Below are 72,089 nucleotides of genomic sequence, written 5' to 3'. Positions count from 1 at the left end.
CAGTCTACAACATATGTAATACATACAGTCTACCACACATCACTAACTACATATGTAATACATACAGTCTACCACACATCACTAACTACATATGTAATGCATACAGTCTACAGTACATCACTAACTACATATGTAATACATACAGTCTACCACACATTACTAACTACATATGTAATACACACAGTCTACAACACATCACTAACTACATATGTAATACATACAGTCTACAACACATCACTAACTACATATGTAATACATACAGTCTACAACACATCACTAACTACATATGTAATACATACAGTCTACAACACATCACTAACTACATATGTAATACATACAGTCTACAACACATCACTAACTACATATGTAATACATACAGTCTACAACACATCACTAACTACATATGTAATACATACAGTCTACAACACATCACTAACTACATATGTAATACATACAGTCTACAACACATCACTAACTACATATGTAATACATACAGTCTACAACACATCACTAACTACATATGTAATACATACAGTCTACAACACATCACTAACTACATATGTAATACATACAGTCTACAACACATCACTAACTACATATGTAATACATACAGTCTACAACACATCACTAACTACATATGTAATACATACAGTCTACAACACATCACTAACTACATATGTAATACATACAGTCTACAACACATCACTAACTACATATGTAATACATACAGTCTACAACACATCACTAACTACATATGTAATACATACAGTCTACAACACATCACTAACTACATATGTAATACATACAGTCTACAACACATCACTAACTACATATGTAATACATACAGTCTACAACACATCACTAACTACATATGTAATACATACAGTCTACAACACATCACTAACTACATATGTAATACATACAGTCTACAACACATCACTAACTACATATGTAATACATACAGTCTACAACACATCACTAACTACATATGTAATACATACAGTCTACAACACATCACTAACTACATATGTAATACATACAGTCTACAACACATCACTAACTTCATATGTAATACATACAGTCTACAACACATCACTAACTTCATATGTAATACATACAGTCTACAACACATCACTAACTACATATGTAATACATACAGTCTACAACACATCACTAACTTCATATGTAATACATACAGTCTACAACACATCACTAACTACATATGTAATACATACAGTCTACAACACATCACTAATTACATATGTAATAAATACAGTCTACAACACATCACTAACTACATATGTAATACATACAGTCTACAACACATCACTAACTACATATGTAATACATACAGTCTACAACACATCACAAACTACATATGTAATACATACAGTCTACAACACATCACAAACTACATATGTAATACATACAGTCTACAACACATCACTAACTACATACGTAATAAATACAGTCTACAACACATCACTAACTACATATGTAATACATACAGTCTACAACACATCACTAACTACATATGTAATACATACAGTCTACAACACATATGTAATACATACAGTCTACAACACATATGTAATACATACAGTCTACAACACATCACTAACTACATATGTAATACATACAGTCTACAACACATATGTAATACATACAGTCTACAACACATATGTAATACATACAGTCTACAACACATATGTAATACATACAGTCTACAACACATCACTAACTTCATATGTAATACATACAGTCTACAACACATCACTAACTACATATGTAATACATACAGTCTACAACACATCACTAACTACATATGTAATAAATACACTTTAAAAGACATCACTTACAGACGATAAGTTAACTTAAAATAAATACAATATGACATTTTAGCATGTTAACAACTTTATTTTTTGTTGACAATAGCTCGGAACCAATATCAATACGTAAATCATTACATTGATTGTAAAGAAAAACAAACGATTTAATTTTTTTTATTCCGAAAATTCTACAGGTTTAGTATTAATACAAATCTAATTTTTCCCAAGAATATCAGGCTGTAAAATATTCAAAATTTTAAAAAGATAATAATTACAAAACATCAATTTGGGTTATAAATATATAATATGCATAATCTAGTTATGGAAGGAACTGAAGACATCTTGGGAGAGTCGAAGGATGTGAGAGGAGAACGCGACCACGACAAAGACGTGATAGATGTTTCACTAGCCAGCTGTCAATCAAATGTCTGTTTAATCATTTGTTACCTGTCCAGAGTAATCAGCATAAAGTCCGGCCTGTAAACTGTTATGGTCACCTGTCGCGTGTAACTAACTAATGTGTTTTCTCTTCCAGAATGGCGTAAATCCTGCACTGACGTCATCAGTCATATGTCAACAAAACAAAAGATGGTGTCTAGCCTTTCAACGCTAAAAATGCAATGACAATGACTAAGCATTATGTTTTACGTTTCCATTTATTTTACTACTTTTTTTACAAACACACAAAACGTCCTGAAGTATTCGTTACGTATTATTTTCGGTTCATTAACAACGCTATCGCCATATTGTTGATTGCATCCGAGAAGTTTATGAAAACCAATCGCATTATTTCTTTATTTAATATTCATTTTATGTGAACATATTACTTGGACAGATAATAAAGTAAAATAAAATAAACTAAAATAAATATAGATAAAAAAGATCATATAAATCTCGAAAATTACACGAAATTTTGACAAAAAAAAAGGAAAGAAAATAACATATTCGAAAAAGCAACAACAAAAAGACCAACATTCACAAAATAAACAAAATTACAATGAAAGAACAAAACGAAGAAGACATCTACGTCTTTTAAATTTTGCTTGTGATTTTGCTGTGAAATAAACTAGCAATTTGATTAGAATTTGATAACTGAACATTGCCAGTAGATCTAAAGAGTTATCGAAAGGATATATATATATAAACCATTCCAAACCGACGGAATAAAGCAATATTATACAATAGCTTGATACAATTTCGTTATTTATTTCTTCTTTTTTAACGTCTATATTGGTAACGAGTCTACTTCTTCCTCCGGCATTTTCCATCGAAAATAATGCTTACATGCCAAGAAATACCCGGTATGCTCTCATGATATGCGATGACTCAGACACATAAAACCAAATACTAGTAAGGGGAGGCAAATCCTACTGTAAAGATAAATATCAGTTTTTATATGTTTTGAAAGCGACATGTAAAATATATACATTTTGTATGATCTATTTGTCATACAAATCTCTTGTTCAGAAGAAAAACAACTTAACAAAGGCACATCTACATTAACCTGTCAACATATTAATATCTCTAAACAGAGTCTCACAGAATTCAGTCCACACGTTTTCCATTAAAAAAAAATTAATAGAGGATATGCATAGTCCTGTTTTATCGATTCGTTTGGTAAAATTCAATCAATACAAAACATGGAAAATCAACGTAAACATTGGCCATATTCTCTCCTCCACATTCAGTTCGTTATATTCTATTTGAAAAACATATCATTTTTCATTAGTTCGCTTTCGCACATGGTTTCTGATTGACCTTAAAATGATGGGAATCAAAGATCAAGTTATTGTTAATGAAGCTGTAACTCTAGAGGAGTTTGATGTCCGTGTCACAATACTCGCTAGCGTGAGCCCTGTCTGTTTACCTACGAGTCCGGAAGTGACAGTCACGAGGGCAGTGCAAAAAGAAATGAATTACCCTCGAAATTGTCGCCACAGCCTCAGTAACTATCAGGAGCAGTAGCGCCATATTGAACAGGACCAAAGACAGACCCGTCATCTCGGCATTAAAAAAAACTAATTAGATGACTTCTACTGAAGAAGAGATGAAGAAAAAAGGATCAAGTTCTGAACAACAAGAGACAGCCACAGCTGTATAATTACCGCCAACTTCTCCTTTGATCACAAACAAGCATTTTGATGAAAGGGAATTAGAAGAGAATATAACTGTGGAAGCGGACACGAACCGGAAGTGGCTTTCCTTGGCGATTCCGGATAAAATGTGTGCTTCATTACACCAGAGAGCTTGGAATAGCACACTGAGTGGCGTTCTTGAAGCAATTTGCTGCGACTGATGTCTACGTTAAACGAAATGGATTGGTATTAAAACGAGACAAATAGAACGACCCGCCAACCCGACTTGGTCAGCCATCCATCGATTGGCTGTAAAGAGACACGCCGTTAGGTGCCTATGTCTCACCTTCGTCACACAAACTCTTGTAGTTTGAAACAATTATCGGTAAATCGTACTGTAGCTTATCAATATTTAGAAAAGAGACAAGTCCATGTCAACAAGCGGTAAAACCTCGATACATCAACCTCTTACGGGTAAGCTGTCAGCTTCCGAGTGGCGGAAGCCGGGACTGTATGCATACATGTAATGCCACTGGTGTCCTATTACAACATGGGACCACGGCATGAGGGTCAGGAGTGGCACGTGTGACGTAACGCTACAGATCGGTTTGTCAACCTAAGATGAAGAATAATTTGATAAGTTTGTAGGGTTCACGACACAATCAACAACATCCTTGGTCAGGTTTGTTTTTGCATGAGATTTACCAATCTTTTTGCCCATTTTTGTTTTCTTCTGTTGTTTTTCTTCAGAGATAATCTCGAAATGTTGCAATGCCAAGATTTATGAGCATGTTATCAATCTATACTCAAATAAGAAGGCACGACCCGGGATACAAATGTTGCGACACTAACATCAAAGTGAGGCTGCGCAAAATGCAAGATTAAATATAGAGAAACGAATTTCGACCACAGTGTTGACAAACAAATTAAGACTATTTGATTCAATATAGACAAACAATGTCCGACTATTGAATTTAATGGATACATGCAAAGGAAGTCCAATATAGAGAATATTGTTACAAAAATGTAAGACTTGGAATTAATTTTGACAAACAAAATGAGACAACAAATATTTGATAAAATCTTAAGAAAATGTATTGAAATATTCATTGAATAAAACAATAGGGAAAAGGAAGTCACCACATCATGGCTAACAATTAAAATCATGCATAGTATTGTGTCGTAGAATAATGACCATTGGCATGGAGTCCATAAGGTGACGCGTCACGAGTGATGATATGAGGAGAGAAGAATTTTTTTAAATGAAATTACATGTAATAATTAAGGATTACCTCATTTTGACAGCCTATACGGTTAATTAACGTTGTATGCCCGCAGCTGGCAACGGACATGTCCTATGGTTAGCGCGTTATAGCGCTCCATGCTATGTTCGTTGCCAACTACGGGCATACAACCGTATACGCTGTCAAAATGAGGTACAATCCTTATATTTACATCAAACAGATCATTTAAATAAGGTACGAAGAAAACAAAAGTCAGAATGTGTTGCGACGTTTGTAACTACGGCAGCCGTGGTTGCTAAGATAATAAAGTTCCAGTTGATCTATGTAAAGACACCAGCATTGTTAGCAAACAACTCAACATTTTTGTTAAATATTTTTTACGTTTTTGTTCAATTGATATATTCACAATCTAGAATTTCCGTCTCAGATTAACTATGGTTGTCACGTACAGCGTGTATAGACACAGATTTAGTAGTGACATGGTCAAATGTTCTTTAGGAACTGTACGCTTCAGCCATTTGTTGTGAGCTTACCTCGCGGAGAACTTAGATATGTACCCATTTCCGCAATATTCAGTTTAGTTGTAGACAAAATACTCACTTGACGTTAGCTTTGTGGTGAGCAGAGATCATCGGGTAACAGGAGAAAACGCTAAAATTACGTTGATCAGTCCTTTCAAAATGGCACCGTCTAGTTGACGTTCTGATAACGTCACAAATAATCATAATTTTGTTACCGATTCCCGCGCTTATTAATGCGCTGAGCCATTTTTCCACTGCGTACATGTATTTACTAAGCTGAAGAAGGGAGAAATGTAAATATTTTGTGACATATCGCAGGTAAAAATGTAATAATTTATAGAATCTAACATTGATCTGTTCCTTGGTAAGGGATATCTTAACCCGAGTGTAAGAGTTTGGCCAGTCAGCACGAGGCTTGCAGAGTGCTGGCCAGCCAAACTATTACACAAGGGCCGGGGTGTCATTATTCACGGAACAGACCCATGTTTGATTATTTTTCTCCCATACTTGCAAGCAAAGGTAAGTTGTTATGAAAGTTTTTTTTCATCGCGCCATCTACAATGCTCCTTGAAATGTGCATCAACATTGATGACGTCATCATTTACTACATGGTTACTCGACGTAAAATGATGACGTTACGTTGTTGTGAGTTATATTGCGCGTGCCAGTTGTCTTCACCCTCCTGTGTGAGATCTGTTTATTTTTTCCCTAGCAACCGCGGGATAACCATGTGAGGTATATGAGAAGATATAAAAAATTTTTCCTGCTTAAAGTTACGTAATTGAAACTTTATATATATATATATATAATGTACACATGAACAAACGACTTATAAGATATTATCGGTATTCAAAATTACACTTATTTATCGAATTAAATATTTATGGTACAGTAAACAATAAATTTAACAATGACTTATAAAGTCTTATCAGTTGCCCTCCACGTCAATTCCATTGGCTGAATTCTGTGTTCATCCGTTAATTGACCACATTGACCTATGAACTGTCCAAACTGTGGTGGTTAGGAGACGGGCGTGGGTACGGAGTCAGCCAATGGCAATGTCTCGTCATGGGGTTTTAGTACAAAGACTTTTAGCAGGAAAAATTGATTTCGTATTAAAATATGTCATAAGTAGTTTATATATGCATCCTTTTGACAATAGATTATGCTCGATGAGTATTGTTCATAAATTGCGCCCTATCAAATACAATCGTCTTTTATTTTTGTCACACGCCAAAATGATCGTACAAAATGTATTATTGTACTATGAAGCGTACAGTATATGCAATGTCAATAAATGTGTGAGTTTATTCAAATTTACAGATTGTGAAGTAGCTGAAATTTAATTACTTCGGAAACTCAAATTATAACTGCTTTGTCATGATTTTCAGTCAAACTTATAATTATTATATATATTCTCTTCTTCGTTCATGCACACCTTGCTAACATATATTTGGCGTTTAGAACGTTTACTTACATATACAAAACTGACCTCAACAGGGGAGGTAATCAAATATATGTCACAAAGTGTATAATATAGATGTGATTACCAAAGAATTAAGAAAAGTAAACACAGATGGTACTTTTTCGTTGTACAGTGTATTGTACAGTATACATGTTTATTTTTTTGTTTTCCTTCGTTCTTATTTTTTTTTTCCAAAGCTAATATAAACTTGTGCTTTGTATGATTAATATATATGTATATATAAGTTTTATCAAATAGCAAGTGTTGAAAACACAGATTCCGCTATTAGTGACTGTCATATTAAACACTTTTCTGATACGTAAAACAAAGATACACGTATTATTGTACTATGACGTGTACATTAAATAAAATGTCAGTATATGTGTGATTTTCCAGGAAAGAAAATTAAAATTTTGATATTTTGAAGTAACTGGGTTTGAACGACGTCGCAAATAAAAGTAGTAGCTGCTTTGTCATGATATGGAGCCCAGCATATATATTTACTCTTCTTCGATCATGCACACCTTGCTCAACATAAAATTTGGCGTTTAGAACCCTTTACTATTTACTAAACTAACCTCGACAGGGGAGGTAACCTGATATCCAAAGTGTGTAATAGATGCGATTACAAAAGAATTTTTAACAAGTAAATATAAATGGTACTATTTCGTTGTACAGTATATTGTAATATGTTGCCAGTGTATCATCTACGTTGACTGCAAATGTTTATTAAATTGTTTCACTTTGTTTCTATTTTTTTCCAAAATTAAAGCAAACAAATGTTAAATAACTTGTGTTTTGTAAAGTTCATATAACATTTTAGAGTTTTTTAACAATTATCAAAGTAATGAAACTACTAATTCCGATATTGGTGTATATGTCATAGTTATCACTTTTCTGGTACGTAAATAAATGATAAATGCATGACTTGATGAAACTAACTTAATTTCGAGATTTACTTGTTTCTATGGCAGTTCCTTTGGTTGGATTCTGGTATACGTCCGCCGAATGGTCACTTTGACCTATGAACTGTCCGATACTAGTGGTCAGGTGACGGACGTGTGTACGGAATTTGGCCATTGGCACTGTCTCAGGATGGGGATTCAAGTTGCTCAGTAATTGAATATCTATTATCTATTAAAGATACCAACATTACAACGTATCAACTGTAATGACAGATTTAGATGCTTCTCTCATAGCTGTATATGTATGTGTGATTAGTAATTACATAATTGTTTTATATTATTATTCATCATATAATTGTTTTATATACATATAAATACTTGGAATAAGAGTCTACGTAAATATCAATTAAATGACTGTATCGTATAAGTATCAATTTAATATCAGGTATCATATATACATATCAATCAAATATATTATATACATGTACATATTTCTGGTATTATATATACATACATGGTATCGTATTATTTTCTATAGTAGTAATAGTACATATCGATGAGCGTAAATGTTACATGTAGTTATATTTAATAGTACATATGATTCATATAGTGTTAGTTTAATGTTATATATATATATCTTGCCACATAAGTCACAAATGAATTTTGTCAATTTAATCTTTGTCTTGTTAATAAGATCCTTTAATATGAGGGATTTGAATTATCACCGAATCCTGATATGCGATTACTTTCACCAAAACTCCAATGTTTATTAATCGAACCATGTTGCCCTACGTGACTGCGAACTTACGTCTTACATTTTTTACTGCATGTTATCTGTCTAAATTTTATGTACTTATTGTGGCTTTTTTTCAAATGTACTCAATACATACACTCAGAAATAAAATCTATTGCTGGATTGCACAGTGCCCTTCTTTGATACCGATTCGCTGTTCTGAACCATTTTCTTTCTATGTGTATGATAATGGGTAATTCGTACATGTGTCACAGAATAGCGATCGGTATCTTTTATTCAAAGGTCTACGGTAAATGCATGAGGAAGTATTTCGTGTGTATATCTTTTAGTCTAAAGATGCTTATATGGTTGCTAGACCGAAGTCGTTTTTATATTTCATGGTTAATTAATCAATTAAATGTGCTTATTTCTTCATGCTTTCAAAATGTTGAATTTTCAGTAGTTTTACTACTACTTTTATTACAAGATATGGATATAGAGTCCAATCCCGGCCCGAGGCCCGACGAGCTTTCAATATTTCACCTCAATGTACGAAGTGTTAGGAATAAATTAGATTGTGTAAAAGACATAGCCGATGAATATGATATTATTTGTTTAACAGAAACTCATCTAGATGATCAAGTATCTACAGATGAATTACTTATTGATGGTTTTCATGAACCTTTTCGTCTTGACAGAAATTTTGCTGGTGGAGGTATATTAGTTTACACTAACAGTCTTTTAAAAGTAAACCGATTAACGGAACTTGAATTTCCCGGCCATGAAGTAATTTGGATTAATGTCCAGTTAACGAATTCTTCTTTCATTATTGGCACTGCTTATAGACCTGAATATTCTGGTTTACCTTTCTGGGAAAATTTTCGTACATCTATTAATAGTGCCTTAGACATTTCACCAAATATTATAATAACTGGTGATTTGAATGTCGATTTTTTAACTGTATCTACTAATCATATTATTTTTGATATAATGAGATCTTTTAGTATTACTAATGTCATAAATGAACCAACTCGTATTGGGCCGTCTAGATCCAGTCTACTTGATCCTATTCTCTTATCCCAGTCTCTTTCCTGTATCGATTCGTCTGTAATACCTGTTGATAAGTCTATCAGTGACCATGATAGTTGCACTGCTAGTATTAATATTCCTTGTACTTTTAGACCCACTTTTAATCGTAAAGTTTGGCTTTATAAGAGAGCCGACTTTGAAAAGTTTAATAATCTTATTACTAATTATAACTGGAACGCTCTTTTCTCAAATTGTAATTCGGTTGATATTGCTTGTGATCGTTTTACTGATATATTTTTAAATTTTGCAAATTTGTGTATTCCATCTAAATTAGTCACTTTTAGGCCTAATGATAAACCTTGGATGACCTCAGAATTAAGAACTAATTTGAGAACTCGTGATAGATTACACAAAATTGCTAGGTCAACCAAGCTTCTTTCGGACGTTAATAAATTTAAGCAACAACGTAATAAGGTAAACAACATGAAAAAATATGCACGATTATTTTTTTATGAAAACGTAAACGGCATTATTGATGCATTTTCAACCACTGATCCAAAATCTTATTGGAGACTTATTAAACGATTACTAAAATCAACCGGATCTTCACAATCTATACCTACTCTGGTAGATTCTCTTAACAATTCTATTGTCACCAATGATGAAGATAAGGCTAATCTATTAAACAATTACTTTTGTAATATTACAACAGTTGACGATACTAACACTGCTATTCCTTTGGTAGAACAAAGAACTGACAAAACTTTTAGCTCTATAAGAGTGAACATTAACGAAATTAAAGATATCTTACAAATATTGAAACTCGGAAAGGCCTCTGGTGAAGATGGAATTAGCCATCATATGTTACGAAATACTTCACATACTGTATGTATTCCTCTTGAAATTATTTTTAATATGTCTTTATCGACCAGTAATTTTCCATCTAGTTGGAAAATTGCCAAAGTTATGCCACTATTTAAAAAGGGTGATCGACATTCTCCTTCTAATTATAGGCCAATTTCTCTTTTATCTACCGTTGGTAAAGTATTTGAACGTGTAATTTTTAAACATATATATAACTACTTCATGGAAAACTCTTTGTTTTATAAATATCAATCGGGTTTTATGCGTGGTCATTCTACTGTGTATCAACTTCTTGAAATTTATCACAATATCTGTATCTCACTTGAAGAAAAGAAACATGTATGTATGGTATTCTGTGATATTTCAAAGGCGTTTGATAGGGTGTGGCATAAGGGTCTTCTGGTCAAACTTCAATCATACGGAATTTGTGGAGAGTTACATTCTTGGTTACAAAATTATCTGTGTCACAGACGACAAAAAGTCTTTTTAAACAATTCATATTCTCAATTGGGTTTAAATTTAGCAGGGGTTCCCCAAGGTTCAATCCTAGGTCCACTTTTGTTTTTAATATATATAAATGATATTGCCGATGTTCTTGAGTCAGCTGCTCGTCTTTTTGCAGATGATACCTCTATGCTAATGTCTTCGTCATCCTGTCTTGAAATTGAAACTGTTTTAAATAGGGATCTAAATTCTTTAAATCTTTGGTCTAAAACTTGGCTAGTTACATTTAATCCAGACAAAACTGATGTAATATTTATTTCTAATTCTAATGACTTAGACGAAGACCTAGAATTGAACTTTGATGGGAAAAATTTGATTTTTACTGACAACCATAAACATCTCGGAGTATATTTTAATTCGAATGCCAAATGGGGAGATCACATTAACGCAATATACAGTTCTGTTATGAAGAAAATTAACGTTTTAAGAAAATTGAAGTTTTTACTAAGCCGTGAATGTCTTTTAAGAATTTACAAATCATTCATCTTACCAGTTTTAGAATATGCATGTGAGGTATGGGATGGTTGCACCAAAGCCGAATCAGAATTGTTGGAGAAAGCCCAAAGGGAGGCCATTCGTATCATAACAGGCCTTCCGTCTTATGCAAATATCGAATATTTATATTTTGAATCAGGTTTAGATACCCTATCAAATCGTAGAAATCGAAGAAAACTCCAACTTTTATATAAAATGCAAAATAACTTAACACCAATTTATTTGAATGATCTCCTACCATCTACAGTAGCAGAAAATAACCGATATCCTCTTAGAAATAATAATAATTACAGAGTTCCTCCATTTCGGCTTTCTCTTACAAATAGTTCTTTTTATACCATCTACTATTCGTAGTTGGAATTCATTAGATTTATCCGGACGATCATTACCTTCTTTACCTTTATTTGTAAATTCTTTGGCTTTAAACGTGCAACCATCCCCACCTATCTATTTCGGTTTGGGTGAAAGAAAATTCAATATTATGCACACCAGACTAAGACACCAGTGTAGTCCACTTAAGTACGATTTGTATCGTGTAAATCTTGTTGATGATCCAGCTTGCTCATGTGGATATCCATGTGAGAATGCCTTTCACTTTTTATTTGAATGTCGCCTTTATGCTCAGGAAAGACGTATTATGCTACAACATATAAATGCCTTTGGAACAGAACCTAGTTTAAAACTTCTATTGTATGGTAATACTCAATTTTCCGTAGATCTAAATTGTCGTATTTTTAGACTTGTGCATTTATTCATAAAATCCAGCAACAGATTTTAAAATATTTATAAAGTTCTTGTGAACTATTGTGTTTGTATTAAATTTTCATAGTCATTCAAACTTTATGCCTATTTCTATATGTAATATACATGTGTTTATATGTGTAATGGGAGAAGGCCTTAGTAAGTTGCAATAACTTGTGCCTAATCCCTTTTCCTTAATTGAAATAAAATATGTTTAAAGTAAAGTAAAAGTAAAGAAGATATAAAATGTCCTTCTTATTATATCATATATAAATTACAGTGACAACAAAGATTATTTTCCTCGTACTATTTTCTCCTAGCATACCTCAGTAGCTAGTATACAACAAGAAATATATTTTTCTTAAGAACTTGTTATGTAAAGAAATTAATTCTGCTATGGACATTAATCGTGGGAAAACTTTTATTGTTCCTCTAACAAGTCTTTAATTGCGTTTCAAAGTAGTAGTACTTCCAATGGATACACAAGATATATGACAGGGGAAATGCCCAACGTTTTTCTCACCAGTTCTTCTGTGGTTGATAAACAATTAATGTAATGAACATATTCGATAATCAGGAAACATCTGCTAATAAACTTTTGTTCTAGGAAAATGCCTTGTAGACATCTGGAGAGCAGTCTCGAGGCAGTATTCTACAAATGATAGCAGCAATACCTGACATCATCTGTTGTCTATCAGAAGTATAAAAACACCCAACTGATTCATGACCACGACACCACCGCAGGTTTAAGGCACTTATAATGTTATATTGCTGTTCCAGAAGTCATTAAATTGTCTGTCCAATAGCAGGCGTAATTTTTATTCGGAAAATTTACTACCGTGATATTAGTGAAGCATGTGTATATTTGAAATGTTCAGATCGCATTCTGCCATTTGTCTCCTTAATTGGTATTGCCTATTATTAGTGTGTAACATTAGTAAGTGGCCGCTGGGACACATGTTATATATTTTCCGACACCGTCCCGTATACTTTACATTATAAACAGATAGGTGCGTGGATATGACGAAGGGCATTCCTCAAACCTTTGTGACCATTGTTGATGTCGCGTAAATTGTTTTAATTATGAGTTTATCCACGTATGGCAAGTTGGTGAAAAGTGCAAAGTTTATATTAATTCCGGCAGTTTAACCACACAGAGTCATAAAACTAAATGCTGCAGAAAAGCATGTGAATGGGGACGAGCATTACGCTGTTAAGGTATACCTACAACTCTACTGGGTGGTCGTCACCAGCTGGAATCATTGTAAACTTCGGAAAATTTATGTTCATCTTTTTTGTGAATGAATATAGCCCGCTTTGTTATAGTTGAGAGGAGACTGTGGGTTTTGACTATATTAGCCTGGACCTGTTGTGGTGTACCTAACACTAACTTTGTAAGACATGGTGTGGATTACAAAGTGCTCGAACATGACACGGGAGCTGTGAACACTCGATTGAGATATATTCACGCGTCCTCAAAGTTCAGAGCCTCCACACACTTTTATCAGTATATTTGTTACCCTTTGGGCAGAAGACAGATGTCATACCGGGTGTAAACTGTACTGAAGTATTTCATACAAAATGGTGTCGACTTTCATTCTGTTAACGATATCAAAGGGCAGGTAACAATGAGAAGGTCTAAAGGGTCCTCAATAAAACACCCTTGGTTTGACACTGGTATGGTGATATGTATGACATAAGGTGACGCGCTCTTTTCAGATAATTCAACGAATTCATTTTGAGTTTAAACGAATGAAAACTGACATTGAAAATTGTTAGTGATATGATTACCAAACACGAAGCTTTATAACGAGACAATAAATTAAAATCAAATTGAAGTGCAATTTAAATTGTTTGTCTCTATGAAGAACAAGATTGATTGAACAAATTATTTCTACCCAAATAATTGTCTAATATGATACCCCATGGTGACTCCAAAAACACACACAAATAAGATCTAAAATAATAATCAGGCTAACCTTGAGGGCACAATCACGCGGACTAAAAAAATCCCTCACTGTTGACTATATAACTTTACACAAGGATCCGTTTTGGAATAGACAATATAGTGCTATAGATTCTTAGAAATCGAACTTAACAATGCTTTATTGCATGAACAACATACATATATATATGGATTGAATAGATTTTTTTAATTTTCATTGCGGCTATGAATACCAGTAGCTAGCTACATATCCTCCGAGGCGCCTCGGAGGATATGTAGCTAGCTACTGGTATTCATAGCCGCAATGAGAATTTAAAAAAATCTATTCAATTCATATATTTACATAACCTTGATTTAAAAAATTTATATCGAGAAAACGAGAATTTTTATTAAAAATAAAAATTTGTCATGTATACGACGAAACGCCAAATTATTAGAACAGCCGGGAGATCCCGCCTACGCACCACGCCATTGTTTTAATGTCGTTCCGCATTTTCCGGTCTTTTTTGTTTAATTTTGTATAAAACAAAAAGAAAGAAGTATTAAAGTAAAAATAATATTAAATACAATCATTCAATTCAAATCATATTTATTGTATGTGAACAAATTGCAACAAAAACACAATATTTTCATAATTGAAAGGCGGACTATTTTGTTGATGGCGTATTAATATGACCCGATTAATCAGGTGATTTAATAATAATGTGCAAATGTAACTCAACATACAATTAAACATTATCTGCACATTTATCATATACAAAAACAAATCACTTAACACACAAACAAGCGCGTGGGATAATATTGCTATCAAATTTCCGTGAATATACACAAAGGACAGGTGTAGAAATTTGTCATATGTATATTATTGGGTGTAACATGCTCAATAGCTGAAATAGGGCAGCACAATTAACAAACAGGACACAGGACCACTCAGTGTCGAATTTCGTCATATAATATGATGAATTGACAAAATATCTACAAGACAATACATTGTCACGGGCAACAAAATAAAAACTATGAAAACAAAGGCATTTTTATCTTAAGAAAATCGGCACCCCGAAATAACTTATCCGACTGTATTATACGTTTTTGAACAATTACCTGTACATACATATGTATATTGTAGTATCACACCTAAATGCCCTGGTATGGGCACACTCTTTATTGTTGCTGAATTATCTTATATTTTAGCTTAATGTTTTGAACCATGGACTAATTCCTTTATTTCGATATTAGATTAGGCCTATTTGATCTCCGTTGCGAGCTTTCTAATTTTGCCCCTTGTGTCGTTGATGTCAGGAAGAACGAACTAGCTGGTTGGCGTTATTTATTCCGCATGCACCCTGTATATTATTATTATTGCATTCATATCTAAAATCTAAAACTACTATTCAGAATTATAAGTTGTAGGTATATGCACGATATTTTGAGACTTCTGGAGGATTGTTTAAATCTCCATGGTTTTCGATAACCCTACACGTGCAAATCAAACGATTCTGTCATACTGTTCAAGTACCTCCTCGGACGCACGCTGTGCGGTACTCTAATATTGCAGAACCAAAAGCTCTCCTGGAATACTTTGCCCCATTTTCCTCAACAAAGAAAACAGACACTTCGAAAGGTATGATGAATAGGATGAGTGGTCAAACTAAGCTGGTTTTTTCTGTTTCAAAAAAATTTGTACACTTACGTTTGGTGCATTAAACACATTTTTAGCCTGTATTCCAGTCATTTATTTTCTTGTTGGATGTTTTTTCCTTCTTGTCTTCACAATCTTTATACGTTTTGAGACCAGTCGCCTTAATTGACGTTTTACCGCCATATCTTATTATCTAGGTGTCTGTGAGTAAATTAGAAAGTTTTCTTGGGTAACAATCATCATTTATATCATTTTTGAGCGCATTTTAGACGCTTGTTGTAAGAATGTCGGCAAATTAATTAGAATCAATCGGGCACAAAGTTCTTTGAATTTCAATTACCTGGTAAGCAGGGTGTGGGTTGCCTTCTAAAATACAAATGATAACAGTCGAACATCACATTTCTCAAAAAGGTTTCAGAACAGTGTTCGCAAATGGAATGAGACTAACAGCGCTTACCCCCTACATGTCTTTTTGCAATAGAGTATTTGCAGCGCTCCTTCAACTTCATATTTCAAAAGGTTTATTAATGTGTTTCGACAGGGCATCCATGTTTTACACCCGATATTTCTTCTTTCAGCAAATTATGATACACTCTCGCATACCACTAGTCAAGCAATAGGACTTTAATGGGTTGAGTGCTATGCATGTCCATAACCCCGAGGGATGGGAATGAGTACACGTAATTTAATGGCGAACATCTCAAAGTCGAGTTCTAGAAGAACGAAACAGCTGTATAATGTCCTTAGCGTCACTGTCTACTAGAAGAACGAAACAGCTGTATAATGCCCATAGCGTCACTGTCTACTAGAAGAACGAAACAGCGTTTGGGTGTCCTTAGAATTCGTTCTAGAAGAGTTTAACAACTTTTGGATGTCCTGAGCATTATTGTCGAATCCTAGAAAGACAAAACAGCTTGTGAATGTCTAAAGCATCATTGTCGAGTCCTAAGGACGAAACAGCTGTCAAATGTCTGTAACATTACTGTCGAGTCTTAAAATGATCAACCAGTTGTAAGATGCCATTAGCATGATTGTCGAGTCCTGAGGGCGAAACATTTACATGCAAGATGTCCTTTACATTACTGTCGAGTCCTAGAAAGACGGAACAGTTTTAAGATTTCCTTACAATTACTGTCGAGTCCTAGAAGGACGAAACAGCAGTACGATGTTTTAGCATTATTGCCGAGTCCTAAAAGTCCTGGAAGACGAACAAGTTGTAGGATGTCTTTAACATTACTGCCGAGTCATAGAAGGACGAAGCTGTTGAACGATCCAGTTTTATAGATTAATAAGCGGATATCGAAGTTGCTACACACATAAGCAACTTCTTTACCATTCTTTGCAGAAATCAGAATTTCCAAAAGGCAGAAAAATAAATGCCCGTCGGATGGCAAAGTGACAAACATACTGTAATAATCATGTCAAATATATAAGCAGTATAAAAGCGGTTTTATGTAAAAGTGACCTTTACTCCACTTTATAATTTAGATATGAAGTCTAAGAAATTTTTACTGTCACATTCAAGATGGCCCTTACCGGCCATTTTCTTTTCCATATCAAACTCCAAATTGGACAGATCAGCTGAAAATCGTTGATCTCATGATCAGGACAAACAAGTTAAAGTCGGAGGGACAGACGTCATACTATATGTCAAATATTTAGGTTGTTAAAAATAATCTACAGCAGCAGGCGGTTTCCCTTTGGTTCTAATGGCAGTAATCAGTATACCTATTGCGTGCTATAGACACTTGTGAGCATAAAAGCATTGTTATATTGTGCAATATATGTGATACATATGAGCTAACTGTGGTCTCCTGAAACAATGCATTTTTCGCAGGTTTTCCCAAACTTAAGAAACATCTCAACATACTACATGCCAACAACAAAGTCCATGGTTAGCCATGATACATACACACAAATGATAAGTTACTTCTGTTCAAATCCACGAGAGCAGTGATATATGAATTTAAGATATCAATGGATTTGCTTTTGAGGCGACCCTTAAAGATGCGCCGACAGCCAATACACTGTCTGTAAAAAAAAGAATAAAAAATCCACACACGGTATAGAAAATATCTAAATAACACCAACAAAGAAACAGAAAACTAGAAAATGTCTGTAAGACATAAATGCCCCCGCTGCCACTTGACACCCCGAAACCTTTTGAGATTAGCTATATGCCCCCTTCCACATTTCAAAATTAATAATCAAACCAGAATGACCTGTTGTGTTTGTAGACGTGTCGATTTTCCTGTAGGGAAAAAAGTGCATTACATCTGTATATACAACAGTTAAAGACAAATCAGTCATGAGGGCTACAACAGTTAACGACAAATCAGTCATGAGGGCTACAACAGTTAAAGACAAATCAGTCATGAGGGCTACAACAGTTAACGACAAATCAGTCATGAAGGCCACAACAGTTAAAGACAAATCAGTCATGAGGGCTTCAACAGTTAACGACAAATCAGTCATGAGGGCTACAACAGTTAAAGACAAATCAGTCATGAGGGCTACAACAGTTAAAGACAAATCAGTCATGAGGGCTACAACAGTTAAAGACAAATCAGTCATGAGGGCTACAACAGTTAAAGACAAATCAGTCACGAGGGCTACAACAGTTAACGACAAATCAGTCATGAGGGCTACAACAGTTAACGACAAATCAGTCATGAAGGCTACAACAGTTAACGACAAATCAGTCATGAAGGCTACAACAGTTAAAGACAAATCAGTCATGAGGGCTACAACAGTTAAAGACAAATCAGTCATGAGGGCTACAACAGTTAAAGACAAATCAGTCTTTGCTATCTTTTTTTAGAGTAGTTATTTCTCGTTGGTGTGTTATGTGCATTTTATGTTTAAATTCGATACATCTATATTTCTTCCTCTGATAATTTTTCATTATTTACTCTTTTTTGCTCTTTATATTTTACATTCCATTATTGCCATCATCCTTGCTGGTAAGTTAAGTTTCATGTACTTGAATTTCGAAACAGACGTTATACGAGCGATATCTTCTAACGACAAATACCATACATACGATTTATGTAAATTTTAATAACCAAAGAATGTAAATACGTTTTATAACCTATCAATTGTATTTAACTTCTTACTTAAATTTCAACGACTGGATCTTGTTTTCATTTTACTTGTTTGCACAGGCATATCGAGTGCGTGACACACACAAAAACAAAGAAATAACGTACTCAATTCAATACTATCATATATGACAAAACTAGTTCATTAAGAAAGGCTTTGTTTGTATTTTATGAATCACCTGCAAGCCCTTATCTCACAATATCGTAGTCAGTTACTTCACAATGTGTGTACGGGTACGTTATCAGGTCGACATGCCTACGCACAAATGGGATCGCCCATTTTGTATTCCCCACGGAAAAGAAAAGTCCATAAAAGCTATAGAGACAGAGCCGATCGAATTTCTTCTGAAGGTAATTGATTATTATGTCTACTTTCAGAATTTAGAAAATACAATTAGAAACTCAAACTTTTGGATGTTGGTAATAGCATAAAGTATTTAACCCTTTTGTTGTTTATCTTGGACACATTTCTTAAAAAAGGAGAAAAACAAAAAACAAAAAACTCGCGTACTTACCACTTTTCTCCTAAAAAACACCAACTAATCAAAATATAAGACGCACGTAATTTATTTGGTCAACGCCTTTGACTGAAAACGGACAACATCGCTTTCGGGACTTTCCGTCATATAAGTAAGCAGAACTGCACAGTCATTAAGCGTAAACATCGATCATAGCGGCACAAGCTTGATCATAAAATATTGTTTCCACTATTTCAAGCGATTTCGTTGAAAAGAGTGAATAAAAGAAAGACAACACATTTTGTTTGAGATAAATTTTAATGACTGCAATATTTATTCATAAAATAAATAAACAGTATTTAGGATAAAATCATAAATGATGTAGTTAACAATAATTATCGTTAACAATAGTTAGTAGCACACAATAGAATTGCCATTACCATTGATAGCAAATTATCAGACCATACTCGTTTTATTAAGAAAAAATCAAAAGTATTGTGTTTTTTTTTTATTGAAATCGAAACGAACATATTTGAAACGTATACATGTTTGCCAACGTCTACTGGGATGGGAATGACGATTATCGTAAATCAATCCAATGCAAACATATAGTGAAAATAATATCAATATAATAAAATACGGATTGTAAAATAACCAAATTTGATCATATCTTCATCACCGTCAATACTCGTTCGTTGCATGCTTACTAGTATTATATAACATATATCACAATGACATATGGAGGAAAGTCTGACGATATTATATGTGGTCCAGGCTAATGAAACAAAGCTAAATAAAAAGTATAAAGTGAAATACTGAAACTTGTTCATACAATACATAAAGGAAAAGTAACAGAATGACGCCACCAATAAATCAAAACGTGGTATGTGCTGAAAGTTTGATGTTGTCTTCATTGTGGTTTGCTCATTAAAATGATGAAATTAAAAATTCTTTCGTATGTAATCAAAAACACTTCAATGGTTCTCAGTTTCAACCAAACGCTAATGAAATTAATGGAATCAGAAAACTTAATCATTGGATCTAAAACAATGTAAAAACGATTAAAAAAATTATAAAAAGGCATAATTACACGGTATGCAAATTGAAAGTAAATGATTTATGGATACACTACCACCGTTTTGATTACAAGTATGATAAATATACAACTAACTAATACATATTCTAAGTAGAAGATAACCAAGTGCTAAATATACATTGTTCTAAGTAGAAGATATCTAGTGTTCAATATATAAATATAAATGATTTTGACATTGGTAATTGCGTAGCCTACTCTACCCGCCTGGAACTTATTCCAAACTACCAAACGCTAAAATAAAGTAAGAGAAACGATTTCATTTACAGTATTGAATTAAGTATAATGTAAAATGTTGTTTTTTGAACTGCATAATTATATGCCTATCGATTCTGCAGTTACCAACTAACTTTCCTTTTCAGTAATCAACTTTAAATAGGGCAAGTCTAGGTTTGCATGGCTTACTCTTCTAGAACACGTACTTTTATTCTCCTTGTGCTCTTTTAAGTAGTCTATATGCAGCTATATACATCGTCCAAATTTGTATTTGTTAAATCAATTTGAGTTAGCTATATAGAGTTAGGATTTCGTTAACATGTCAATATTTTTACAAACGTCTAGAGCGTAAATGATATCATTTTATCGCTCATTATGAAATGTTATTTATATCGACTGGTACAGTCATATCAACACGTTACGAAGACTCCGTATTGCTGATATCATTGTATAGAATTCAACGCTACGTACTGTGGGTATTGTCAGAAATACTGATATTTTCTACAATCATGATTTCCCATTTACTTAATAACATTATTTTGGTTATCAAGATAAACAAGAAAGAAAGAAAGAAATTGTGTAAATTACTACTTTTTTTCTAATCAACTTATAATCAAATCTACAATAAAAACTAACATAAGCGCTATATACAATGAGGACCACAAATCGTAACTTTCCAACCATAACAGGCAAACCAGATATCATACACATTATAGCTATCATTGCCGAGCCAGCATCACCATTAAATAAAATATCCAAAGGGGATAAAATATTAAAATAAAACAGTTCACATGAGCTAATCTATTGAAGAGATCGGACATAGTAAAACCTGAGCACATTCACATGTATCAAAATGCACAAACGTAGTTTAAATTGTTTTCTACATTACTTGAAGATATAATCACAAATATATAAATTCTTTATTTACACAGTTTCATCGACTCTTGTATATACTATACCATAATAGGTGCACAAACAGACAGGTTTATTTACCAGAATGGTCCCCTATAATTGTCCATACAAGGGGGTCAAACTCAGTATGCAGTAATGATTTCCATACATTCTTCACATATTTTTCGTTCTGTAAATGTTCCCAGAGCAAGGTTAGGTCAATGGAATTATTTTCCTGTTTACGTAGTGGATGCACATCACAGATACATATTTATTAAAAACTTAACTTATACTCCCATTCATAAAAACCTGATAAGAAGTATTTTTCAGGGAAGTGCAATTTACTTCTTAGTAAAAATACTATTTTTAGCACTTCTAACACATGTATGTCTTTGTACCATCATGAACCCTTTCCATATATGTAATTCATTTTTAGCATATAATTTTATATTCATATTTACAACTCAGTTCTATATTCTACAATAATGTACATTTGTTACTGTGGATAAATATGCATAATTATTGTTATGTATAAGTATAAATAATTCCCTCGTACATTTGCGAACTAAACACCTTGATATCGTCATTGCATTAGGAATAGTTTGAGATATAACGCGACAAAACTTACCTGATAACACATGCAACACATTGACTTAAGCAGCATTACCACGAACATTTATTTAATAGTGTACGAATTCTTAAACATCCAACAGTTTTTGAAAAACCCTTTTTAAAGGCGTGGTTGACAATTTACTTGAACTGTCTACTATCATACAGTACATCGCAAAGTTAACACTGGAATTTCATTTTTGTTTTGTGACGTGGTACTAAGAGTACATTAAGGATGGACCATATACAAGCATCACATTTTATTATAATATTGGTGTAACCTGTGCCTGTATTGAACAACATATTATATAACCTTAAAGTTACACAAAGGCACACAGGACTAAAGGGTAATGGCGTCAAGAATAACAGTCGAACAATATATATATAGTAATGTCACCACATCCACTATACAATAATCATGTACACAGCCTTTTCACATTTCGAATTTAAAATGTTTACAATCCACACTAGAAGTGTTGACTTTTGCATCAATGATTAATTTTTATGTAAGCCAAATAATTATTTGGAAAGGAAATCTTTAAGCCACCATCCGTTGATCTGCTGTTCAATGTGCCATATATTTCAATGCTTTAACATAAAGAGTTGATATCTGTCTGTCAAGGAACACGGGCTTAATAAGCAGCTAAGATACAGCAAATTAATTCAGCATGCCCCACACAGTTGTAACGATAGACGACATTTATATACAATATGTACAAAAGGTGTAGTTATTCACCAATCAAACTATAAGATAAAAGAAGTTTAGAAACAAGTGTATAGCATTATAAAATATTGGAATCCATTAGTGGTATTATTTAGTAAATGTAAGTTATGAACACTATCAACACAGGCATTAAAATCTTGGCAGGAACAAAACAATAGTAACATTTACATTACAATATTTAACACCTTCAACATAAACACAAAAATCGGTCAACCCCCTCTGATCTATAAATTCTACTTTTAAGAGTTGAAACTGGGGTAATTGCATAACTAGTAGGTTTTCAGTTATCTTAAAGTATACCGTACAGTGTCTAGCTGGTTGATTTGCGAGCGACTCAACTTCACGAATGTTATCTTTAAGGAATCATAGACTGTTAACTTGAAGGAAGAAATATCACAAATGAAAAGTCTGTGTGCTTCATTATTTGATAAAGCGACACTTGAAGTTCGATCGCGTTATGTGTATGAAAGGAACAACAATACAAAATCAACAAAAATAAAATGGACTAGATGTCTAACGAGTATGATCTGAATGTGTAATTCAGGAATTTCTACTACACAGTAAATCGTTAGTCATCATGGGACACCGTTTTGAACAGACATGGTTCAAATGTGTTAATTTAATAGCAATTCACATGTGTTAAGATACTGAATGTTTGGTAATTTCACTGTCCTTGATTTCTGAAAAATAACGCTTTTCAAAATCTAACATCAACATAATAAATCACTGGCATGAACAATGGCAGTGGAACAAAGAAGAAAACTGATTGACTACATCAATGGAAAGCTAGCTCGAGGAGTCCAAGGATCCGTTAGTAGAGGGGAACACGTTGTCTAATACATGTTCTGCACTTCTTGGTAAAGGCATTCCAGTGCTGGACCCAGAGCTGGTGCTCAGATTGTCATTGCTTCCGACAAATACATCTGGAAGTCAGTAGAACAATATTTTACAACAAGTACCACATAAGCATAATCAATGCATTGAAGACCCCCAATGAGATGAGTAACCATTGATAATTGATATCATGTTATATACTTATAGTTAATCCAGTTATGAGATGGTAATGGCAATACAGAACACACATTTATAATGTAAATATACATACTGGACATTTTAAATTCCTGTCGATATAGACACATTTTTCCTTGAAACACTAGCCGGCTTCAAACCATTTATTTGGATATTATAAATTTCTGTTATATCACTTATGTCATTTAATCATTCACATTTGATTTGAAAATAATTCTCTGAATGTTCCATGCAATGTAATTAGTGTCAAAGAGATTTCGAAATAAAAAGACAAACATATAAAGAAATTCTGCCTTATTTAAGCAGTTAAATTAGTATTCGAACAAATTAATTAAGAGAATATTTTATCAGGATATCTGAATTTAATCAAAACAAACACTGATATGCAACTGAATACCACAGTAATTAATTTAATGACATAAGCAATCTGGGGAAGGTAAAGAAATACGGTAACGGAACCCATGACTTGCTAATTCAAATATAATAACAGTATAACGATGCATAACAAATTTCGGCCTTTAACTGTGATAAGCGATGAGGTGAAATCTGACATGACCACTGAAGCATAGTGTCAAATTTGAAACAAGACCCCCATCTACGATTCTTAAGAACGTTTTTATAACATATACCGACATTGCCTTATTTATTTCTAGCTGACCGACGACCTGTACACGAAAGCATGAGAACGATCTGACAACTTGTTGTTTACAAATAGTAACAGAATAGTGGGAGTGAGTTTATTCATAAAAGTGATTCATTCAAACTTATTCGATTTTGTTCACCTCAGCACACCGCATCATATGCCCGACTTGTATATGGCTTGGTACCATGCAAGATTTCTTTTCATACATAATCAAGGTCAACATTCAATTACCTTAAAAATGTAATTTTGTGTGACAATTGTACCATTAGGTGTCAAAGTTGGAAAACGAACTGTTGAAACCCTGAAAGAATTCATCGTCTCCTACCTGTCGGGTTAGCAAGTGCTGTGCCTTATTAAGAATTCTAATTGCACAAGACACTTGATTTTGTAAGCATATGCCTGTAATATGTTATGTCATAATCACGTTCACCACGTAATACTGCCGTCTATCACGAAGGTATAATTTGAGGAAATTATCGCCAGTTTCACTTGCTCTACCACCGTTAACTAAACAAAATATCAGTTAATGGTATTTTAAGGTTCAAACGCCTTCATAGAGCTTACAAAAATCATCAAATATAAATGTATCAGCATATAGGTTTCCACTCATATATCTGACGGATATATGATTTAAGTGGTAAACTTATAGCAAATAGGTTTATAATATTCTACCTGGGTGGAAGTTTCTAAATCGTAATTATTAAAAACCAAGATAATTGCGATATTGCAAAACATTAAACGTCTACAGCAATCAGGAAAGTCATTATTTCATACCAGAATGCTTTCTTATTTTGAAAATAACAAGGGGTTCGGCAACATGACCTAACGCTTTATAAAACGACGTTCTAGTGGATGAACCGGATGGCTTGTTTGCATACAAACAATTAGCTATTTTTACCTAAGAATCACACGAAGAAAAGATTTATTTATCCCTTATCCATACCACAGCAAAATCTACTGATGTTGGATACAAATAGAGAATTCTCCATTTGAAATCAGATATTGCATTTTAACGGAATTGTTGATTTAAAAGTTGCTATAACGACAGAATCATAATGATTAACTTTTTAAACATTCTGTCCAAATAGGATATAACCATTGACATCCGACTATCTGATCATAGATTAAAGACACAAACTCCAATGCGATGAGATTACAAATAATTTGATGTGGGGATATATAGCTGATTATTTAGACGTCAATATATCGTGAAACGAAAACAGAAAATACAGTCAGGATTAAAACGCTAAAATATATCTAGTATTATGATTGTAAATGTCAAGTTATTGTGTAGGCTTTAAAAAGCAAATCAAGCAAACAAGATATTTCATGGTTGTATTATGAAGGTGTTTTTCTTACTCTATCTTGGAAAGCTATTAACGGCCAATAAAGCTCCTCACAAATCCGTCTTTAAAGCTTTCTTTTGTCATTTGTAGAGACTATTTTGATGGAAAATCCATTAACCATTGAGGATTGGATAGACTTAGACAAGAGAAAAACATAAATTACTCGGCACATGAAACAGAATAAAATAAGGATAGATAGCCGAGTGTTGGCTGGTAATTCACCCCGGGTATAAAGCCAATCACGGTCGGCGTGTAATGTCTGGCGACAGAGTACGAAGCTCGTCTAATTCACGACTATCATACCATCATTAACCTGGCCTTTGTCAACTGGCAGCCAGATGTGACCTTATAATTATAGGTAGAAATTGTGTCTTAAGGTTCCGGCATTCTATTTAATACCCATCATAAATCTATCCAATCCGCTAAAACATATATTGCAACTTGTTTTAATATCTGGCTCTGTCACAGGTGTATTCTTCCGTTTTATGATTATTAAAGCAAAGATATAAATGAGAATCTGTCTTTGACAAGATCAGCTATCAAGTTATTAACCCGTACCTAAGGATTTGCTACCCAATTCGTGATTTCTCCAACAAACCACTGACATGGTGATACTTGAGGATTAAGTAACAGTAATTACGGGATAAAGCCCTTACTACCAGGAATCCTACTCTGGTGATGGAATTAGCCTTTCATGTACGGATAAGTGTAATTAGCTCGTCACAGTAACAGGGAGACTTTTCTCAGATTGTGTATTAACAAAACTAAACAATGAAGGAACGTGGAAAAAGAAATAAGGAACGTGACTTTGGCAAAAGTGATATGTTATATAATCGGTATAATAATGCTTCAATTTTTTTTTATTAATATATCTAAATATAATTCAGAAACAGTAAACCTTACACGAAGGTCCGGTAACTATACTGATAAGCACACTTTACATGAAGGTCTGGTCACCTAATGATAAGTAACTTTACATGAAGGTCTTGTATCTATACTGAGAAATAAACTTTACATGAAGGTCTGGTAACTATACTGATAAGTAAACTTTACATGAAGGTCTGGTCACCTAATGATAAGTAAACTTTACATGAAGGTCTGGTAACTATACTGATAAGTAAACTTTACATGAAGGTCTGGTCACCTAATGATAATTAAATTTTACATGAAGGTCTGGTAACTATACTGATAGGTAAACTTTCTATGAAGGTCTGGTCACCTAATGATAAGTAAACTTTACATGAAGGTCTGGTAACTATACTGATAAGTAAACTTTACATGAAGGTCTGGTAACTATACTGATAAGTAAACTTTACATGAAGGTCTGGTAACTATACTGATAGGTAAACTTTCTATGAAGGTCTGGTCACCTAATGATAAGTAAACTTTACATGAAGGTCTGGTAACTATACTGATAAGTAAACTTTACATGAAGGTCTGGCCACCTAATGATAAGTAAACTTTACATATAGGTCTGGTAACTATACTGATAAGTAAACTTTATATGAAGGTCTGGTCACCTAATGATTAGTAACTTTACATGAAGGTCTGGTAACTATACTGATAAGTAAACTTTACATGAAGGTCTGGTAACTATACTGATAAGTAAACTTTACATGAAGGTCTGGTCACCTAATGATAAGTAAACGTTACTTGAAGGTCTGGTAACTATACTGATAAGTAAACTTTACATGAAGGTCTGGTCACCTAATGATAAGTAAACTTTACTTGAAGGTCTGGTAACCATATACTGACAAGAGGCCAATGGGGCAACATTCACCTGAGTTTTGAAATATTTCTGTAAGTTTGACCCTTTTTGACCCTGCCCACCAGCCCCTGGGAGCCAATAATTGAATACCAGCAAACTGCCTTCCAAAACTGCTAATTCCAAAAGAAATGACACAAATGATAGTCAAAATGTGATTTTCCTATATAAACTATAGTAAAGTTTACCCCCTCCCCAGGGGCAAACGTGAGACCCCAGGGTCATGAAATTCACAATTTTTGTGAAGCACCTAAAGACCTTTTTATCTGTGAAGAGTATTTGATTCTACCATATCTGGAAGTTGAGAAGAAGATTTTTGAAATTTTAGTCAATTTGACCCTTTTTGGCCCTGCCTCTCAGGCCCCTGGGGGGGGGGGGGGGACCATAAAATTCACAATTGTGGTTGACATATGGCCATGGAAGCTTCCTGCCAAATTTCTTTGAATTTGGTTAAGCGGTTTTGGAGAAGTCGAAAATGTAAATTGTTTACGATGATGGATGACGCATTGGCGCCGGACGAAAGGCGATCTCAATAGGTCGTCTCAAGTGTTGTCTCAGGTGGCCTAATAAGCAATACTAATTTATTATCAGTAACAGATGGATATTGCAGCATTTCCTCGTAAATGATATATATTGATAATTTTAGATGAATTATAGTTTGTTGTCCTGCTTTAATTTGCATCTTGATATATGCCTGTGCTAAAATGAATTCCTGGTTATATTCACAATAATGTGGAGTTAGAATGACATCAGAGTGTTTTTTTTTTAAATATGTAATGTTTATCTATTTTACGGAAATTGTCATAAAACTGAGGCTGATAAAGTCCATGTATTAATTGCTGCATGACTGAAAAATCTACTACAGCCATCTCAATACTGAAGGAGAACTGTAAAAACGTCTAGCAAACTCTGGTAAAAATCTGTGGAACAGGCAAGGAGAGGCATTCAAGGAAACATCGCATACAAAAACATCAAAAACAGAACAAAAAATAATCAAATGCATATATCCTTTTTAATTCATGTTACTTTTATAGAATTAAAAACATTGAATTGGCATTTAGTTTTCATTGACTCTTAATTCTCAAAGGCTTATTACCATGTTGATTTGAGAAATCCCACAGCATGTTTGCTTTTAAAAGAAAAGGTACAAAAAACTGATACCTATATAACTACTTTGATGAGATAGATGACATCACACTGCCATGCGTGCATTAAAGCATTTCATTGGAAGTCATACATTTGTAGGAGTCATCAATTTTTCAACAAGATAAAAAATACACACAGGTATATGGAAATATTATTTTGTCCCAGTTGTTCAGTATCATTTAAGGCATATCACAAAAGGTCTGGCAGAGCAAACTTAGCAGTTTTCATAATCTGCCATGCAGGTATGAAAAACCAAGCATGTACCTTTTTTGAACAATGACAGAATTCATTCTCCCTGAAAGTAATCAACTGTTTATTTTAGTAGATAAAAATAATTATGGGGAAACTAAAATATCCAAATATATCAACATTAAATTGTTCAGCAAGACAATCAATACACCAAGGCACAAGTAATGTCAAATTTCTGTGTGTAACTACAGCTTTTTATAATATTTAATGGTTTCTAACAAAACAAAATAGGATTGATGTAATCATTAGGAATTTCCTTGCTATTCTGTCCTCTATCTATTTACATATTTTATATATAATCATTAATCTTAGCTTTGAATTCATACATAAATGTTTTATGTAATAAAGAAAATTAGTTCTCTCAGTTTGTACATGCTACGTATACATGTATCTTTGTTTGTACCCTTTGCCTGAATTATAGTCTAACATTACAATTAGTCCATGATAATGTAACTGGATTATAGTCTAACATTTCAATAAGCCATGGGGCCTGTATCGCTCCCCTGGTTGGATTAGACCAAATGTCAAACTAATGTTCATGTTCAATTTGTTTTATGGTTATAGTGTGGGAATCCCAACTGCTTTAAAGAAATAACGAAGTCCAGACTCTCTAAGGGTCTGAAAGACCTCAAGAATTGTTTTTAGAACATGCATTCATCACTTTATGACTATGCAAATCTGTTCCCCTTCCCCAAAGGATGTTTCCGACTAAATTGGGTTCAAATCCATTCATTACTTTATGACAAGTAGCGATTTAAAGGAATAACCTCTATTTCCCCTATGGGGCCCTGCCCCTTTGGACCCTCAGGATCAGAGCCACCATTTATGCAAAATCTGTTCCCCTTCCCCCAAGCATGTTTCCAACTAAATTGGGTTCAAATCCATTCATAACTTTATGACTAGTAGCAATTTAAAGGAATTATCTCTATTTTCCCCTATGAGGCCCCGCCCATTTGGCCCCTCGGGGGTCAGAGTCACCATTTATGCAAAACTGTTCCCCTTCCCCCAAGGATGCTTCTGACCAAATTGGGTTCAAATCCAATCATAACTTTATGACTAGTAGCGATTTAAAGCAATTACCTCTATTTCCCCTATTGGGCCCCGCCTATTTGGCCCCTCGGGGGTCAGAGTCACCATTTATGCAAAATCTGTTCCCCATCCCCAAAGAATGTTTCTGACCAAATTGGGTTCAAATCCATTCATAACTTTATGACTAGTAGTGATTTAAAGGCATAACCTCTATTTCCCCTATTGGGCCCCACCCCTCCGACCCCTTGGGGGTCAGAGTCACCATTTATGCAAAATCTTATCTCCTTCTGCCAAGGATGTTTCTGACCAAGTTGGGTCAAAATCCAATAAGAACTTTTTGACTAGTAGCGATTTGAAGCAAATGTTGACAGACGACGGACGGACGGACGCCGCGCCATGACATAAGCTCACCAGACCTTTGGTCCAGATGAGCTAATAGAATGTGCCTGGATTAAAAAGCTTAAAATTTCAATTTAGTTGTCTCTATAATAACACAAGAGCATGAGAATTGTTTAACAACTGAATATATAACAAGACATTAATTTTATGATCATCGAGATGAGAGGTAACATTTTGAGTCACCATAGCGATTGTAAATGGTGTTTATAGCATGGGCATGATAAATGCATATGGTAGAAAAGTCACTTATGTGATAAATCTTCAATTCACCCTCTAATTGGAACTGAATTTAGATAATATCTCTTAACCAAATTAAGAATAAAATAAAAAAAAAATACAATGTAACACTATTAATCTATTTTCTTAATATTTTCAACAAGTTATAATGGTAACTTTGCACTGGAAAGTATTTCAATCCATGAGTTAAGATGAGATCAGATAAAATCTTGTATTGAAATTATAAATAGGTACCCCTTTAAAGATATCAGCCAAATATCATGACTCTGGGAGTCTTGTAAGTTAGAAAAAGTTGTCTCAAAAGTTTTAAGGAAATTGACCTGTGTGACCTTGAATAAGGGTCAAGGTCATTTCTTTTCGCAAACCTTGTCAGGCCTCATCCAACGAACCTATCTGCCAAAAATTAAGACTCTGAGAGTATTGGTTAGTGAGAAGTGGTTTAAACAGAAAAGTTGACACCAGACAGATAACGGAAGACAGAGAGACCAACACCATAGCCTAAGCTCATTTGGCATTTGGATCAGGTGAGCTAAAAATTAAGTGAGAGGAGGCCGGGCTCACAATGATATATATATCAAGCAGTAACCAACCTCTAATCAAGAAACAGTGTATACGATTATTTACAAGGTACCTGTTATTACTCCTTGGAATTCAAAAATGACCTTGATCCAGTAATCTTGGTGCATAATCATGACCATAATTCTTATTGGCAAATAATTTGATTTCACAATATCATGGTGGAAAATGAAAATATAAATTTGTTGAAAGACATACTTTTAGTGCTAAGCACACCTAACCTAGGTGAACCCATGAACATTTCCAGTAACAAGTAGTGTATGAGATAGAGCCTGGAAAGGATTAAGTATGGGAAGACAGACCAAAGGTCCGATGGAGGGACGGAAGCACACAACACAAATCTATAGTCTACTCCTCCCCTCCCTTCTGTTCCTGGTGGGTACTAATAAATATTATTTGTCAGAAAATGAATTAGTTACACTGACCAACAAGAATATTGCTATGATAAGAGAGACAACTCTTACACAAATTGACCAAACCAGGTATTCAGGGATTGTACATGTTGACTGTACTTCTGTTTCTGGATGTAAAGTCAAATTAATCCTGAAAAATTTCCCTGCTTTTCCATTTAAGATACAATGAACGAGGTGACCATTATCTTGTGTATCATGGAATGACTTGCTCTACAATTTCCTGTTAAAAATGAAGCAGTACTGATCACCAGCAGGTGAATTAATCACAGTCATCCAGATGCTTCAGTCCTTTGGGGGTTTACACTTTGAAATAAACATCTTTCCTTGATTTCATTTTCTTGATGAGAGCCAATATCATTATTAGAATGATGATATGTTTTTATTTTAAATAATTTTCAGAGTTTTTATTTAGCTGGTAAAGCAATGATCTTATATCAAACAAGCCAGCACTTTGACATTTGAAATACATATTGAGTTCAGTACTTACCATTACTTATACTAGATGGACCGCCTCCTTTCACTGGGGATTCCAACATGGCCTCCGCTAGTGTCTCCTTGATTCGATCCTCTTCCTCCTCACTTCCTCTTGGTTGCTTGGCAACTGTTGACTCTGCCCAGCTACTGTATACATCACATAGGTTTGGCGACTGTTCAAAACTTCCTGTAGGTAAAGTAGGGTTCAAGTGGTCATTCGTAAATATTTATAAATGATTTCAGCCATTTTGAATGGTAACTATGCTGATGTAAATTTGTCATAATTATTTCTGAAATCAGTGTAGCACAAATAATAAAGTAAGAGATTTATGTCATTTTTATTAGATTTATGATTGAAATATGTTCTTTGATGTTGAGTAAAACTATGGGTTTTACTTAAGCAGCAAGAAGCCTGCTAGAATTTCCATATTCAAAGTGAAAAGACAAACTTATCAATCATAAGTTCTACAAAGGACTTACCAGCCTCTATAAGCAGTGCTGTGCTATATGATCCTTTCCCTGGAGGTGGGGTGCTATCACTGCCTGATAAGCGACGGTACGCTGGTCTTGCTGTTGGCATGGCAACAGGACTGGAGCGAGCTGGATGTATTCTACAGTGAAACAATCAAATTGCATGTTAAATTTTTTTTTCTTCTAATAGGAATAGGCAAGTACATTTAAAGGGAAAAATGGGATGTTTAACAAGAGGCCCATGGGCCTTAACGGTCACCTGATTTTTGAAATATTTCAGTAAATTTGAATGAAAGAATGAATTTCAAAACAAATAAAACAAATGATAGTCAAAAATGTGATTTCCCTATAACTATAGTAAAGTTTATCCCCTCCCATGGGGCAAACGCAAGACCCCAGGGCTAGGAAATTCACAATTATGGTAAAGCACCTTAAGACCCTTCGATCTGTGAAGAGTATTTAATTCTACCTTATTTGGGCTGTAAGAAGAAGATTTTTAAAATTTCTGTTAATTTGACCCTTTTTGGCCCCGCCCATCAGCCCCTGGGGGTCAGTCAGGGCCAACATGTACATACCATCAAACTGTCATCCCAAGCTGATAATGTTAACGAAGTTAGAATGAATTCCAATAAAAATTCAACAAATAATAGTCAAAAATTTGATTTCCCTATATAAACTATAGTAAAGTTTACCCCCTCCCCAGGGGCAAACATGAGACCCTAGGGTCATGAAATTCACAATTTTGGTAAAGCACCTTAAGATCCTTCCATCTATGTAGAGTATTTGATTCTACCATATCTGAGAGTAGAGAAGAAGATTTTTGAAATTTTAGTCAATTTGACCCTTTTTGGCCCCGCCCATCAGCCCCTGGGGGTCAACTAGGGCCAACCTGTACATACCATCAAAGTGTCATCCCATGCTGATAATTTGATACAAGTTAGAATGAATTCCAATACAAATCCAACAAATAATAGTCAAAAATGTGATTTCCCTATATAAACTATAGTAAAGTTTACCCCCTCCCCAGGGGCGAACGTGAGACCCCAGGGTCATGAAATTCACAATTTTGGTAAAGCACCTTAAGACCCTTTCATCTATGAAGAGTGTTTGATTCCACCTTATCTGAGAGTAGAGAAGAAGATTTTTGAAGTTTTAGTCAATTTGACCCTTTTTGGCCCCACCCCTCAGGCCCCTGGGGGGTGGGGACCATATAATTCACAATTTTGGTTCACCCTCAGCCATGGAAGCTTCCTGTAAAATTTCATTGAATTTACTTCAGAAGTTTTTAAGAAGAAGTTGAAAATGTAAATTGTTTACGACGCACGACGCCGGACAAAAGGCGATTGCGATAGGTCAACTGAGACTTCGTCTCAGGTGACCTAATAAAAGCAAGGTGAGCAAGGGTTCACAAAGGTATTCCCAGCATCCTTTCTCCTCTAATCTGTCAAAGTGACCAAGAGTGACCATGGCCTTTTAAACCTTGACAGATGACCATGGAAATGAAATCAGGTGTAGAACTTGAAGGTGTGATGTTACCATATGGTGTGTGTTTAAACAAAATATGTCCAGGAGATTGTGAGATGTCTTTTATATCTTAGTATTCCACAAATGGACAGATGTAAGCGTGTACAGCCAGGTACACATGGACACACAAAGTGATTATTATATACCTCTTTTACTAAGTGTGGGATACAAATATATCCATGAGAAATAGATATTTATCAAGGTCTATATTTTGAGTCCAAATGCACAAAAGGGAAAACTTAATGAGCAACACATGACAATAGTAAAATTCTACTTGACTTACTTCAGACTTTCCAGGTCCACCTCATTAGACACAATGTCCATAGCAGACACGTTGGCCTCGGGACTCTGAGAGAGCAGAGCAGAGGAGTTGGAGGATAGGACCGTGGTATTGTGTACATTCTGGTAGGTCTTGAAGGAGAATTGAGGCCCCATCCACAGGCGTCTGTGGGGCCCGACATGGGTTATTATCTCCACCTGGGACAACCACTGCTCCTGTAGCTCCATGTCCTTAGTACCATGGTCTGATGAGAGACTGTCCTTTGAGTCTGCCCTGGTCACAGGGTCAAGGTCACCAGTATACACATCTGAGGATATAGGATGTTATGGAGACAGAACATATAAGAGATCATTAGAAGAGAAGAAAATAATTTCTTTCTATAATTCTCCCAATCATATAAGGTATTAAAACAAACAAAAAACAATTATAAACCTACTATTTAAGAAATTATTAACGATGATTCGTGTATTGTTGCAGGATATACAACGAGGACGAGGATATTTTGCAATTAAATTAATAACGAAGGCCGCAGGCCTGTGTTATTAATTAAAATTGCAAAATATCCGAGTCCGAGTTGTATATCCTGCAACAATACACGAGTTAAAGTTGATTATTTCTAATCTACCATGTAATGTTTAGTTTTGAGATCTACCTCTTTCTAATAGAAAAACGGCAAAGAAACCCCGGGAAACCTTGTAATCTATTTCTTGAGTATTGCATTATTTGTTGATGAAATAAACATTTCTTTACAGGCACTACTGTAACAGTACTACGATCAAGAACATCTATCATATGGCATTGATTTTGAAAATTTGAAAAAAAAAAGGGATGAAAAAAAAAGCGGCCTTCGTAGGATTCGAACTCGCGTCGTGATATAAAGTTACAGAAAGACTAACCCATTAGCCCACTCGGCTAAAGTAACCGTATTATCAACGGGTGAATATTAGATACATAAAATTGTAACAGCCGTGACTCACGAACGTGTATTATTGACACGAGTGTGTATTATTGGAAAATAATACATGGTTTTAAACCAATCAAAACTGGCGTTGTATAGCAAACATGGTAGAATATATCTTATAACATGAATTTAATATAAGATATACTGATATCCATCTTTAAACAGTACACAATACTTTAATCATACTTTACTTACTATTTATATCACACTTAAATCTTAGCATTTATTAGACATAGATCAAATCTTAAAAGAATACCACAATGATGAATAAGCACACCAACATAATTTGAAATAGAAAATAATATAAAGATACTGCAGCAATTGTTGTTATCATTATTTACCTAAATGCTTTTAGCATCAGTAAAAGTACAACAACAATTAAAGCATATTGTCAGAATACCATTGATTATAAGACATTTACCTGGTAGGGTTGTTGGTTGTTGGGTTGTAACCGCCTCAGTGGCCTGTATAAGTGGGTTATTGGTTGCTAGTGGTAGTCTGATGTCCTCTGATGTTTTTGGTCGCTGAAGGTTCCACTGTATATATCCTGTTGCTAGCAGCTCAAGGGGTGTCTCCTCAGAGCCCTTGTCTACCAGGGCTTTGGGGCGGGGCTCCAATACATATTCCACCAGCGTACCAGTTTGACACATTACAAACAGGGAGTCTGCAGCACGCTTACCCTCTAAAACATAATACCTATATAAACAGGGGTCTAGCATGCTTGCCTCCACACACAAACTACTAATACAACCTACTCTCCTCACACAAACTACTGATACAACACACTCTCCTCACACAAACTATTAATACAACATACTCTCCTCACACAAAATACTAATACAACATACTCTCCTCACACAAAATACTGATAACATACTCTCCTCACACAAAATACTAATACAACATACTCTCCTCACACAAACTACTGATACAACATACTCTCCTCACACAAACTATTAATACAACATACTCTCCTCACACAAACTATTAATACAACATACTCTCCTCACACAAACTACTGATACAACATACTCTCCTCACACAAACTACTGATACAACATACTCTCCTCACACAAACTACTGATACAACATACTCTCCTCACACAAACTACTGATACAACATACTCTCACACAAACTATTAATACAACATACTCTCCTCACACAAACTACTGATACAACATACTCTCCTCACACAAACTATTAATACAACATACTCTCCTCACACAAACTACTGATACAACATACTCTCCTCACACAAACTACTGATACAACACACTCTCCTCACACAAACTATTAATACAACATACTCTCCTCACACAAACTATTAATACAACATACTCTCCTCACACAAACTACTAATACAACATACTCTCCTCACACAAACTACTGATACAACATACTCTCCTCACACAAACTACTGATACAACATACTCTCCTCACACAAACTACTGATACAACATACTCTCCTCACACAAACTACTAATACAACATACTCTCCTCACATAAACTACTAATACAACATACTCTCCTCACACAAACTATAAATATAACATACTCTCCTCACACAAACTACTGATACAACATACTCTCCTCACACAAACTACTAATACAACATACTCTCCTCACACAAACTACTAATACAACATACTCTCCTCACACAAACTACTGATACAACATACTCTCCTCACACAAACTACTGATACAACCTACTCTCCTCACACAAACTACTGATACAACATACTCTCCTCACACAAACTACTGATACAACATACTCTCCTCACACAAACTACTAATACAACATACTCTCCTCACACAAACTACTAATACAACATACTCTCCTCACACAAACTACTAATACAACATACTCTCCTCACACAAACTACTAATACAACATACTCTCCTCACACAAACTACTGATACAACATACTCTCCTCACACAAACTACTAATACAACATACTCTCCTCACACAAACTACTGATACAACATACTCTCCTCACACAAACTACTAATACAACATACTCTCCCCACACAAACTATAAATATAACATACTCTCCTCACACAAACTACTGATACAACATACTCTCCTCACACAAACTACTGATACAACATACTCTCCTCACACAAACTACTGATACAACATACTCTCCTCACACAAACTACTGATACAACATACTCTCCTCACACAAACTATATACTATAACATACTCTCCTCACACAAACTACTGATACAACATACTCTCCTCACACAAACTACTAAATACACATACTCTCCTCACACAAACTACTTAATACAACATACTCTCCTCACACAAACTACTAATACAACATACTCCTCCCTCACACAAACTACTAATACAACATACTCTCCTCACACAAACTACTAAACACAACATACTCTCCTCACACAAACTACTGATACAACATACTCTCCTCACACAAACTACTGATACAACATACTCTCCTCACACAAACTATAAATATAACATACTCTCCTCACACAAACTACTAATACAACATACTCTCCTCACACAAACTACTGATACAACATACTCTCCTCACACAAACTACTAATACAACATACTCTCCTCACACAAACTACTGATACAACATACTCTCCTCACACAAACTACTGATACAACATACTCTCCTCACACAAACTACTGATACAACATACTCTCCTCACACAAACTATTAATACAACATACTCTCCTCACACAAACTACTGATACAACATACTCTCCTCACACAAACTATTAATACAACATACTCTCCTCACACAAACTACTAATACAACATACTCTCCTCACACAAACTACTAATACAACATACTCTCCTCACACAAACTATTAATACAACATACTCTCCTCACACAAACTATTAATACAACATACTCTCCTCACACAAAATATTAATACAACATACTCTCCTCACACAAACTACTGATACAACATACTCTCCTCACACAAACTATTAATACAACATACTCTCCTCACACAAACTACTGATACAACATACTCTCCTCACACAAACTACTAATACAACATACTCTCCTCACACAAACTACTGATACAACATACTCTCCTCACACAAACTACTAATACAACATACTCTCCTCACACAAACTACTAATACAACATACTCTCCTCACACAAACTACTAATACAACATACTCTCCTCACACAAACTGCTGATACAACATACTCTCCTCACACAAACTATTAATACAACATACTCTCCTCACACAAACTATTAATACAACATACTCTCCTCACACAAACTACTGATACAACATACTCTCCTCACACAAACTATTAATACAACATACTCTCCTCACACAAACTACTGATACAACACACTCTCCTCACACAAAATACTGATACAACATACTCTCCTCACACAAACTACTGATACAACAAACTCTCCTCACACAAACTATTAATACAACATACTCTCATCATACAAACTACTAATACAACATACTCTCCTCACACAAACTATTAATACAACATACTCTCCTCACACAAACTACTGATACAACATACTCTCCTCACACAAACTACTAATACAACATACTCTCCTCACACAAACTACTGATACAACACACTCTCCTCACACAAAATATTAATACAACATACTCTCCTCACACAAACTACTAACACAACATACTCTCACACTCATCACAAAAACGTCTATTAAAATGATACAACACACTGATCAATCTAAAAGTTGAATAGAGTTATTGATAGATGCATTTTGTTAAAAACTGAATGATCAGATACATTGCATGGGTATTTCCTTTGTTGGTCTATCTATTCTGCTTGTAATCGATGACCTGGACGCTATACTGACCTCGTCTGTCTGTAGTGACACTGGAACTACCCCCGACCCACAGTCTCGGTGTAGAAAAATGTGAACACACACTCAATACATTGTCTGTTCCCAGGGGAGAGTGGGAAGGACTTTGGTTCTTCATTCCTGCCATAGTGTTGGTGAGGAGAAGGGGCTGTTTGATCTGAGCTAGAGCGTACAGTGTTGTAGGGTGAGGGTAAGGCGGTAGACGAGGATTCCCAGTGTTGTTGCTCATCACATTCTGTCTCATCAGACTTGGGTAGCTCTCAAAGTGACCTGTAACACATAAGGATAGATTTTAAGTGTGTATTATCAAAATATAATTATTTCTGTTAAAAGTATGTGACTGATCTTATAAAAATATCACTGTCATATTGGTTTTATTTCAGTTCTAAATAGTTTTTATCATAATGTGTGAAGATATGTTCTGAATATTAGCATGCATCATTTTGCATGTAGATATATCAATAAGATGCATGCAGATATATCAATACATTTTCATGTTAATGTAACCATCACCTTATGCCATATCAAAGGAAATAAGAACAGGTTTACAGTTTTTGTAAACTGACCATTACAAACAAAACATTCAACAAGTTTAATTTTTCATTCAGTAAGTTCATTTTTTTCATTCAGTAAGTTCATTCTTCTACAAAACTGAAGTCTTAATTTTATAAAATTAAAACCCTATTCCCATTGTCTGGATAATGTTGCAGTGAGGCTTGAACTAATTAGAACCTGTCTATAATGTAGTGATATGTAATAGCCAGTAAGAGCATTACTATCTATTACACAAGTGGAAGTCTTATGACAGTAAAACTTATGTCTTTATACCTGAAGAGCTGCTGGGACTAGCAGACAACACGGGACTACTACGACCTCCTGCTTGCTGGATCTCATCTAAGCCTGCACTCTTATGAAATCGACTAGCTCTGTTAACAACACGCGAAGAACAGTGAGTTCTCTTGGATACTGCACCTATATAAAAGAAACCGATGGAGTGAGCCTGCTTTTGGTTGACAAATTGATAGAAATACTTCAGACAAATATCAGTGCAACATTTTGATTTAGAATAAACGACCAGAAAATTAAAGCACACATATACTTTGGCATGTAGACAGATGTGTTTTACAGACTTTACCTACCTCCATAGGGTGTGATGGGGAATACATGAGTGGTCCCTCTATGAGTACATAGTGTGATCCAGCGACTATCTTGACTGAAGCTTATATCCACTACCTGAAAATTTTACTGGTTTTATTTTGTATTCTAATTTAAATCAGACATGTAATTTCCGCACCTCTACAACATTTTATGACACACTACAATCTAAGATTCACATGTTTACGAGGAATGTTGGATCTATGACACACTACAATCTAAGATTCACATGTTTAGGAGGAATGTTGGATCTATGACACGCTACAATCTAAGATTCACATGTTTAGGAGGAATGTTGGATCTATGACACGCTACAATCTAAGATTCACATGTTTACGAGGAATGTTGGATCTATGACACGCTACAATCTAAGATTCACATGTTTAGGAGGAATGTTGGATCTATGACACACTACAATCTAAGATTCACATGTTTAGGAGGAATGTTGGATCTATGACACACTACAATCTAAGATTCACATGTTTAGGAGGAATGTTGGATCTATGACACACTACAATCTAAGATTCACATGTTTAGGAGGAATGTTGGATCTATGACACACTACAATCTAAGATTCACATGTTTAGGAGGAATGTTGGATCTATGACACGCTTCAATCTAAGATTCACATGTTTAGGAGGAATGTTGGATCTATGACACGCTACAATCTAAGATTCACATGTTTAGGAGGAATGTTGGATCTATGACACACTACAATCTAAGATTCACATGTTTAGGAGGAATGTTGGATCTATGACACGCTACAATCTAAGATTCACATGTTTAGGAGGAATGTTGGATCTATGACACACTACAATCTAAGATTCACATGTTTAGGAGGAATGTTGGATCTATGACACACTACAATCTAAGATTCACATGTTTACGAGGAATGTTGGATCTATGACACACTACAATCTAAGATTCACATGTTTATAGGAGGAATGTTGGATCTATGACACACTACAATCTAAGATTCACATGTTTAGGAGGAATGTTGGATCTATGACACACTACAATCTAAGATTCACATGTTTAGGAGGAATGTTGGATCTATGACACACTACAATCTAAGATTCACATGTTTACGAGGAATGTTGGATTTATGACACACTACAATCTAAGATTCACATGTTTAGGAGGAATGTTGGATCTATGACACACTACAATCTAAGATTCACATGTTTAGGAGGAATGTTGAGATCCAATCTATATAAAATGAAGAAAGATTTTTTTTTGTGATTCAGATCAGGAAACTCATGTTACATCATATATAGGTAGTCTAGTTTGATGTAAAAATTCATACAAACATTCAACAACATTTTGATTTAATAACTTTAGACAAATGCAGAAATAATCCAGAGGCCCAATTTTTTCATGGGGCATATTTTCCTGGGATAAGGATGATTTGGTTGAAGTCATTAGCTTGTGCCAATTTGACCCCTTTTGACATCTGACCCTCAGATTGCCTGAACTCCAAGGAGCCACAATCCAGTCTATATTGCAATTTTTCATCCCATGAAATAAGCATGCTCTCCTCTACATTTCGACACATGACTTGTAGTTTGGTAAATGTTAAAGCAAATCTTTTACAGCCACCCTGAGATTCTACATTGTATATTTGTATAACATTAGATAACTATGGCCAAATAAGGATGCTCCACCAAAATTTGGTTTGTTTGCTTTTTGTTATTTAAGAATGCCATAGCTCACAGACTTCACAGGGTTATCCGGTGGTTGCTAGGGAAAAGGTAAATCGATCTCACACAGGGGGGGGGGGGGGGGGGGGTTTATAATAATGCTACTCACAATAACGTAACATAATTATTTTACATTGAGTTACCAAGTTGTAAATAATGACATCATTAATTTTGATGCACATTCCAAGGAGCATTAAAGATGGCGCGATGAAAAACTTTCATAAAAACTTACATGGTTGCAAGTATGTGAGAAAATTATCAAATATGGGTCTGTTCCACGAACAAGGATATCTCAACCCTCTTGTTAGAGTTCGGCTGGCCAGCACTCGGCAAGCCTCGTGCTGACTAGCCAAACTCTTACACTCGGGTTGAGATATCCCTGTCCACGGAACAGATCCATTTTAGATTCTATTAATCAACAGCTATGGTCATTTAAGAATTGTAAATTTGGTTTACTTCAGCTCAGTATATAGTGTATGGCATTCGCTTATTTCATGCAAAGATTGACAAGAGTTACGAAGCAGCATATCACCAGTCATAATTGATAAATCAAAGTATACGGTAGTCGGCTGATCTATTGACAAAAGCATAATCTCTAATGTTATCAATTCAATGCCCTTCTCCAGATTACATGTGTTGTACCTTTGCCGTTGTCTCTCCTCTGTGGAGCGTGTAGAGGTGGTGAACCGCTCCCAATGATGAACTACACGGATGTGCCATTACACGGAACACATGAAAGTTGTGGCCTAATTTACATGCTGTCAGCAACAATGTCCCTGAACTATCAAATGCCATTTTGGCCACTGGTTCATTTGCATGAGCATGAAAGTGTGCTATAAGTCCATCTCCCTCACTCTCCTCACCAACACAAAACTGAAAAATAGTAAATAGTTAAATAATTTCTTGTCTAACAATACTCATAATACCTACCCATAGATAAACAGTACTGTAAGTGTCCCTAGTCTAGCATAGCTATACAAAACTTTCATGTAAATTGAAATTTGTTAAAGGCAGTATAACTGAAAAAAAAGTAATGAGGCAGACATACCCTCTCTATAAACAGAGTACTTTCACATAAACCATGCACTGTAAATGTGTTTTCCTCTCATCACTCAATTTTCAGCAGTTTAACAAAACATTTGAAGCAAACAAGGGTATTTTCATGGAAATACTAATACTTCCAGTATTAATATCATTGTTGAGGTGACATGTTCACAATATTATTTTATCCTCAAAAATAATGAAGATATTTAAGAAACCGCTCAAAAATATCCTGTACAGAAGTCTGTATGGTTTTAAATAAATCATTTTTGGAGAAAGCACCAAGGCTTGTCTTGTTGGCATTGTAATACTAATATATTAACATATAATTCCATGAAATGGATTACTGTAGGAAACACTCTTGGTATTATTTTAGAGACTTTAGTTTTCTGAAGTAGGTGTGTCCCTCACATGTTCTGAGGAGATCGTCTGTAGATCTATAATTGAGACTATTCCAGGATGGAAGCCATTAACATCTTGACAGCTCTGCTCGATCTTCTTCACTTGCTGTGGTTTACATCCGGTTACACTGTTCACCATCGCCTCACCAAACATGGTCAGACCTTTAAACGCACCCTGTAGTAAACAACAACATTCTCTAACACTAATCAAAGTCATTATTGTGTATCAAAATTGATTAATTTTTTGTTTGCCAAGTTTATCGCCTCATATATTTTATTAACAGCCAGGGACAATTTGAAGTGATACTTTTGTCTTACGAGTCTCTCCTGAGATTTATCAACCTCATATAAATGAAAATAAATAGAATTTCTAGTTAATCATGCAAGAAATACTGCTCAGAACACACTTATGAAAACAGTACTGGGTATTTTCTGATGGTGAACCTACCGCAGACAATTACAGATGTTCAACTAGGCAATACATTTGTGTTCGCAACAAATCTTACACATGAAGTGGATACAAAACAGGTAACTGGGTATATCTATATGGTATGTAATGTTGGCCCAGGTGCAAACGCGCGAGGGGTCTTACTGTGGGAGGAAACTGGGGGACCCAGAGAAAACCCACAAGGTTGGGTGGGTGACCCCCATACCTTTTCATGTCAGATTAGGGAACTGGCAATCTATAGGTGAAAAGCAATTGTGTAACCACTCCGGCATCCAACCATCCCGTGACATATGGTTATAACTAACAACCAAGAAATATTTTTGTTCGCATGTTGACCATTACAGAAGTCTTGTATTTACCTTAGCTGCACTGATGACTGTAGCAGCGTAGGACTGAGCTCCGTCTCCAGACATGCCACCACACGACTGATGCATTGGCACCAACTACAACACATTATTTGTTAATTATAATACAGATAAATTATAATACTTCGTCAGCATAGTTATTTGTCAACAAAAATATTCTATAATTTTAAGCTATCTTGTTTTCAGTTAAAAAATGAATAAAAATTACAACAGGAATATTTCCGTAAGACAATTTCTAAAATGACTACAGGAATATTTCCGTAAGACAATTTCTGTAATGACTACAGGAATATTTTCCGTAAGACAATTTCTGTAATGACTACAGGAATATTTTCCGTATGACAATTTCTGTAATGACTACAGGAATATTTTCCGTAAGACAATTTCTGTAATGACTACAGGAATATTTTCCGTACGACAATTTCTGTAATGACTACAGGAATATTTTCCGTACGACAATTTCTGTAATGACTACAGGAATATTTTCTGTACGACAATTTCTGTAATGACTACAGGAATATTTTCCGTAAGACAATTTCTGTAATGTCTACTCAAGCTCCGAACTAGGCAGCAATCTATACACTTAATAGTTATATAGGTACCCTCGTTTTGTTTGTTTGTATGCTGGGTTTATCGCCTCGTGAACAGCCAGGGTCATTTTGAGGTTGGGTCTCCTTGCAGTAGTTGCTATCTTGCTATCTCAGTGAACAACATACAGGAGGCCATCATATGCCATCCAGAGTAACTAGGATAAAATGTCCAATGACAAAACCATGACAGTTTGGCTTGTTTCTCAGCTTCTTAAGAAACACTGACATGGGTAGGGAGCATCAGAACATGCACCTCAGATCTTCACCAAAGGTAACATGGCTGGTGCTGTAGCCCCCGGCCTCCCTTTGTATAGGTCTATGGTCACATAATGCCATGAGGGGCGAACAAGCCTGTCTATATCATATGCCCATATATAATGCCATGAGGGGGAACAAACCTGTCTATATCATATGCCCATATAATGCCATGAGGGGGGAACAAGCCTATATTATACACCACTGCCCAGCAAAGTCATTACAAATCTATTACAAACCCATTACAAAACCATTAAAAACACTGATTCCATTAAAATTGGCCATTATTTCTCGTTTCCATTTTTGGGACAAACCTGGAGTTAAGTAATGTAATGGGCATTATTTTTCTAAATTTCAATTACTTTCCTATTAATATTTTCTTTGTAATGGTCATTAACAAAATAATAGCCATTACTTCATGTTTTGTATTTTTCTTAATGGCCTTTATTCTGTTTGTAATGGCCATTAGAGTGGAGTCATCATAATGTTATGGCCATTACTAACTGTGGATTTTATGTACTCCCATAACATTTTCCATTTAATGGCCACAACAAATTATGATCACAATGTAATGGCAATTATTTATTGGTAACTTCATGTAATGCCCATTACATTTTCCATTTAATGGCCATAACAAATTATGATCACAATGCAATGGCCATTACTTATTGGTACCTTCATGTAATGCCCATTACATTTTCCATTTAATGACCATAACAAATTATGGTCATAATGCAATAGCCATTACTTAATGGTACCTTTATGTAATGCCATTACATTTGTTATTCCGATGTGCAATTCCTCATAAGTAACATTTTTTTTCTTGTAATGGCCATTACAAATATTACAAATATCATCACATCATATTGTAATATATATGACAATGCTTAATATACTACCATGAATTGTTGACCTTAAATTAATGTATTATTTCAGTATCTTATTTTTCATTATATTGTTATTGTTGAATTCCATGTCTATATTACAATTTTGTTGTTGGCTTAAAGAAGAATAAGGAAACTGTACAGGCTTACTAAACCCCTTCACAATAAAAAAAATTTCAAATTTCCCGCCCAATAACTTCAAGCAGGAGAGTTCCAATACATGGCAGCCATGAGGCTTTTCTCACACATATGAAGAACATGTTATTTTACAAATGAAGGGAAGTATTTATCTTTAATACCTGGTTCATGATTAATACAAGACTACCAGGAAATGAAATATTCAACTCTGGAAGTATGTCAACCTGTTTATAGGTAAGAATTAACTTAAAACCAATCACCATGCATGTGACCTAAATTTACATAGTGTACATTATATTCAAACAGCTTTGGCATTTCTTAAATTGTATTGCCTATTCAACCAAATTGTACAAACACACATCATATGTACATTGAGAATTAATGCAATAATGTACATAAATCACTCTTACATGTATCTGAAGAATATTAAAAGGATTTTGGGTCCACATGATTATGTACTGTGAATATCCATTTTTGAAGCAGTTATCAATTTGAAACAAATGATGGATCACTTTGAATGCAATTTTTAATGGAAGGACTACATGTACAACGATATTGTCAAACATGCATAGTGATACAGTTCATGATGAACTTTGATGAAATTAAGTGGTAAAATGCATTTTCTAAATTTTCTGAATGTGTCTAATGTAATGGTCACATGTAGGTCCATTAATTTTGTATACCTGTATGTATATAATGGCCATTACACTTTTGTTTGTAAAAACGTAATGGCCATTACCATTGTGTTGATCTTTAAACAGTTTTTGTACTTTTTGTAAAAACTATGGCCATTAAAGTGTATTTTCTTGTAATGGTCTTTTAGTTTTGTACACCTTTAATGGCCATTACACCTTTTCTGACGAAATGTAATGGCCATTACAGAGTACACTTCAGAAAGTAATGACACCGTTAATGGGCATTACAAAAATGGTTTTGCTCCAAACCTAATGGCCATTACATTACACCAAAATGTTTAATGCCCATTACACCCTAAGGTTTGATGCCCATTACATTGAAAACTAATTATTGATGGCCCTATTACATTGTGATGGCAATTACTTAGTGAAAACTTTAATGGGTTTGTAATGGGCAATTTGACAGTAGTGATAAGAGTTAATGACTATTAATGTTTTTGTCAAACCATTAAAATCCTTAAAATGCATTTAAATTTTATTGTTTTTTTTCCAGACCCATTAATTTTGTACCTTTAATAGTCATTAATGTTAAATTAAAAGCCATTATTAAAATAATTAATGATCATTATAAATGTTTTGTTAATAGCCATTAAAATGTATTAATTAAGTACCATGAACTAATTGATTTGTTTCAACCCTTTGATGATCATTAAAATTGAAAACTGTCACATTTAAAGACTATCAAACTTGTATTAAAATTTTTCAATTAATAGCAATTAAAGGTACAAAATTAATAGCATGATTGATGGTTTTATGATGGTAAATTTTAATGGGGTTTTTAATGGCCGTTTTAAGGGCTTGGGTATGCAGTAGTGATATGCCCATATAATGCCATGAGGGGGGAACAAACCTGTCTATATCATATGCCCACATCATGCCATGACGGGGGAACAAGCCTGTTTATATCATATGCCAATATAATGCCATGAGGGGGGAACAAGCCTGTCTATATCATATGCCCATATATTGCCATGAGGGGGGAACAAACCTGTCTATATCATATGCCCATATATTGCCATGAGGGGGGAACAAGCCTGTCTATATCATATGCCCATATATTGCCATGAGGGTGGAACAAGCCTGTCTATATCATATGCCCATATATTGCCATAAGGGTGGAACAAGCCTGTCTATATAATATGCCCATATATTGCCATGAGGGGGGAACAAACCTGTCTATATCATATGCCCATATATTGCCATGAGGGGGGAACAAGCCTGTCTATATCATATGCCCATATATTGCCATGAGGGTGGAACAAGCCTGTCTATATCATATGCCCATATATTGCCATGAGGGGGGAACAAACCTGTCTATATCATATATTGCCATGAGGGGGGAAAAAACCTGTCTATATCATATGCCCATATAATGCCATGAGGGGGGAACAAGCCTGTCTATATATCATATGCCCATATTATAATGCCATGAGGGGGGAACAAGCCTGTCTATATCATATGCCCATATAATGCCATGAGGGGGGAACAAACCTGTCTATATCATATGCCCATATAATGCCATGAGGGGGGAACAAGCCTGTCTATATCATATGCCCATATAATGCCATGAGGGTGGAACAAGCCTGTCTATATCATATGCCCATATAATGCCATGAGGGGGGAACAAGCCTGTCTATATCATATGCCCATATAATGCCATGAGGGGGGAACAAGCCTGTCTATATCATATGCCCATATAATGCCATGAGGGGGGAACAAGCCTGTCTATATCATATGCCCATATAATGCCATGAGGGGGAACAAACCTGTCTATATCATATGCCCATATAATGCCATGAGGGGGAACAAGCCTGTCTATATCATATGCCCATATAATGCCATGAGGGGGGAACAAGCCTGTCTATATCATATGCCCATATTATGCCATGAGTGGGGAACAAGCCTGTCTATATCATATGCCCATATAATGCCATGAGGGGGGAACAAACCTGTCTATATCATATGCCCATATAATGCCATGAGGGGGAACAAGCCTGTCTATATCATATGCCCATATAATGCCATGAGGGGGGAACAAACCTGTCTATATCATATGCCCATATAATGCCATGAGGGGGGAACAAACCTGTCTATATCATATGCCCATATAATGCCATGAGGGGGGGTTGGAATTTGACGGCCATTTTGATCAGCTGATGCCTTAATTTTTGCAATCAAACAAACATGTCTATCGTTGTATTTTGGCAACTAAATATTCTGAGCTATGGAATTAAACACACATATATATATATATACATATGTCTGTGAAATCAATCTGACTGATATTGAAAATCAAGGAATATCAATAACTCATTTGTCTGCATACTGTAAATCACTTATATTTCGCGAGTACTTAATTTCGCGAACTCACCTAATTTGACTTATTCGCGAATACATAATTTCGCGAATTCTGATCTCAAAATGACTCGCGAATAACGTGAACAGATCGGAGATATGTCCATGTTGGTAGCCATTTTGTTTATGAGAATCATGTGATGGTACAAGGAAAGTCATGTGATTCAATCATGTGATATCGGTGTCTGGTCAGACTGAATTGTATTTACCGTTCCTGTATACGCCTCTCGGCTATATACAAGTGGATTAAACAAAAGAAATGTGGTGTTCAAGGTGCATTTATATTTGGAGGGTGAAATGAGTTGTTTTCAATATAAATAAAGCTTTCACGCCCGTTCATATGTAGCTGTCTGGATTATTTCACCGACATGACCACGCTTACAAAGGCGGTGTCAAACATTAAACAAAACCCACGGCTCATTAAGAATGCCTGGGAGATGACGGGACTACAATAGGTTGTGAGTTAACGTACACTGTAATTAACGTACGTGTGTATACAGTGATACCGATGAACAGTTCTCGGGACAGTCTATTTCGAATAATATATACTCCAGGCGATTATTTGTTTTGAATGTTTGAATTAAATAAATAATCTGTTTGATTTCAACTTTGTTATGGTAAATATCTTTTCGAGAATAAAGCGATGTGAAGTGCTATATATACATGTAACCTTACATAACTTACAACAGCGTGGGTAATAAAGTACGACGTATTCCGGATGAACATCCGGGATCCTCTTGACCGTACCTAATTAATTAACTACATGTAAAACGTCATCAAGAAGTTAATTAAGTCAAAGTTCAACCACAATATTAGTGTTCAGTGGGGTTTTATGTGTGTGAAATTTTGGTGTTTTGTGATATAAAATTACACTCTGATCTACATGTAAGTATATAATCTATCATTCTATTATTACTTTAATGGCGATGTCTGTTCACCAACTAAAGATTACGATCAATTCAAAATGGACGCCACTTATTCTTGTCATTCTTATATAAATATTCGCGAGGGATTTGAATTCGCGTTTGACTCTCCTCGCGAATTAACGCGAAAATAAATCCCACGCGAAATATAAGTGATTTACAGTTACTGTAGGCAATGCCTTGTATTTACCCGTTTGTCTGCGTAAGCAAGCCACCTGATGCCCAAGGCTATAGGATTGTGGTCAGGTCCTGGGCAGGGGAAGCAACCTAACACAACAGATGGACATAACATGTAAAACATCATATAGCTGATAGTTACTACACACATACACAGTAACTCGGTCTGGGATAAACTATATCTGGTATCTTACAGTAACAGTTTTTTCACCATAAACTATTCATTTATTCATAATGAAGGAACATTTAAATCAAGAATATGTTTGTGAAATGTGTATAACCTGCTCCTGGTTTGATAGAAAAGAAGTCTCATTCAAACATATTTGAAAAAATAATTGGATTGCACTGTACTGATCACTGACCTGATAGTAGCAATTTTAATATCAGAACTCTTGAGTGCAGAACAAACTCTGCAAAACTTCTTAATCACAGACAAACAAGAAATAAATGTCCATGACACTTCATTGTGACAGGGGCATAAAACAATTTTATTCATTTCAATATAATTTTACACTTGTGATAAATGTGAATTGGGTCCCTGACTTGTACTTACTTGTCACCCAAAATCTTTGTTTAAAGGTGCATGCATCAAATATACATATCTTCTCTTGGAAAATGATGACTAACACCCTGTAAAAATAAGTACATTGGCATAACAAAATGGGGATCTTAAAGTGATTTTAACTGTAGCCATACTCATTAAAGTGACTTTATCTGTAGATTTCATACTCATAAAAGCGACTTTAACTATAGATTTCATACTCATAAAAGCAACTTCACTTTAGATTTCATATTCATCAAAGCGACTGTAGATTTCATACTCATTAAAGTGACTTTATCTGTAGATTTCATACTCATTAAAGTGACTTTATCTGTAGAGTTCATACTCATTAAAGTGACTTTAACTATAGATTTCATACTCATGAAAGCAACTTCACTTTAGATTTCATATTCATCAAAGCGACTGTAGATTTCATACCCATTAAAGTAAATTTAACAGAAGATTTCATACTCATAAAGCGACTTTATTTTGTTTACTCATTAAAGAGTGATTTCTTCTTAAAAATAGTGAAATGGGTTAAAGAAATAGCAATACTCAAGCCTATACTGTAAAAGATATTCTATTAATACCTTGGGGTTATACAGGGTTAGCATAGGCCTTGAGAAAGTCTTGAATTTCAAATACAAGAATGGGTCTTGAGAAAGTCTTGAATTTCACCTTGGGCCTTGAAAAGCCTTAAATTTCACCTTGGGCCTTGAAAAGCCTTGAAAATTGGTTTACAGCCTTGAATATAAAGGTTTCATTAGGATAAGTGAAACCCTGGCCACTGATCATTTGGATTCATCTTTGTCTATGCTGCCTCCCCTACAGAGGATAATAATTACCATGTCAAGTTGTATTTTGATCAAGTGTATAGTTATAAGTTGCCTTTTTGTTCTCTTGTTCCCTCTCAAGATGACGGGTAAAATGGGTCTTGAATATTTAATTAAGACATTGAAAAAGACTTGAAAAGGCCTTGAATTTGGTTTGACCCTGTGTTTACCAATTGTAAAACACTGTTTCTACCACAATACGCCGTGTTATTCCACTCTAAAGTCATTGTATAAATGTGCCGACTGTTGGATAAATATATGTTATATACCACTAGTGGTATATGACCTTCCGGTCTTTTGATTGCTCAAGAATTCGAACTTTGACCCAAGCTGCAATTGTTATTGACGTCACCAATAATCGAATGACGTCACATCACCGGGTCCCGGACGTCACCGGTACCCTTTATTTGCATACGCGAAATTATACTTTGCCAAGTTTCCCTTTGATTCCAGCCGATATAATTGTGGTAGAAACAGGTCACACGACTCGTAATTGTTGGATATGGAATTTATTTCACAGTCGTAAGTTATTTTTTTAAAAGTTGCAAAAGACACTCGCTTAAGCTCATGTCTTTTGTAACTTTAAAAAAATAACTTACGAGTGTGAAATAAATTTCATATCCAACAATCACTCGTTGTGTAACCTCTATTAAACTCATTTGATGTTTGTAAAGAATGTTACATGGACAAAGCTAACCAAATGGTAATGTTATTGTTTCTGACTGATTTAGGTATTTACAAGGCAACGGACAATTTTAATTTTCATAATTAAGGATAAGTCTTAGTTATATGAAATGTTTTTCAGAAATATGCAGGATTACATTTTCCAACAGTGCTTTTTACAGTTATAGTCGCTTTATATTACATGCCCATAGCCATGTCATACTGAATAAACTTGGATATAACCAAAGCTTTTTCTATTACATGACAGAACAGAACAACTATTTGATAAATAACATAACATTATATATATATCCATCTCCACACAAATGTTACCTATTTTAATAATAGTTATACTTGCCCATTTTTGTTGTTGAACTTAGTAAGTAAAACCTTCATTATTCTCAAATGTAGCGACTTCTACGTTTACATACAACACTAATAATATGTCTATGATAAAAGGAAGGTTAAGGGTACATGTATGTATATTTAACAGTCAACACTATCTGACCTAAAACATTCCAAGTTTTACTTCTCATGTCTGATACTTTCTAATAAAAGTGCCATGAGGTAATGTTACCTGAAACAACTTATAATTACCTCAATGGTGGGAAGGGAGGTAATCCAGATTTTAGAAAATATTACTCATCAACAGACAGACATCTTGGGACCATAACAATGGACACAAGATCATGCTAAAGGAGGTAACCCAGATTTCAGAAAACAATTTACAATTTATTCAAATGCTTCTAATTCGATAATTTGACAATTTGGTACGTTGTGTGACTGGCTTTGTTATTGACACTAGATTCAGCTACAATGACAGATAAATTCATTCCTAATTAGCAGCTATGTCTTCGCTATTCTAAATATCAACTTACCTTTTATTGCACTCAATGTTGAGAACTGGAATGCTGGGAAAATTCAGGGAATGCACCTCATCACCAGTTTTAAGCGACACAATTTTAACTGAGCAGTAAGGCTGGCCAGCACTAAAATACAGGCAAATTAGATACACTCACTCATCTTATAGTGACTTGTTGGATTATGTTCATCAAACTCTATATAATTAAAGCCTCTCTAGGTTTTCCTAAGTTATAAATTTTGACAAAATTACAAAAATGTGTGAAATGATAGAATATATACCCTATGATATCATGTGGGAATCAATACCATTGTTCTTCATGATTACAATCACAATCGGGAAACTGCCCACTGATTATGGGGAATCCCCAATGTGGTGCTTCACTCTCTATGTGTAAATGAGCGGTGGAAAATATGTCGCACACGTATGTGCAAACTGGTTTGTTTTGAAGAATGGCAGACTGGCAACCAATGCCACGCAGCAGAAGCCTGAAGTTGATCAGAAGTACTGGTTGTGATGGCAAAGAAAAGGATTGGGTAAAATCACAACAACATCTATGATTTAAACACGAGTCTGTTATGAATTGGCAGTGAAAATTGGCATCCATACTTTTCTGTTTATCATTCGGGGATGTAAATTGGCAGGGAAACGTTGACTCATTTTCTATTTTTAGATGTTCATCACATACATATACTTTACTTATGAATTGTTGACATAACCGAACAGATCTGAAAGGAATTTCATGATAATTCCAAAAGGGATTAACATGAAGTTTTATATATATGCAAACAAAAATATTCCTAATCCTACTGCAAATTGTATTATCAAAATTGATCAGTATCAATGTTTTCAGTCACTGATGCAGGATAGGTGAAAATAAGAATATAAGAAATATGAAGTCATATTAAGTTTGTACAGTGTAGCTACACTCGATAAATTTCGTAGATTTTAACAGTAAACACAACTCTATAAAATCTAAACAGCTATTATATTGTTCTGTATGACAAATGCGTGACTTGAACAAAATAAAACCACCAAGCCAGAGGAAAGTAATCTTTCCATCACTATGTCCTATAGTTCAGGATAATTATCATTAAATGGAGAAGTTTAACATTTGATTGATAATTTGACATCAATTTCCAAATCACTTATAATTATAGGATAATACACATGGGTCATTGTGTAGGTTCCAATTAGCTATCAAGTAAACTTTCAAAATTCACAAATGTTTTATATGTAAATCAATATTTATCTTAATTATAAATTATGGCTGGGGAATCTAACAGGCATGCTAGTAAGCTTAAGGTATTTTGTACATAATGTCCCCATTATCACAGTCAAGATACATCAAACCAGTTGCAGCAAACACACATACTTGACAGCCTATTAATTGCTTCAAGATAAAATATAAAGGTTATTGACCAAGAATGACTCCTATAATGAAAACGAATTCTAGCAGTGCAATCAACCGATGATATCTGATGATGTAGTGGCTGGAACATACAGTGAGATATCCTTAGGGTGTGAGATATCCTTAGGGTGTAAGATATCCTTAGGGTGTGAGATATCCTTAGGATGTAAGATATCCTTAGGGTGTGAGCTATTCTTAGGGTGTGAGATATCCTTAGGGTGTGAGATATCCTTAGTGTGTAAGATATCCTTAGGGTGTAAGATATCCTTAGGGTGTAAGATATCCTTAGGGTGTAAGATATCCTTAGGGTGTGAGATATCCTTAGTGTGTAAGATATCCTTAGGGTGTAAGATATCCTTAGGGTGTAAGATATCCTTAGGGTGTAAGATATCCTTAGAGTGTAAGATATCCTTAGGGTGAAAGATATCCTTAGGGTGTAAGATATCCTAATGGTGTAAGATATCCTTAGGGTGTAAGATATCCTTAGGGTGTAAGATATCCTTAGGGTGTAAGATATCCTTAGGGTGTGAGATATCCTTAGGGTGTGATATATCCTTAGTGTGTAAGATATCCGTGTAAGATATCCTTAGGGTGTAAGATATCCTTAGGGTGTAAGATATCCTTAGAGTGTAAGATATCCTTAGGGTGTAAGATATCCTTAGGGTGTAAGATATCCTAATGGTGTAAGATATCCTTAGGGTGTAAGATATCCTTAGGGTGTAAGATATCCTTAGGGTGTAAGATATCCTTAGGGTGTAAGATATCCTTAGGGTGTGAGATATCCTTAGGGTGTGATATATCCTTAGGGTGTGAGATATCCTTAGAGTGTAAGATATCCTTAGGGTGTAGATATCGTTAAGATGTAAGATATCCTTAGGATGTAACATATCCGAATGGTGTAAGATATCCTGAGGGTGTAAGATATCCTTAGGATGTAAGATATCCTAATGGTGTAAGATATCCTTAGGGTGTAAGATATCCTTAGGGTGTGAGGTATCCTTAGGGTGTAAAATATCCTTAGGGTGTAAGATATCCTTAGGGTGTAAGATATCCTTAGGGTGTGAGATATCCTTAGGGTGTGAGATATCCTTAGGGTGTGAGATATCCTTAGGGTGTAAGATATCCTTAGGGTGTGAGATATCCTTAGGGTGTAAGATATATCCTTAGGGTGTAAGATATCCTTAGGGTGTGAGATATCCTTAGAGTGTAAGATATCCTTAGGGTGTAAGATATCCTTAGGGTGTAAGATATCCGTAGGGTGTGAGATATCCTTAGGGTGTAAGATATCCTTAGGGTGTAAGATACCCTTAGAGTGTAAGATATCCTTAGGGTGTAATATATCCTTAGGGTGTGACATATCCTTAGGGTGTAAAATATCCTTAGGGTGTAAGATATCCTTAGGGTGTAAGATATCCTTAGGGTGTAAGATATCCTTAGGGTGTAAGATATCCTGAGGGTGTAAGCTATCTTTAGGGTGTAAGATATCATTATGGTGTAATATATCCCTAGGGTGTAAGATATCCTTAGCATGTAAGATATCCTTAGGGTGTAAGATATACTTAGGGTGTAAGATACCCTTAGGATGTAAGATATCCTTAGGGTGCATGTAAGATATCCCTAGGGTGTAAGATATCCTTAGAGTGTAAAATATTCTTAGGATGTAAAATATCCCTAGGGTGTAAGATATCCTTAGGGTGTAAAATATTCTTAGGATGTAAGATATCCTTAGGGTGTAAAATATCCTTAGAGTGTAAGATATCCTTAGGGTGTAGATATCGTTAAGATGTAAGATATCCTTAGGGTGTAAGATATCCTTAGTGTGTAGATATCGTTAAGATGTAAGATTTCCTTAGGGTGTAAGATATCCTAAGGGTGTGAGATATCTTTAGGGTGTAAGATATCCTTAGGGTGTAATATATCCTAATGGTGTAAGATTTCCTTAGGGTGTAAGATATCCTAATGGTGTAAGATTTCCTTAGTGTGTAAGATATCCTTAGGGTGTAAGATATCCTTAGGGTGTAAGATATCCTTAGTGTGTAAGATATCCTTAGGGTGTAAGATATCGTTAGGGTGTAAGATATCCTTAGGGTGTAAGATATCCTTAGGGTGTAAGATATCCTAATGGTGTAAGATTTCCTTAGGGTGTAAGATATCCTAATGGTGTAAGATTTCCTTAGGGTGTAAGATATCCTAATGGTGTAAGATTTCCTTAGGGTGTAAGATATCCTTAGGGTGTAAGATATCCTAATGGTGTAAGATTTCCTTAGGGTGTAAGATATCCTTAGGGTTTGAGATATCGTTAGGGTGTAAGATATCCTTAGGGTGTAAGATATCCTAATGGTGTAAGATTTCCTTATAGTCCAGAGGCTTAGGAAAAAATCGTGCACATTTTGATACAAGTATGAAATTTGGTACATGGTTACTATAGCCTAATCCAATTTATTTCCAACCGGGACCCCATCCAGATTTTGCCTATGGCGGTGGTGGCGGCCATTTTCCAAAATGGCCGACAATGGCCGACATGGAAATGTTTTATGTTCTATATCATAGATTATAATTGAGATAGGAACATGGTTTTTGTGTCTATACCCATATATTCAGGGTCAGGGAATACAAATATGATAACAGTTGCAAGATATTTTGAGTCAGCCATTTTTTTTCCCAATATGGCCGCCATTTTTGGTTAAAATGTTCAATTTCCGTAATAAATTAGTACCAAATAATGATCGAAACTTTTTATTTTCAGGATCAATATTTTCCATCAAATGCAAGTTATACATGTTGTTAAGTCCATATGTTACAAAAGACATTGTTTATGTGTCCGTTACAAACTATGTGCTTATTTGAAGGCGAAAACACAAAATGTAAGACGTAAAACGAAACGAAAAACGAAAGTTCCTGTGCACTTAATACGGACCACTATAGGCTAAAAGTAAACATGTTCCTTTTTACATGGTTTGTAAATTCATAACAGACAACCACCACACTTGCAAAGTGTGGTACAAGGCAAGTCTGCTTTCCTGCATTTGCACTGCCTCTTGCAGCCTTTGCTGCACCCACATTTGATGACAACGCGGCATGCTTCACCCGCAGGTGGAATAGTCATCCATCTGATTTTCCATTGTTCAGTAGAGGTTTCCCAAATCCATCCAAAGCCTGCTGGGCTTGGCAACAGTGGTGCATTCAACATTGCTTGGCCCCATACGTGACCTGCCATATACCCTACTCTAAACAGATGCTGGATAAGAGCGTCTTGTGTTGGCGGGATATTTTCGATTTCTCTGCCTTTCTGTGTGAACAACAACTGTCTTTCTCCATTCACGGTACTCTCTGGGCTTCCTCGATCATACATAATCACCACCAATCTCTCAACTGTTGGTAGAACATCCATGACATTCCTCTCAGATGGTGTTTGGGCTAGAGTGCATAAAGCCTGTGTGGCATCTTCAAAGGCATTCCAAGCACACCAGGCTGTTCGTTTACCTCTACCAGCAAATGAAGATGTTACATCACACCCAGTCAAGGCATGAAATGCAGTAAGAGCTTTGGCTTTATCTTTGCCAATTGCTTGAGCCATGGCTGTTACATCAAGATAGCGGAATGTCCTACCTGTACGAAATGCAACCCACATGCATTCACAGCCGATCTTCTGAGCCAGACTTATGCCTATAACCACGACATCCGTGTCAACTGTTCGCAGGAGGATCTTCCTCATTCCATGTTGAACCCCATCTGTAGCATGTACGAACATCCTTGTGTCAGCCTCCTCATGTGTACAATTCATCAGCCCAGCAACATCACATGGTGCTGACGACAACACTTTGTCGCCTTGAGTAATGATGACAATTCCTGGAAATGTTTCGTGTACAACATGATCAGCAATCAGACTGAAAAGCTCGGATTTATTGTCATCTTCACGCAGGAACTCATGCCAATTACTTGGCACCGTATTCTTCCCTTCAACACGTCTCCGAGTACCTTTTCCTCTCTTCTGCCGTGTACCAGCTTTAAGACTATCCTTCCTGTATACATCAAATACCATATCAACTCTAAGTGTTACATCGCTAAGAAATTGCTTTCGGATGTAGTCCATGATCTTCATGACATAGTCGTCAAATGACTCTGACATTCCGGGTTTGATCATATTAATAATGGCAGCACCATCAAGGATGATCATCTGAGCATCACGTGGATCAACTGTGTCTTGAACTACTAGTTCCTCAATGCACCCCAAGAGATCGGACTTTGTCCCCATTCGCATAGCTCCATAGTCAGACAGTGCAGGTGGGTATGACTGGTTCTCGTGAGAGAAGAATTCTGTCATGTTAGTTTGACGGGCTTGGCAGACAATGTACAGCGTAGAGAATAATGTGCGATCACGTTTTAGTGATTTCAGTTGTTTTTGTTCCCTGGATTTCTCTTTAGGGGTATTTCTTCGAAAGAGAGGTAGCTTTGCCTTTGTAATGGTGGCATGAATGGGTGTCGTTCTGGTTATGAGTCGATCTACAAAGAAACTGTCACATCTTTCTTGTCCTATAAACTTTATCGTCTTGATGGAATCGACAATAGTACAATCGGCTACCACTCTAGTGTCAAGGACAAGAAGATCTCCACTAGTATCCAAAAAAGGGTTACCCATGTCTGAAATTGTGTTCACCAGAGAGCCCACATGATGAAGAAAAGTTTTCTGTGCTCCTGGAATAGAAAAATGAAAAATGATCAATATAGTGCAGATTTCCTTACTTTGGTTGATGTTATAACATTGTGTGTATACATGTATTAAAATTTTATTTAGAGGGTATACTCATGATTTCACATATTATTTTCAATAATTCAAATTACAATGTAGTGTTTGAAAAATGAATATTACTACAATATGATGGCATCAAACAATAACATGCGTACATGTACCTGGATTATCTTCATGATGTCGATTCTGTACATCTGCACAGGTGCTGTCCAATGTATCAACGAACTCCGTCACAACACGAGCCATCTCAGGACCTGCTACCATCCACCTTAGAAGAGCAGCTGGTTTTTCCGTGAGACCGATGGCTCCACCTTCCTCTTTCACACAAGCGTTGTTCTGCTCATGACTCTCATCTAGAGACATTCTGGAGAAAGGGCGACAGGATCTATTCACTGTGAAATTACCCTTGCAAAACTCTGTGTAGATAGCAGGGTGCCTATCCTGTAGTGTCAGCATATCCCGTAGATGAACTGCTACTGCTTTTGCATAATGGAAATGGTCTAAAGCATGAAAGATCCATTGAAGTGCAGACAGGTTCTCAACATACAAATGAAAGTTACCTTCATGAATGGCTCTGTCCCATGCCATAATGGTAAGTTCTGTGTGCAAGATTAGTTCCCAGAACCTGAACTGAGTACTGACTGCTCTTCGCACATTGGACCAATCCTCACGAGATACATCGGTACCAACATTGGAGTAGTAGGCATCTTGTCGAAGTTTGAAGAGTGCACATGCAGTCACCTGATGGGCTCTAGCAGTTTTCTTCACATGGGAAGCTTTGAGAAAACTCTCTGCAGTTCCTGAAGTAGCTATTTCTGCCTGTGATATAGCCGATGTCCATCCGGTCCCATCTAGTAGGTCACCCAAACATTTTAACAATGCCATCTTGACATGCAAGCCTCCTAACATTACCACGTAGGAGTCCTCCCCATGAGTTTCCGGCCATGTCCATTGAATGTCCTTTGCGATTTTGTACAGAGGTTGATCACATGCTATGACAGGGACTTGTCCTGGATTAAGGATATTTACAGCTTGCCTCACCACATCCATAGAATGTTTTATCATAGCAACCGACTTTGAGTCATCTTGGAATAACGGCAGCAATGCACTTATATCTGTTTGACTTGTGGTCTCACGTTGGTTGTTCGCATGATAAGCAGCCCATGATAAGTGCTCTCGGGTGTTTTGATTGGGTTCATCAGTTGAATTTTCTGATTCACTGGAATCACTGATGATATCATAGACATTTTGACACCACCGATATTCTGCCTCGAGGTCAACAGTAGAATTAGGTTGCTTGAGCTCTGTTATCTCTGGAATTGGTGGATCTTTAATTGCCACAACAGCTGGTACAGAAGTGTAGTTGTCTGGAAGTTTGGCTATTTTGCGGTCTGAGCTGGACAGTGATGACCTCGCTTGTTCGATGCCAACGTCGTTAACATCTGGATGCTGGAAAATAGAAATGCCAGTTCCATGGAATGATGTTTGAGAACTGGTAGAGGTAGGATCATGGTCTATATTGTCTACTGCTGATGTTGTAAATATACCAATTTTCAGGGATTGTGGACATACTGCTCCTATTGATTCAAAGTGATGGATTGCTGAATTGGCCAGATCAGAGGACATACGCAGAACGCGATCATATGTAACAGACAGTCCCATCTTATGAAGAATAGTAATCATTTCCTTAGATCTAGTTTTTGAATGTGCATATGCTCCAAGAAACAAAGGAAGCGGTGGTTCACGATCACGACTACGCCTGGCATCTTTAGATCGTGTTTTTGTATTGCGATCAGAGTTATACAGCATCAGTTGTGAAAGAGACAATGCTGATTGTGACTGATGATTTGCCTCATTCTTGATATTGGTACCATGGAGTATCATGGCAACAAGAGTGAGCAATGATGTTGGTACAGATCTTTGCTGGCAATCACTTTCAAAAGTTCCATCAAATGATGGATACTCATTGGTGAACATATCACGCCGGATAATGTCTGCAACACGTGACATAATTACTGTCTCACTTTCACCATTGAGCTGACACGTGTTTCTGATACTCTTCCCAGCAGTTCCACTTGATACCAGCAGAATATCACGACCCTCACTGTGTGCCTCTAGCTGTGGGAAGTAACCAAGGATCCTATTTTTAAATCTAGTTGAATGGACGCTTGATTGTGAAGCATCTTGCAGCTGACGAAGCCTGGACGTATACAGCTTAATCAGTTCTGATAGCTGGAACACCGGTGTTGCATCATCACTATCCAAAACATCTTGCATGTATGAAAGAAGTTCTGCAAAAGCAGTATTCCTGGCAGTATCTGACGCAGAAGTATTCTGTACTGTACTCGATTTTGCTCGATCTCTGTTATACAGAGAAACCAGGCATTGGGGATGATATTTCATATCGATAGCTACAACATCTCCTCTGCTTAACTTAGCTAATAAATATTGATCTTGAAGATTAATAGCACACTGTCTCACTTTAGAATCAAGATCTCCCGTGGACGCATTTCGGAGAGGATTAGCATATGTTCCAGATTTGTTACAGAAAAGACATGTCGTATCTGGAGCTTCAGACTGTATCATCTTCTGGCGCGTAAACTTCTCCGGTGTTTCAGGCATGTCATCAGTACGTTTCCGTTTTGTTGCACGTTGTAAATTCTTCTCATTGTACTTAAGATTACAGCTCTTGTGATACTTGGCGTGTCTCAGATTTAATGTAAATGCAAGACCATTACCAGCTTCTTCAAGCCGATCAAGTTTTATGGTAGAAGGTAATTGACCAAGCTCATGGAAGGCAGACAGATTTTTTGCAAGTGTTTTATATCCAGCACCACCATGTGCATGATCCAAAGGACAAATAAGCTTTTCGTCTGTTGTTTGTTCACAGAGAAAACATTTACTCCAATCTATGGCTGCGGAAACTGGTACAGGGCTGTCATTTTTAACCAGTTTCAACGATTTTGCCATCTTGCCTAAATGGAAAAGAAACCTGTAAAAAAAGAATATAATAATGAATAATCATTTCTGGGCTTATAGGATATATACAAAAACAAATGCGTAAATCCGCTAGTATTAATTATTTATGGGACATCATTAAGAACAAACAAGAAAAACGTGAGAGAAAATACATTTTTTCAAAAATATAAAATATTTGAACACGGAACTTTTTAAAGTGGGTAGGAAACTCCCATGACACCAATGCATCTCCAAATAAGTTGTACTGGAGGGAACATTTAAATTCAATTCCTTTTTTGTTGATTTTAAAACTGTTTTGTCATTGTAAACTGTATTTAATAAGCTTTTCAATGACTATATGCTGGTATAAAATGAATTTTATGTTGAAATATTGTAATGCATACATTTATTTATTAACCTGCGATGACCTTGCTTTACTTCTCATGAAATTACCAATACTCACTTCCATGTTGTCTCTTAGAAGTTTGATATCGTTAAACAAATTATGTACAAACCTAGTTTATGCAACTTATGCAAAAACAACAAATAGATGATTGTATTATTCTGTAACTCACCTAAATAGATCTTGGTCATAATACTGATGCCAAATGTTTTGGTAAATGTGCTGAATGGAAAACAATGCCCCCGTAAAAAAGTTCCGTATGAATCATTAGTGAAATTAGCAAAAACAGTTTATACTTACCTTTTTACTGTTTTCTTCATGATATCTTCGTATTTGTAACATCAGCAACATGTTGTTACTTCTTTAAAGTACCGAGTTTATTTAAATATGTAGAAATATATATATATATATATACTGGATTCTTGTAAAAGACACTATATACATAGTGATATGTTGAAGTCCCCTTTCCCACAAATAATGACTTCGATAATTATAATAGAAGTTTAACCTATATTGAAACTCCAAGTAGAATCAAACAATAAAAACATTATTTAAGACATGTTTTCAAAGAATTTCTATTAAAACAAGATAAATTTTCATTTATACCTACAGGTTGAATTTAATGAATATGTTGGTGGCCATCTTGTTTTTACATACAATGTCCCTTTACCTTAGTATATATCTTTTTAAAACAACAAAACCATCACAAAACATTCAAATCACATTTTGAACTTGAATATTGATTTATAAACTTTGATAAAGAGACAATATAATAAATTGTGTATCTTTTTCAAGGCGAAATAACGGCCATATTGGAAAACAAGATGGCCGACACTAGTTAACTTCCATATGATGTCATAAGTAGATGCCCTGCACCAAAGAACAGGGGCATATAAATAAATATTAGGCTTCCACTGCATTTAGTTTTCAAGATATTTGATATTGAATATTTTCATGGCGGCCATCTTGGAAAATGGCCGCCACAGCCGCCATAGGTGAAATCTCGTTGGGGTCTCGGTTGAAAAATATTTGGAATGGACCATAGTAACTGTGTGCTAAATTTCATACTTGTATCACAATGTGCACGATTCGGACAAAAACCAGCATTAAGCCTCCTGACTATTAGGGTGTAAGATATCCTTAGGGTTTGAGATATCCTTGAGGTGTAAGATATCCTTAGGGTGTGAGGTATCCTTAGGGTGTAAGGTATCCTTAGGGTGTAAGATATCCTTAGGGTGAGCTGTACAATTCAGTACAAATCAGAGGCTACCACATATTACATTCATATTAACGTACCTTGAAGTATCACAGAGGGCCATGAGGGGTCTGTGGGTGTGAAACAGATCAGCGTCGCCTTTTACTGAAATAATCATGGCAGAAGTATGATATTCCCCACATATTACAGTACACATATATCATTTTAACAGTACAGACTGGAGTGTATTTTCTCTTACCCTGGACAGGGATATCCGCAGTTTTACTGGGGATGTGATTTTCTTATCTCACCCTATGGAAAAGACAAGCTACACATGCTCTTTGAACGTGCTCTTGTTCTCGATAGGGTGACGTCAGTATGACCTGACCCGGAACGCTTGAATATTAAATCAATATTATTCACAAAAGAAATTGAAATAAGTATTAATTATCAGAGTTAACTGAATGTTTGGTGTTCTTTTTGACAAGCTAATCGGAACTATATTTTGTATGAAATCAACATTGTAAGGTGTAAAGCGTCTGCTGCAGCCTCATCACAAAATGATTATTGTTAAGTTCCCAAACACTCTGCAAGCCTCGTGTTTGGGAATTTAACAATACATACAAGTATAGAGCACTGACAGCAGACCATATATTAAAAACAAAGTTTGATGTGTAAGTGAGATGTAAATGTTTACCTGGAACAGGTGTGGGCAGTACTCGAGCAATTTTGACTGGTCCTTGTCGTAAGGATAAGACTTCTAAAGCCTCTCCACTCGGCTGTACAACAGTTATAACGACAATTGTTTAATACCATTTGTAATTAACGATATGAAGATCGATATGTTTATATTAGTTAGATTCTGTAAATATCTTCAACTGTCTGGTAATCATAAATTAATTTGTTGTTCTAGTTTTGTATCACAATTCCAATTGATCATGAGCACTTTACATTATCACAAAAGAAATTTTCTTATTAATCAAAGTTCACATAGAATATTATTATACTACTTTTTTGTACATTTCCAAAATGTAATTAAACATATCCGGTTAGTTATAATATTAATTACTAGGCTAGAGAACTGATCATGTCTATTTTTACAAACTTCTTCTTTCTTTACATAAAACATATCAAACTTACTAGAACATTCCATATCTGTACTCCATTACTATAGCCTAGTATTAACAATAGAGGAATTCCTTTGTTCTCTCCTACAGTCAGGTCAGGATTGTTACATATATCTGTAACAGTAAACATCAGTCAAAACCTTCAAACAGCAGAATATCACAAAATTATAAAGATGATATATTAGCCATTTTGACATTTTTTTCCCAAAATGTTAATATCCACAAGATATTTGAATCTATTTAATGTTCCTTTAGAATGTATATTCAAAATATTATCTTGCAAATCCTCATAATGCTAAGTTAATTAGCAGTATCATGATTGGGTCATTACTTTTAATACATCAGTATGCTGAAGCTATCTCATTAAAACCAGATCTAAATTTCATTGTACAAATTAATTATCTAGGTCTCTTTTATCAGACTGTATGATGAAGATAATTATTTCAAAACATTTAATTTGATAAATTCAACTGAAACAATATTGCCCCACAGTTTTGTAAAATGAGTCAACACATGTACAATGTAAGTAGGTTAAGAAGACAGTCTGTTAATGATACATACCTTCTCCATAATTCTAACATGAACAATTCATCAGGTGTGATATCAATACAGGATGTTGTTTAGTTTATGTATTGCAGTATTTCATCATAAAGCTATTAATAATAGTTTGCTTAAAGAGACCTTCAGCATCCAAACATACCATTGATATCCGATGACTCAAAGCGTACCCACTGGATTTTTTCTTTGTCTTCAAACTGTTTTTGATGTCCACTGTATGCCTACAAATAACCATTGAGACCATTCCATGTTTTACACACAGTACCGCCTGATATACAAAACTTCATATTCAATTTTATGATCCAACATTTCGCACTATAATATATAACTTCTGATGATATCATACTTTCTTGAAAATTCATACCATCCTCATGAGGATATCCTTTTTCTACCACGATACGCATGTAATATTCCACTCTCAGACCATTGTATAAATGTGCTGACTGTTGGATATATAGAGGTTACACAACGAGTGATTGTTGGATATGGAATTTATTTCACACGAGTAGGTTATTTTTTAAAAGTTACAAAAGACTCAAGCTTTAGCGAGTGTTTTTGCAACTTTTAAAAAATAACTTACGAGTGTGAAATAAATTCCATATCCAACAATTTTGAGTCGTGTGACCTGTTTCTACCACAATAATATCGGCTTGAATCAAAGGGAAACGTGGTCAAGTATAATTTCGCGTATGCAAATAAAGTGTACCGGTGACGTCCGGGACCCGGTGATGTGACGTCATTAGATTATTGATGACGTCAATAACAATTGCAGCTTGGGTCAAAGTTCACCGTGTCAGCCAATCAAAATGCGTACAGAGTTTATACCATGTGTGGTATAAACGGATTGTTAATCAACAGCTGTAATGATTAACTGATGGTCTGAGAGTTGAATAACACAGGGTATTGTGGTAGAAATATGTTATAGTCCACCAGTGGAATATAACCTTCCAGTCTTGTCAATTTGATCCTTGACACTAACTGCAATTGTTATTAACATCATCAATAATCGAATGACGTCACATCACCAAGTCCCGGTCATCACCTGTACACCTTATTTGCATACGCAAGATCAGACTTGGCCACGTTCCCCTTTGATTCAAGCCGATATTATTGTGATAGAAACAGGTCACACGACTCATGATTGTTGGATATGGAATTTATTACACACTCGCAAGTTATTTTTTAAAAGTTACAAAACTTACTCGAGTGAAATAAATTCCTTATCGAGCAACAACTCGCTGTGTAACCTCTATATTTATCCAATATTTCAGACCATATGTATACTTTCTGTTATTTCAGTTTCACAATAAACAAAGAATTGTATTTTAAGATCCTACATGCCATATAGCCAACTTTCCAATAAACTATTTACATAATATATACTTTTTAATTCAATATTGTATATTATACTTTTTACAATGTATTATACATTTCTTGCATTAAATATTTATATACTTTCTGATCCAACAATTCTATTGTACACTCCAATGAACCATTTGTACACATCAGTATAAAACCAGAGAAGAAGTCGTTTATATCAATTTAGCCAAATTGACACCTTTTGGCCCCAAGGGGGTCAGCCCCACCATTTGTACAATTTTTAATCCCCACTTCATAATGATGCTACAGTCAATTTTTGTTGAATTCCAATCAGGGGTTATGAAGAAGAAGTCAATTGTTGACAGACAGACGGACAATCGATGCCACAGTATGGCATAATTATATATATAAGCTCACCTTGGTCCTTCAGACCAGGTGAGCTAAAAAATGATGAATGCATCTTCAATTGATCAAAACATTTCATATTCATATGCATGTATTACAGTACATATATATGATGCACCGAAATCAAACGACTATAACATAATGATATGGTTCTTATTATTATTTTCTTAATTTTTGATCAACACCTGTTTTTGTTTTCAAAGCAGAATCTTACAATTTGTTATTAGTAAACTGAAATTTCAACATGGTAATTGTGTATAAGTTTTAATTTGGCCATTATGAGTTCATAAGTTTTTAAGAATACCAATGCAATTTACAGACAGATGATGTGCTATGACACAAAGAATACTATCATGAAAGTTGCATACACTTTGTTTCAGTATACAGATGACTGATATAGTAACATTGATAGATTTGGAGCACTATATATACATATGTAGGTAGCATGACCGCAAAATCACTGTCGAGCTTATTTCATTCTGATGATTGCATTTAAATCTTATGAACATAAGAGGCCTATACACTAGTGAATGACAAGAAATGTGTATAATAATGGAAACCAGTAAGTTGATGTATCTAAAAACAGGTGTCATAGATACAAATACACTGTAGCTATAGGTAAGCAGAACAGGTGCTGATGAAGTCAATTTTGACAGTTTTTAAAGTTTCGGTAGGTTAGGATGTACAATTGAATACATGTATATACATATCTTGGAAGTTAATACATTACCTGTGGAACTACATCTGAGATGAAATCCACCACACTCTCCATAACTGTCTTATCACTGAAATAAACATATCGATGTATAATGTATATCATAATTTTGTGACATTTTATATTGCATTTATCAGATTGGAAAAAAATGAGATTCATGTGACATGATGTCTCCTTAATATAAATGCATAACCAATACAGATATACTTTTGACACACAGCATATCACATAAGAATACATATTATTATAGTGTGTATCAAAATGTTCATATTGCAGTCCGGAAAAACCATGTTTACTGCATTTTATATACATAGGAGCTCTGGATGTCCTGTTAAGTGTAATCTAGGAAACCTATACAAAATCTTTTTACTAATTATGTTTATATGGAGATATTGATGGATCAAAAAAGTTTGTCACATTCACTAATAGTGTAACAACTGAGAGATTTCTTTTCTTCACATTCACACATAGTCTACAGCTAACAACTGACTGAGAGATTATCATTCTAACCAGTAGCATTATATATATATATATGTGACCTGGAAAAAATTGAAATGTTAACAATCACATTTCAAATTCCCAAAATGACCAACTCATTTTATAAATACTTGAGGATTTGAAGTATAAAATTTTCAGTGATTCGAATTAACAATTTGTTCAAACAGAAAAAAGTTTTATTACAGTAAAATTATTTTCTTTTAAAAGAAGTACTATCCAACACATGTCTATTTGTATGCATGCATATATGTGCTGGACATTATAGATATATATATATATATGTGATGTCTCTGCAAGTACTTGTGATTCAGGCAGTACAGTGCCTACTTCAAAAAGATAGTTTTCTCTTCAATCCTGTACATACCACAATGCAATGATGCTATTATAATAGCACAAAATCTGAGATGGGTTGAAACAGGTTTACAGAGTTTTAAAAATACCAATTACAGACAATTCTAAGTTACAAACAGTATCCAAAGTTCTTTTGTTGATTAACGATGGAACAATCTCCCAGAACATGTTGTCCTAGCACCAACAGTAAATTCTTTCAAAAACAGACTAGATAATCATTGGGAAAAGCACAAACTTTTATATATATATAACAATAAGTATGAAATTATATAGGAATTGTAACTGTTGTCAAAATTTATTGATTTTATTTATTGTAATAATCATATTTCGGAGTCCGGTATAGAGGATCAAAAGGTCCTGCACTGGTAATAAAATATATCTTATCTTTATCTTATTAAGTTTTCTCATTTTTCATGTCAAATATTTAAATATTGATGAAGTGTACAATATGTCCGCTGCGGTTAAATTTTGGTTTGGTTTGTTTTTTGTTTAACGTCCTATTAACAGCCAGGGTCATTTAAGGACGTGCCAGGTTTTGGAGGTGGAGGAAAGCCGGAGTACCCAGAGAAAAACCACCGTCCTACAGTCAGTACCTGGCAACTGCCCCACGTAGGTTTCGAACTCGCAACCCAGAGGTGGAGGGCTAGTGATAAAGTGTCGGGACACCTTAACCACTCGTCCACCCGCTGCGGTTAAAGGGAAAGGGAAAATATCATTGAAATTTATCTGGGACCATGCAAATTTGAATACATAGTTATACGGTTAAAAAAATAATCTATATGTAAAGTTTTGTGTTACAAAATAGGGTTGATTTGGACTACTCTAAAGACGTTGAGAGTATGATGTCTGGAGGGAGACTATTCAAATAGACTTTTGTGAGAGGGGAATAGGCCTATGAGATTTTTTTTAATGTGTTATGATATATCGGGTATTAGTATATGGAGAAGCTAAATTAAAGCCGATACATGTAAAGTCTTGTATACGTAGGTGCTGAGTTTTTGGAGTCAACTGCAACTAGCTAGGTTATTTCAGATTTAGTACAACTTTGATAGATGGACATTTTTTTCTAAATGTGGTTATATAATTAACTTAGATTTAAACTTAAATTTTGTATCTATTGTCATTGTAATTCCTATGTGGAAATTGTCGATTCTAACAGTCTAATGATGCAGAAAGGACTTAGTTATCTGAATAAATTATACCTTATTATGCACTCTTGATTGACCAAAGCATAACAATGTCAATATCACTCATTTGAAGAATCAATCTAGTTCATCGCCATCACTAACACTACAGTACAGATTTCGTAGTTTGTGGCAGGTGACCTGGAAAAATTCTAAGTGTTGATTAGGATTCTTCCTCATTCCAAATCGTCTTATTCATCTATCAAATACAAATTTAATAAAATCAGGAAATTACAAGCTGACCAGAATGCTAGCTTTACATAGCTGAGTGTTTTATTTCAAATGGCTTCGTCGCCATTAGAGGAAATGATTCCAATCAGCTGTTGATAATTTGTTGACTTTGTTCGAAACGTTTTTTCCAGGCAAACAAATGGTCAGTTCGAGTTGTTTAAACAAACTGATCTCGTTGCATCTAAAATACCTGAAAGGTTGTGGTCGCACGACATTCTGATGATACTTCGATGACCTCTTGGGTGAGTCTGCTGCCATTATTTTGGGGGAATTCGGGCGATATCAACAAATATTACTTATGACGTCTAGCTTGTTTTGGGTTGTCCGCGAAGATTTTGACGAATGAAGAGTTCTACTTCCGGTGTATTAACGGCAACGTAAATCATAGAGGCCCACTGAGGGGTAACCTGGTAACAAATTAGCTTCCGAAGGTAAATAAGCCGAGAAATCCCTCTTAAAAAACCCTAGAACAACACAATAGACCTATTGGTTCTTCGCACAAAATGACAAGAAAAGCGTTTTAGATCTACATGAATATAGGATTAATTTTGTTGAACCGTTCAATCATGCCATTGCCCATAGGATGGCATATTATGGCATGCCAACGTGTTAACTAGACTCTAATGCAAAAAGTATAGGTCAAGTATAAAATATTTTTACGTCAGGCTAAGGTAAATCTTTTAAACTAAAGTTTATATAAATATGATCGGGTCACATAATGGCAAACAAATATTTACCTTAAGATTAAAAAACATTTTGTCACCATTAACAACAGTGGCAACCGCAAATAAGGTTTTTAATAGATACATAATGTATCTATGGTGTAATGCAAATAATGAAAAAAAAAAAACAAAAAAAAAAAAACCCAAACATTTATTTCCTTTACGTTCAAATTCCTTTGCGATTATGTACCAATCTTTTAACCCTATCAATAAAGTTTTTCATTCGTAATGTAAAAAATGTTGACAAATGAACAAAAACTTGCGTTTTTCATTATAATGTGACTGGTTGTATCTTCATACTTAAAGGTAGAGTCTAAAAGATTTGACCTGAAGGGCAATTCTTCTGCTATTACAGGTATGTAAATTAGCATAAGGTCAAATGATTCAAACTTAAGGGCAAAAGATTTGAAGTCAGATATTTCTTCCAAAAGTGTTATATATGTATTTTTTTTACACTTTTACACTCCAGGCATGCTATACATGTAGGTAGTTTAGGTTTTCGCTACTCCAGCTATCTGGCAAAGTTCTTTAAGAACCTTACTTAAAAAAAAAATCATGCCTTGGTCACTGTGAATTATGACGGGAAAGTAATAAATTGCCCGAACATTACTCTGGCGGTGTACTCGCTAAATGGTCCCTGGTCGGAATTGTCCGAGGCTGGGCATAGCGAGTAAATGGTCAGTATAATAACCAGCACTAACTGTTTGACAGGGTCACCATCTACTGTGGTGTTTTTATACAACACACCCTCTTT

The 72,089-nt window shown here is 35.1% G+C and overlaps 2 protein-coding genes across 2 annotated transcripts; one reads left to right on the top strand and one right to left on the bottom strand.

The window, feature by feature from the left end:
• The first annotated feature begins 18,297 nt into the window (after positions 1–18,297).
• LOC117332298 lies at positions 18,298–18,810 on the top strand. Its single transcript, XM_033891182.1, has one exon. It carries the CDS (start codon positions 18,298–18,300, stop codon positions 18,808–18,810), a length of 513 nt encoding a protein of 170 aa, XP_033747073.1.
• A 1,208-nt stretch (positions 18,811–20,018) lies between these two features.
• LOC117333360 (breast carcinoma-amplified sequence 3-like) lies at positions 20,019–70,940 on the bottom strand. The gene is made up of 20 exons (XM_033892624.1): positions 70,804–70,940; positions 68,365–68,419; positions 66,052–66,130; positions 65,365–65,465; positions 64,922–65,003; positions 64,326–64,389; positions 53,524–53,634; positions 51,162–51,238; positions 50,622–50,698; positions 44,586–44,669; positions 43,789–43,953; positions 42,979–43,209; positions 40,621–40,714; positions 40,310–40,453; positions 39,476–39,751; positions 36,045–36,305; positions 34,666–34,969; positions 32,868–32,998; positions 32,401–32,574; positions 20,019–24,004 (listed from the first exon to the last, which is right to left on the bottom strand). The coding sequence occupies exons 1-20, from the start codon at positions 70,869–70,871 to the stop codon at positions 23,868–23,870; spliced, it is 2,715 nt and encodes a 904-aa protein (XP_033748515.1). The 5' UTR covers positions 70,872–70,940; the 3' UTR covers positions 20,019–23,867.
• Positions 70,941–72,089: the final 1,149 nt, after the last annotated feature.

The sequence above is a fragment of the Pecten maximus genome, chromosome 8 (genome assembly GCF_902652985.1).
Source record: "Pecten maximus chromosome 8, xPecMax1.1, whole genome shotgun sequence".
Lineage (NCBI taxonomy): Eukaryota > Metazoa > Mollusca > Bivalvia > Pectinida > Pectinidae > Pecten > Pecten maximus.
Note: the sequence above shows the minus strand (reverse complement) of the source record. Positions and strands in the feature narration are given on the sequence as shown.

What these genes read in the sequence shown, in the direction of transcription:
- LOC117332298 (XM_033891182.1), top strand. Translation starts at nt 18,298, where the DNA reads ATGAGGGCTACAACAGTTAACGACAAATCAGTCATGAGGGCTACAACA.
- LOC117333360 (XM_033892624.1), bottom strand. Translation starts at nt 70,871, where the DNA reads ATGGCAGCAGACTCACCCAAGAGGTCATCGAAGTATCATCAGAATGTC. An exon ending in ACAAAGATTTTGGGTGACAA is followed by an intron (nt 50,699 to 51,161) that starts GTAAGTACAAGT and finishes CTGTTGTGTTAG; the next exon opens with GTTGCTTCCCCTGCCCAGGA. An exon ending in TGTCACTACAGACAGACGAG is followed by an intron (nt 36,306 to 39,475) that starts GTCAGTATAGCG and finishes ATTATGTTTTAG; the next exon opens with AGGGTAAGCGTGCTGCAGAC.